Below are 71850 nucleotides of genomic sequence, written 5' to 3'. Positions count from 1 at the left end.
CTTAAAATAAAAACAGCTTCGGCTGGTTCCCCTTCCCAAGATGGTTGTGTTCCAGATTAACCCCCCTCAGCTGCTCAGGCAGACCTTCCCTCCAAGATGCCTGCTAAGAGTGGATTTCTCATTATCAGAATCTGCCTTATCATGCTGAAGTGATCCTGGCAGAATATAAACATAGAGTTGGAAGGGATCTCAAAGGCCATCTACTCCAACCCCTGCTAATTCAGGAAATCTGTACCATCCCTCATTTGTGGCCGTCTAATCCCTGCTTTAGAACCTGTCATGAAGGAGACTCCACAAGCTTCCAAAGAGCTCAGGAAATTTTCTAATCCCTTTTCATTTAAACCCATTTGCTCTATCATATATGTGACAGCCCTTCAAATATTTGGTTCATCTGTCTTAATTGTCTCTTTTCCAGACTAAACATACCCAGCTTCTTCAACCTTTCCCTATAAGATGTGATCTCCAGGTCTCTCGTCATCATCGCCACCCACCTCTGGCCACGGTTTTATTATTTATTCATTCTTATAATTTATATACTGCTTAATATAACAAAATCAAAAGCGGTATATCACTAAACGTTTCACACACGTATAAATCCCCTTTTGAGGTATTATAACTCTGGGTAGTCTAAGGAAGCTAATGAGTTAAGGAGGGCACATTACAAGGAGTTCAAAACCTCTGAACTTTCTAAAAACAGCGATTTTAATTAATTGTATAAGTCCCTGATGTTAACAAGCCACAGAAGCTAAAATGCGGATAGACATCTGAGAGTTTGGCCAAGGGGATATAGAAGGTTTTTGGCGCTTATGAGGAAATGACCGATTTCCCGACTCATTGAAACCTGTTCTAGAAGTGGGCTAGTCCCACCTAGCGAAGAAGGCTCGCTACTTAGATGCAGCTGTAGTTATGGCCAAGTCTGGGTGTCAGCGCATGCCGCCGGAAACGGCAGTCCTTCAGGTGCCAGAGGACTCTGGGTGTGTTTTGTTTTGTTACTCTAACAGCCCTCTTATTCTGTACACTGACTAGTATTCTGAACCATTAAATGGCCACAGGTACTAACTATTCATGTCAAGGGCACAGATGGGTCATTTTGCTTGACGAAGTATGCGCGTTGGATCCTTGTTTGATAACATTGGTATAGTTGTTATGATGGTGCTTCCCCCTCCCCCAAGCTCTCGAAAAAATAGTATTTTCTTTTTGCAGCTAAATCGTTGATCTTGACATGATTCTAGACCTGCCCTGTGGGAACAACCATAGCACTGAGTGGAATGCAGGATGGAGCAGAAGGAGGCATATATTAGAAAAATATCTTGGGGAAGAGGATCCCTTTCCTCATTGGGGGTGTTTTGAGATGAAGTGCGTGTTTAGTCTCTTGTGGATGACAAAATGTGGGAGGGAGCGATTGTTCTGGAGCTTGCCTTTCAAAGTGTTCATGAGGGGAATAGTATAAGGAAGAGCATATTGTGGGGTGGATGCGAGAACTGCCCACTAGAACTACCGGTGTTCCCCTCTGGTGGGCGAGCCTTCGACTTTGCAAGTTGGGCTCAGCCCCCCCCCCTTTGATAAGGAGACCCGACTAGCTACTCTTCTGCCCTGGCTGACGGCGATGCCCTCTGCTCTCTCTCTCTGTCTCCCTCCTGCAGGTTTGAGCCCCTCAGCAGCATGGCCTGCTGCCTCCAGATCCCGGACACCAAAGCCCTCAGCTTCCTGCAGGAGACGGCCCAGCTTCTCTCCCAGCCGGAGCCGATCAGCAGCAGTACCCCAGGGAGGCCTGAGAGGCAGGCGGGCTTGGCCATGTGTCCTAGGCGCAACGCCCGGGTGTCCTCAGGCGATGGCTCCCCTGCTGCACTGGCCTCTTTTGGTCCCTTGGACGCCCTGAGCCTCATCAGCCTGCACTGCTCCAACCTCGAGTCGGAGCCTGTAGATCGCATTGAACGCACAGAGGCCAAAGGGGTTGCACAAGAGAGCTCCTCCGGCATCCTCTCCAAAGATTGCCCTGTCAACCGGCTGTGGACAGCCTGTGTGGAAGAGCCCAAGGTGGCGCAGCAGCAGGGGGCTGGCGCCTCCCACAAGACTGAGTCACAGAGGGGCAGGAGGAGAGCCTCCCGCAAGCAGCCCAGACCCAGGCGGAGCTGTGAACCCCTGGACCCGTCTTTCCAAGGGGTGACGTTTCAGATGCAGCTGCATCAACACATCTCCAAGGGTTGTCGACTCGTCATTAGCCCCCGATACAGCAGGTATTGCCAGCTGGCAAAGCTCAGATTGGCTGTATCTTTAATTGGTTCCAAATGCAAATGTAAAACCTGCATTGGATGGAATTCTTTTTCTTTGCTTTTTCTGCCGTGTTCTTTAGTACTTTAAACACACTTACAACTGCAAGAGAGGCCCAAGTCTACTTCTTGTAGTCTGATCCTATGGATGTTTACATGGAAGTTCCCACGGAGTTCAAGGGGATTTACTCCCAGTCCCAAGCAAGTCTGTACAGAAATTTTGTGTTAAGGAGGCCTAAGACTGCACCAGATGGGAGGAATACATTGAAGATAGACAGATCCTAAATACAGGCAGCCTAATATGTTCAAAGTGAATGGGTGATATATCCATCTTTAGTCATGCTTAGAGTAGATCTACTGAAGTCAATGGACTCCAGTCTACTCTGAGTGTAAATAATGTTGGACATCATCTGACTGTATGAAATATTTTTAAAAATAAAATGTAATCTTATTAAATTAAAAAGTACCTAGTGCTTGGTCATTTATCACTGTACTTTTTTATTCATTGATGAGAATACAAGAAAGGCAGGAGCAGATTTCCATCTTACTTAGTGACCAACTACTGTGAATCCTGCTTGCACAGGATATTTTTACTTATCTCCACAAGTAAAAGGGCTTCAAACTTGAGACCAAGCTAAACATGACATTAATCTTGTCATTAGTGGTGCATGTTGTTTTTAAAACACCACAACACACAGGGAGATGGACAGTAACCTGGACTGAGACCATGCCATGAAGAGGAGTTTTACCCCTCAACAGTGATAATTATTCTCAACATCCTGGGGTGGGCAAGAAGCAGCAATAAAAGGTCTGTGAAGACAGTGTGGCTTAACTCAGCTTCCTGGCTGAAAATGGTTGGCTTAGGGTTCTCGTTAGAAATTACCTCCTTCATAGTCCCCTTTTCATTAGAGCACTGGATAAATATTTTCTGCATAGGACATGGTGGGAGGGAGAGATTAATGCAATTATATTCTCAGCAATATCTGATATTATTGTATCATGCAGATGAAGCAGAAGCTGGGTAACTCTGGAATGTGTTCACTTCTGTAGGGAATGTAAATATAAATGCAGTGCAACTCCATTTCTGGGAGGAATAACTTGCTGTTTAACGCCAGAAGCAGAAGATAAGCTGGCTATATGTTCAACAGGCTTTAAATATTTGGGTCTGATTTTTCTGCTCTACAGGCTTTCGCTTTTATTCACATTTTCATTTTAAACACATGTTGTATGATATTCTGTGTATACCTTGTGTACTTTGCTGAAGTGGATAGCGTAGTGGCTACGGATTCTAGCAGATGTCAAAGGTCTAAAATCCTTCACTCAGCCATAGACTCATCAGATGTTCTTGAATGTGTGACTTATCTGTCAACCTCTGTCCCACAACCTGTAAAATGGGAATAAAGCTGATCTATCTCGAAGTAACCATGAAGACATGTGAGATGAGGAAAGGTGTTGGTTCTCTTAGGTAGGGGTGTAGTCGTCCAGGGTCTCGGGTGTGTGTGTCTTAGATCCTTAACTTTTTTGGGAGCAGAGTCCCAGCAGAGTCCCTATGTCTCCAGCATCCTATGAGCCAATCAACACGAAAGAGGAATGCTTTGGCCATTGAGAAGAGTCTTCTAACATGCTTCCTTGTCCTTTCCTGCTGATTGGAGCAAATCGGAGTGAAAGGAGATGAGTTAGCCACTGAGAAGATTCTTTTCAATAGCTAACACTCTGCTTTCAAGCTAATTGGTTTCTAGGGACATCTGTTGTTGTTGGAGAGTGTGTTAACAAGGATCTCATTCTCAGCCTAGCAACAAAAAAAGTGTGTGTGTGTGGCTGTGATTATCATGAAGGGACCCTGCACTTCTGAATTTGCCACTACACTACTGCTCTTAGGAACTGAGCGGAGTATAAAGCTAAGTAAAATACTTTAGAAACCAGATTTCCAAAGCAGGTCTAAAATATAATACATCTGATCTATATTCAGTGGAAAACTTAGGAAAAGAAGCCGAACCCCTTTAGCAAGAGAAGAGTGCAAAGCTGGCAGTTCCGAGGAGGAAGAAGGATGTCCCTCTATCCACAGTATGTTGATTTTTTAGGCAATAAATATGTGTAATATCTACTGGCAATATTTGAGATACTAAAGACAAAGCATATTGTGATTACTTTTTCTCTAGGAGAATTATAGCATTAGAATCTTGATCCAATTGCTAAGCATATGGTTTTTCTGTAGCAAACTACTGTGCACAGTTCTAGTTACATCTTTTTGTAATGTTAGTGCTTTTTAGAAAACTGCATGCCTCCTGTTTCTTCCTTTTTGTAAAAAAACAGCAATCCAGAGCCACTTCATATGGCAGCCATGCTCCATCATGTTTGCTGCAGTAGACACACACGTGTGAAGAGGACATGTGCTTCTCTAAATACTCAGGAGCCCTCAGTAGCAGGATGTGATTGGCCAGATTTAGCAATATGCAGCTCTACTAAACACTTTATGGGTTTACTGTGGAAAATTCAAGTGGAACCTGGCTGCCACATAGTCTGAACCAGCTCTGACTATCAATCTGATCACAACTCAGTTGAACAAAAGAACTTAATTTTATTCATACTTTTGTATACTGCCCTGGAATCTTTTGATGAAGGGCAATTAAGAAATATTTTAAATAAGGTATACCAGGCTGTTTGAAAACACTGCTGAAATTGATACATGAGAGAGGCGCCTTGAACATTTAAGAAATTTTAAGTATTATAAACTATGCACTAACCTGTAAAATGTCATCCATTCTGAAATTTCTTTTCAAAGTCACAAGCTTTCAACATCTTATTGCATGTTGAACACAATTTTGAGATGTTCATAGCAACAAGATTTCTCCCAAATGTCCAAAGCCCCCCCTTTTTAATTTGGTAAACTAGAAAGCAAACATCCTAAGCATTAATCCAGTGATGAAAGTATTTGAGGCCGAGAGATGCTGTAGTCAGGGTTGTGGTTTCCATACTTTCAGTAACTGTAATTATTCTAAACTGCTCTGGCATAATATCTGATCCAGTTGCCCTTTACTTTTAAGGGAATAAGCGTTGTGCTTCTTGCAAGACCAGGAAAACACCACTATGGAGAGATGCTGAAGATGGGACCCCTCTCTGCAACGCTTGTGGTATTAGGTACCTTGCACCTTTTCACTGTTCAAATAGCATAGGATATTTTTTATTTATTCATTTTTTACAAAAGCTATACCCTGCTTTTCACCATAGCTGGGCCTCAAAGCTGCTTACAAAAATTAAAACCTACAATATGCCAAATTTAAAACATAGATTAAAAAATCAAAGAATTAGCAGCCTTTATGGCACAAAGAAGGCCTTCTGAAATAAAACCATTTTAACCTATTTGTTAGACTCTTATTTCTCATAAGGGGTCTAAAGGTTACCACATGGCAGAAACAAGCTGTAACAAATGATCTACTTAATTGTAGGATACCACATAACAGGACACAGCACTGAGACCACTCGACTCTGTGGCCCATTGAACAGTGAAGCCGCAATACCACCACTCAGATTGCCCATGCCATATGCCACCATAACTTCTTTTCCCTGTATTCTCGCACTTGGGATCCTCAGCCTGCTGTTCAGAGGAGGGGGGTGTCTCTTCTTTTTGTCTCATCTGACATCCCATCTCCCTGAAAGACAAGATACCTCAATTTCCATACCATTTGGAATTAAGTGGGAGATTAAGGCAGGGGAGGGAGGTTACTACAAACACACCGGAATAAATGAATGGAATGACCACAACCACATGACTCAACTAACTTAGCAAAGCCTATTTTTTCTCCCCAGATACAAAAAGTACAGAATTCGGTGCTTTCGGTGCTGGAATATTCCGAAGCATGGTGGGAAACCCTACCCCCATTGTTCCACTTGTGGAGGCAAGTTGCGTGTAGTAACTGCCCAGCAGAAATCTGGAAAAAGGTAAAACGGGGAGGCGAAGCACCTCCAAGAACACACCAGCTCCAAGTTAACCCTTCACCAGCAATAAGAAAAGGCAGTGCTGCTAACCTAAGGGCTTCTTTATTTCTCCTTTTCTAGATGTGGAAGCTTCCTAAGGCTTTGCAGTTAGCTGGATAGCAAAACTGCCCTTGGAAATGGACTTGACTGAGAGGGTCTGGATGAAAAGCTTGGTGGATGGTCCTTAGAACTGCCTGAGGTTCTGTGGAAGAAGGCTCTTCTGTTTTCTTTCTTTCTTTATGTTCCTTTCTTTGGATGCTTCTCTGTTGTTGAAGTCAGTGCTATGCCCTATGTTGGGCGCTTGCTTGCATTGTGTAGGAAAGGCAGGAAAGAAACCCATGTTGTTGCAATGGGAAAAGTGTTTCCATTAAGCTTCAGCCATCTAAGCAATTTACAGTACATGTTTGGGCAGAATGCAATGTTCCTTTGGAGGATGGAGATGCTTAAATCACTTTCAAGCAGTTACTTCTGCCAATCCCATGGAAAGGGTTTTTTGTTTGTTTCTTATGTGTATTGGATTTAACATCTGCACCACCCCATCCCACCTTTTAACACTTTAGGTTGCTGCCATATTGTTAATACTGCCTCTAGGAAGGGATTGGAAAGTACAAAGAAGCATTTCACCAAACTGTAGCTTTTGGGAAAAACAGTAATTGAACAGTTGTGGTGGAGGAGGGAGTTTGTCCAAAACAATAATGTCTCCCTGCTTCTTAAATTCAGGAAGGCTTTAAAGAGATGTAGTTTTTTTAAAAAAACATGGGTCACATGTAATGAAGCCCTTTCCTGAATTCCTGATTATATTTGTCTATTGCACTAAATAAGCCAAGTGTAAATATATACTATTTATGAAACAAAATATTTCTATACTTGGTGAAGGATTTGTTGGGGATGCTGATAAACATTTTTAGTTGTACAATATGCAGCTGTTTCAAAGTGTGTCTCAAAAAGTGTGTTTACATCCAGTTGGGATTGCATCATATGATACTGCACAGGCTTCCATTTGAAGTATATTTATTTTTGTAAATAGTATTTATGTTTGAAGTGTTTGGTTCCCTGACATAGCAAGCCAAAATAAAATGAAAAGCAAAAGCAAATCAGCTGTGTTGTGAAATTCAAAGCAATTACTTTGACTGACCTGTAATTTTTCAGTTAATATCCCAAGTCAGGATTTTGTTCAATACCAGTACTGAGCTTCTTCTTCTTATTATTTCATAATTAAACAACAGCTATTTCATAAATAACAATCAAGCTTCTGGTAGAAGTATTATATATTGTAGTTGATTGTAGAAAATTCTTTTATTCCTATTTTTTTGTTCAAATTTGAAATAAGGCTTTGAGGGGGAAGCAGGAAAAGCAGCCTGAGAATATATGCACTTGGATCTCGGGTGGGTGATCACTCTTTTTAGTCCTTTCTTTCTAGTGTAGAGGGCAGTAGTGTAGTGGCAAAGTCAGAAGTGCAGGGTCCCTTCATGTTAATAAAAACCATGCTCCCTCCCCGCTTTTTGCTGTGGGGTTGAGAATGAGATCCTTGTTAATGCCTAGGAACCAATAAGCATGAAAGAGAAAAGTATTAGCACTGAGAAGAGTCTTAGTATTTGACTCACCTCCTTTCACTCTGATATCCTCCAATCAGCAGGAAAGGACAAGGAAGCATGTCAGAAGACTCTCCTCAGTAGCTAATACACTCCTGTTTCTTGTTCAGTGGCTTATAGGATGCTGGAGACGTAGGGATCCTGCTCCCCCCAAAAGAAAGGGGTTAAGACTGCCCAAAACCTGGCACGACTGCACCCCTAGTAGAGGGAGCCTACAGAATATTGTTAGAATTCTGACAGTGGCTAGTTATTTATTTAGGTATTTCCAAGTAGACCAGGGCCTCTAGTAAAACTTCAGGAAATTCTCCAATAGATCTCAGGAAACCATTTGGATCCAACAGTCCTCCAAGAACAGACCACTGAAACTGATCTGCCTCTCTCACAGAGACTGGAAGTTGCCAAAAGGTCAAACTTGATCAGATAATAATCTATCAATGACAACAGAGCCATTGTTGGCTCTTCTCCACATATCATTCCCCCCTGCACCATCCTCTGCTCAGAAACCTAGATCCACGATGTGTTTTCCTGAAACATGCATTTTGGCCTGTTGTAATTTGATTGGCATAACAGCCATAGGTAGGATTCTATAGAATCCCAATATTATCTTAGGTTCCCAATGTCAGGTATAGACACTTGAAACTAGTAGGCTACTGGATTGAGTATCTGACCATAGGTTAGTGTAAGTCAGCAGGACTTGCTTCTAGATAGACATGCAAAAAATCCTGTACTCACCTGGAAGTAAGTTCCAATGAACTCAATGTGGCATACTTCTGAATAGACACAATACAGGATTGTGCTAAAATACTGTATTTTTGAAGTCTCTTATTTTGGTGCCTGATTTATGAAATTTTATCCTCTTATATTGGTATGCTCAGGAATATTGGTCACCTTAGGACAGATCAATTTGAAATGAAGTCAACAAATCACACTTCATATCTTCTTTATAAGTTTGTGCTTGGCCACTGGTTTCAGCTCTATTTTCCACTGCTGCTATATTTTCCATGGAAAAAAATCAATTTGTAAAAATCCATTGTTGCTTCAGATTTAGCAACAAAATAATGAGTGGATATATAAATCCAACTGAAAACTGCCTGAAGTTGTAATTAACTTTTTTCAAGTCACTATCCCTAGGAAGCATGTGCAAATGGACATAAACATACATATAATGCAATAACAAAGTTCAGTGCCTTTCATTCCCCCCCCCCTTAATATTTAACAAGGTATGGGAAGTATATGAGTTGCCAGAGCTTAGGATATTTACAAGAATTCCAATAAAAATATTTTCTAAGTAAAGCTTTTAATTTTCTTTATTTTATTTAAACATTACATGTGCTTTATTGATTTTTTTTGTGAATCAAATATTTTAGTTCAACTGCGTTTGGCTATTGTTAGAAAAAGAGATATTGTTATGTTTTTAATGTGATATTATTATTATTATTATTATTTATTACACTTATATACCGCCCGACTAGCAAAAGCTCTCTGGGCGGTGAACAACAGAGAATATAGCAAAATACACATATAATACAATAAAAACATATAACATATAACAGTAAATGATCAAAAATCAGTTACAACAAAAAGAAATCAATAACTTAAGTTAAAAATGCATTGGGAAAGAGGAAGGTTTTAACCTGGCGCCGAAAGGACAACAGTGTCGGCGCCAGGCTGTCAGGCCCAGGATGGGACTCAGGAACCAGGCTTGTGGTTGAAAGCAATTCAGTTTTTATTAAGGTAATATCCAAACATAGACTGCGCCTTCTCATGAAGCAACACAAAGTTACAGGTCCTGCGACGTGGAAGAAAGTTGACAGAGCAAGGGACCGCTTTCCTGCCTGTCTCAAGAGGGGGGCAAACGGGCGCGAAGCCTTTCGCTCCTCCTTAACGGACCTTCGGTCACCACCCTCCTGCCCCCCTTCCTTTCCTGTCTTTTCAACTGTCTTTGCGTACGTGGCACGTGGCGATGGGGGAAGCACGGGCCCCTCCTCTTCTGAAGTCTCCGACTCTGGTATGGGGGAGAGAGGGGGGTCAAGCTTCAAACTGTCTTGCAATCTCTCGCCGCTTTTCTCTGGCTCAGGAGGCAGCGTGGGAACTTCGAGGGAAGACTCCAGTTCTGTGAGACCGTCAAGGTCTCTGTTGCTATGCAACGCTATCTCTGGAATTTCCTCTCCTTCTCCAGTCTGCTCTAACGAACTGGGCCCCTCCTCCTCCGTTTCTGAATCCTCATACCCCCAACCTGGCACCTGGACGTCTGACGCCCTGACACAGGCGCACCTCCTCGGGGAGACTGTTCCACAGTTTGGGGGCCACCACTGAGAAGGCCCTAGATCTTGTCATCACCCTCCGGGCCTCCCTATGAATATAACAGGATACGGGACTAGATGGGCATTTGGTCTGATCCAGCAGGGCTTTTCTTATGTTCATATTCTCCCCAGCTCAGTACGTTGCTAAACTTGTACTCCGTGGCCTCCACCATTTTGTCAGGAGCACAGCAAGTTAAAAATTTCATAGACTGTACATTAACTCAAGGATACATTTTGTTTATCAAGACTGGCAAAAATGTGTTTTCCTGAGAGTTTTGAAACTGCACATGCCCAGAGTATTTTTTGTAGTCCATGACAAACTTTTTTTGTGGTATCTTATTTCACACATTCCTTTCTGGGGGGGGGGCTTTTTTGGGAACTGCACCAAAGCCCCCTAGCTACTTTAATCTGGTTTTGTAGCTTAAAATGAGTTTAGAAAAAGATTAAATAAACTCAAGGAGGATAGGTGCATCAAAGACTGTTTGCCTTGATAACAAAAAATGGACCTCCACAACTGGAGGCAGTAAATATCAGGTGACAGGAACAAACAATGGGAGCATGCCTTTGTTCCCTGCTTGTGGGCTTACAAGAAATGTCAGATTGCCTTTGTGAAAAACAGGTGCTGGACAAGTTGGATACTTGGTCTGTTACAGAAAAGTTTCTGTTACGTCCTTATTTTTATAAGGCCTATGGTAATGCCCTCCGAGGTGAAAGTGAGACAAACTATAACCTATTGGAACATCTGGTTAAAATATCACATGCACACAACAAAATGTTAATTACAAATTAAACCAAAACAAGCCATGTGCTGACATCATTTATTTCACAGTTAAAAGAATGAATGCTAAATTAAAGTGTCATAATTGAAGCAAAAGTCAAAATCACGTTCCTCTAGCCCCCCCCCCCTGCAAATATGCAGCTTTAAGAGAGACTGGGTTAACAATCAGTTTATCTTCCAGGGAAGTTTAGTACAAGGGATTGGGGTGGTGGTAAGCTGTGAGTTAATAATGTATACACAAGAGACCACAGAAAGAAATCAAAGTTTTTATTATATAAACATGATGGGAAAATGAAAGAGTATCAGCTGTAGGAAGTGGGAACTTGGGGGCTGGAGGGGTCATCTTCTGAGCATTGGCTCAAGCCCACCTTAATGAGAGCAACTCACAACAGTTACACTGCTGAAGTCAGGTCTGACAGCCATGAATTCCTACTGCATCGGAAAACTCGACAAGATCATAGCAGAGGTCTTGGTATTCCTCTTCCTGGCATTCAGTCTCATTTCGCCATTTCTCAATCCGGGTGTCGTTGTTAATAAAATAATTGAGCCTGGAAAGGTGAGAGGGGAAATTTGAGGGTTTAGATTGCTAACTCATGGTTAGCATGATGCTGGGGAAAAGGCGATAGCTATCATCTGGGGTGCACAGCAGCCTATTGATAGTTGCACCTCCAGTTAGATTATTAAATCAACTCAAAGGGAACAAAAGGCCCCTCTAACAGGAATGGCTGCTCCATAAGGGCAAAAGATGCAGTGACTCACCAACAGCAGACCTCAGGCCTCCCCTTAACCCCAGAGCTTGAGCCCATCCTCCCTTTACCCTTCGTCCACATTTAGAATTGCTCACTCTCTGCCTGTCTTCTTGCTTGGTCTGCATTGCTGTGACTTGCCCTTGCCCTAAAACTCTCCAGAAGGAAAGAGAGAAAATAAACAACTTTTCCCAAGCAAGTTCCCATAGAAAGATAATGTTCAGGAAGGGCAGCAAGACCCATTGAACCTCCAAATGGTCGTCTTTCCTTGAGGCTGGAAACACCTGGGCAATTAGGAGAGTTATTTGCTGCAATTTGCATAATTTGTTCCAGACTGACTTCCACAACTTATCCACAGCAAATATTTCAAAATATTCCCTCTAATTTTACTCCGCTTGGTGTCCCTGGACAAATCAAAATTCATTCAGGATGGTTTCAACCAATCATATTGCTGCTACAGTTCTGTTATGGGAGAGAGGAGCTTAGCCAACACACTGCTTTGGAGACTGGCAGAGACTGGGCAGGAAATAGCCATAGGAGCAGACAGGTTATGTCGTGCTTTAGTTTGAAGCAGGGCAAGGGAACCATAACAAAATCATTTGGTTTCTGGGCTGCTCTGAGAGAAAAGGATTTCCTGTCTTGTCAGTGCAGCACACAAAAGCTCTTCCCCTACCCTGTAGCCTCTTTGTTTCTGCCTCCTCCCAGCCCCAAGCCTTACTCACTCCCCCTGCCCCCTGACTCTTGCCTCACTATTTCTCCCTGCTACCAACCCCTAGCCATGCTCTTTCTTTCCCCTCCATCCTTTAACCTGTTTCTACTCCCTCTCAGCCCCAGCCCCACCACTTAAACTCTGGGTGTGTCAAGTATGTCTATGTGTCAAATGTGCTCTGTCTGAGCTGTTATTTGCTCCATCCTCTATCCTCTCCTTCACACCACCAGTCCCAGAACTCTTGTGTTATCTGTAGTTTCATGTTTGTGCACTTTTTTATTATTTTATTTATTTAATTTAATTTCTATACCGCCCAAAGCCAAAAGGCTCTCTGGGCGGTGTACGTAAGAGTAAAACAGCAACATAAAATACAAAAACATAGAAATAAATAGCAAACTCAACAGAACAAATAATTAAATAGCATTAAAATACAATAAAATGCAATTAAAGTGTAGTTAAAACAAGCAAAGACTCACATACATACACACACCAATCTCATTCACACCACACAGCATACATCCGGCGACAATGTCCCATGCTGAAGACTCTCCTTGCGCAGTGCAGCAGCAACGATGAAATAGGCTGGGACCTGGTCCTGCAGGGCGTGGCAGCTGTTAATAGCAGCAGTCCAGCAGGAAGGGTGGTGGTGGTGACAGCCAGGGGAAGCAGCACAGCAGCAGCAGATGACGAGGGGCTCTCCCTCCCTGGCAGCGCAATGTTCCTCTTCCTGCAGGCAGAAGGTCTCCCAGGCCTCTCAGCGAGCCAGCCTATATATCCCTCACTTTGTGAGTATGTCAATTGAGAAAGTGGCATAGGAAATGAAATACATACTCAGGTTTCATGGGTGTGTTACCCCAGATGAGATAGTTGTTGTTCTCCTCCAGGTGCAGAGATTCTTTGCATTTCACATGACTGATAAATTGGCGGGGCTTGGCTTGTGGATTTGGGTCACTTCCTACAGGAATCAGATAAAGCATGAAGAAATATTTGAATCAGGGCTGTGGTGAGCTTTAACTGGTTGAATTGGCAAGAAAAGCTTGGGGATTTTAACCAATGGTGGTAGGACTGAATGTCAGATTTGTTTGTTCTTTTGAACCGCATTTGCCCCAGGTGTCCTAATATAATTTGGATTATTAAACAAAACACTGAAAAGTAGCTTTGATTTATTCAGTGTTCCTTTGATATCCAAAAGAAAAAACAAAGCCCAACACCAATGTGGAGGCATTTTTATATATGAAATGGAAATGGACTGCCTTCATCGATTCCGACTTATGGCTACCCTATGAATAGGGTGTTCATGGTAAGCGGTATTCAGAGGGGGTTTCCCATTGCCTCCCTCTGAGGCTAGTCCTCCCCAGCTGGCTAAGGCCTGCTCAGCTTGCCACAGCTGCACAAGCCAGCCCCTTCCTTGTCCGCAACTGCCAGCTGGGGGGCAACTGGGCTCCTTGGGACTGTGCAGCTTGCCAATGGCTGTGTAGGTGGCAGGGCACATAACCCCTGAGCCACTCACTGTGGGGTGATCTTTAGCTGGCTCTTTACACCCAGGAGACACGAGTGGGGATTTGAACTCACAGACTCTGGACTCTCAGCCAGGCTCTCCTCCCCACTGTGCTATACCAGCTGTGACTTGTTTATATATAGATGCATTTTAATCTGTTGAGTCATGTAAATGAATGACAGCCCTAGTATTTTAATAATGTATCAATAAACTTAATGTTGCTGGCTAGAAGACAAGAGGCATTAATTTTATTTTACTGGTTGAGCACAGTGAAGCCTTTGGCTTAATTAGTCTATTTAGCATTTTGTTTATTTGTCAGCAATAACTCTGTTGAACTTATTCAGGTCAAATTCAGTTTCATATATCAGCTTGACTCTTGAACCTGTTTTCAAAGATGAGAGGAGTAAAATGCAAAATATATTGTAACATGATGCTTCTCTTGAAGACTGAGATACTGGAATAAAAGTTGGTGCACCCCTGCAAGACAACATTCTGCATTGCATGTTCAAACCTGTCTTTGACCCCTGCATCCATTTTCAAGATGATCGGGAAAGATGGAACACATGCCGTAATGCAACATACATTTACCACATGGTTATCTGTTTGAAACTTGAGCATCAGCTGAAACTCTGAACTCTGTTATTGGACAGGGATTCGAAATATATTGCAAAGCAAGGCTACTTGAACACTCTAATTACTGACAGAGTAATGAAAAACTGAAGACTGTCAACAGAAGAATAAGAGAAAGAGAACTGAAGGCCATCCCCAGGATACACATTAAGTTGAAGACCCTGGAAGTTTATGAATATCAACCACCCCTGGCATATCCATCAAGCAGTGAGGTCACTTGAGACAGATATAGTACTGGGTGAAAGGGATCATAGCTCAGTGGTAGGACATGCAGAAGGTGGTGCATGGAGATGGTCTCAGGTCCAGTCCTCGGCACTGCCATTTAAAAGGGTCAAATAGCAGATGATGGGAAAAGATGTCTACCTAGCACCCTGGAGAGCTGCTGTCAATTAGAGTGGAAAAGATGGACAAACAGTCTGATCTACTATAAGGCAGCTTCCTATCTTGGAAACTGAGTACTTTATTTGGGCTGTTCTCTCAAGTGATAAAGAAATTCTGTTTATATGTATCATTCCAGATATTGGATGTCCTGCAATGGTTACTTTTGTCAGTGTTCACTAGGAATCGATGAACTGACAAAGTCTGTATAGTTAGTTGGTGATCACTTAGCCCCTGTGGAAAGAAAAATGACTATAACCAGAGATTGATCAGGTGAGGATAGACATGAACTACCTGAAGGTGAAGATAGGATTTTGTTGAGGACACTAGGAGTTAATGAGAAGCTGAATAGAATGGCTTTGTACTGATATTGGAGACCATTATAAGCAAAACAGAGAAGATCTTTTGTGCAGAGGCTGGATCAGAATGTGGAGAGAGGTCTCTTCATTTGAAGGTATAAAGTGTCTCTGGTGAAAAGCTTCCATGATGGTTCACAGAGTCTCCATCAAAATTTATATTTCCTGCCAAACCTGTTCATATATTTGAGATCCAGGATTGCTCTTAAGTTGTCATGTTGTCTGTTTTGGTACAATGAAAAGGAAGGAATAAATATATGAACTGTAACACAGTGGAAGGGATTTGATCCGCTGCCTGGGACAAATGTAGATGCTTTTCCTGTGAAAGTAATTTTGGGAGAGTGAATAAATTTATTAGGGTATAGCTGGCTAAAGAAGCTATACTATTCTGTAACCCTCCTGTATGGTGTGTGTCACCCACTTGTCTGTGGATGAGAGGCTCTAGCTTGGTCAATGTTCTGGAGTCTTTTTTCTGGCTAGGTAGTCTTGAATATCCTTAAGGCTGAACACTTCAGGCATAGGTGCCATAGTTGTTAATAGGTCTAGGCTTGAATCTTGGAGTAGACTGTACATACTTCGTGGAAAGAAAGTCCCTGGATGCATTTTTGCAAAAATCTGGAAGAGTCTCACCATCTATAAGGAGGGTGGTGAATGTGAATCCCATATGCCTATGGGAGGCCTATAAGTGTAATATGTTTATAAATTTGATTGTTCAAAAGGCAAGATTCTATCATTAGCTCTGAGGTATGCTCTGAGATACCCAAAATGGCCACTTGGTATTCAGGTGCCGGTGAAGTGGTGGAATGAGACCAAGAGCTGGGGACACCCATGCTGCCATGGGCAGTGCTGAGTTGGCCCATGAAGCATGGCCTGGAGCCACCTCCACAGAACCACTTGAAGAGTGGGGAAGCCTCCCTGACTGGCAGTGATGGGCAAGATATGGTCCAGGGAAGCTTGTCTGCCCTTACTAACCTTTTCCCACAATAAACTTCCAAGAAATGCAAAGATCCTTTACAACACAGTTTGAACAATCACTGACTTAGACTTTACATGAGGCTTCAGATCAAGACTTACTAAAAGGAAATGCTCTTTTGTGTTTGTATTCAAGGGACATTTCCCCCCTTACAGGAGGGAGATTTTACCTGCTTTAATAACTTAAAGAATATCCATGGTGTAGTTGTTGTAACTCTCGGTTTCTTCTATTCTAATCAGTTTGGTTTTGTACACTGCAAAGACAGAGAAAAGGTATTAATTAGGATAATTGCTTGGTTTCCTCTGTAAAGGCCTCAGCTCCTTAGGAAGCAATGAGACTTACAGTGCAATCCTAACATATCTACTCAGGACCTATTTAACTCAATTAGGCTTATTCCCAGGTCAGTGGGGTTAGGATTGTGACCTTGGACTGCAATCCTATGCAAGTACATCTTGGAGTAACCCCCCCCCCCGAAAACAGTGGAACCTATTTCAGCTATTCTTAAGACCTGTGTCCCATTGTTGTTAATCATTGGTGTTGTTGAGGCTTCTGCCCATTGATCATATTGAAAATCTCACTCCATTTTGGCACCAATAAATCTAGATGTTGCTTATTTATACAGATCTATTTCTAGAACATATGATGTGTATTGGTGCATCTGAAACACAACATTCACCAACAATCCACAACAGAGTTGCCACTGAGAAGGGCACCATGGATGAGTTTGTGTAGCATTGACTTATTATGGGACCTAAGTAGCCTTACTATGAGGCACTGAGAAGTGGCCATCCCAAATACTAGGATTTTAGGTACTAGAATTAATGGCACAAATGCCATGACTGGACAAACAGCCCCTTCCTCATTTATAGGATTCATCAATCTAAACTGCGATTACCGTAATCCACTTGTGCCATGCATGCTTCCAGCATTCGTTGAGCCAAGCTGGTGGAGTTTGTCTTGTGCGAGTAGCAGGATTCTTTGGGGCAGAGAGAAAGAAAGGATGAGGACAGAAAAGATCTTCCTAGAATCCCCTTGTTGTCCCGGGCAGTATTACTTACTAGATGTACCAGATGGATAATTGGGACTGCCAGGTTGTAATTTCAAAAATATTGCCACGGCAGGCAGAGGCAGGGCAGAATCTGATGGATCGGTAATGGAGCCTGGCAAAATCTAACATTTGGCCTTTCAGCCCCCACAGCTCATCACTGCACGGTTTTATTGATCAGATCACCGTGTTTTCCATGAGTTGCATTAGCCTGGATGCTCCTTTCATGGCAGCTGGATCGCCTAACCCACACCATGTAGACCCAGTGCTTGGAATGAATTGAGGAGAAAAAAGGAAATGGACTGCCTTCAAGTCGATTCTGACTTATGGTGACCCTATGAATAAGGTTTTCATGGTAAGCGGTATTCAGAGGTGGTTTTACCATTGCCTTCCTCTGAGGCTGAGAGGCAGTGACTGGCCCAAGGTCACCCAGTGAGCTTCATGGCTGTGTGGGGATTCAAACCCTGGTCTCCCAGGTTGTAGTCCAGCACCTTAATCACTAGTTCAGTTTAATGAAGTTCACTCAGTTCATTCAAAAATCTCTGAACTACACCTGAAAATAGTTTCCATAATTGCTGGGTGAACTGAACATGAATTAAATTCATTTTGGAGTAGAACTTTGAATGATTTCTAGTTCATCAAGTTCCCTCTCTTACATGTGTTTTTACTCTTTGCACTTTTAATATGAAAGATCATCACTGCATGGAGAAAAAATCATTCACATTTCACTGTGAATGTGTTTTGTTGTTGTTCTTGGTCTTCTTAAGTATATTTTATACTTCAGCACAGCAGCATGTAACATTTGGAATGCTGAAAAAAAAATGCCCAAGCTTCATGGGGATGAACTTGAATTGAACTGTGAACTGAATTAGTTTATCTCGTAAAAAGGACACATGTGAACTGGAATTAATTCCTTTTTGGACATGTTGAACTTGAACTAGAACTTGTTCCTTTTAAAACTGAACTTTCCAAGCTCTGTGTAGACCACAGCAAGCACAGAGACCTTGCAGTACTAAAACTTACTCTCATCACATCCTGGTATGATGAGGCGATTTGATGGGACCTGAACGAACTAATTGCCATCTTACCCATGCTAGCCTTAATGACAGTGAATGGCTATATTGTTTATAATTTGCAAAGTTCAAAAAAAGTAGCAAGCAAACCCTAATTCATTCTAGAAACCATAGGTACACCCCAGATTAAGCATTACAAAATCAGAAATCACAATCTCCACATTACCCTGAGTTCCAACCCACCACCCTCCAAATCTGAGTTTGAGTGAACAGAGCACCACCCACTCACTTTACCTTCTGCGCACCGGCAAACAGCACCTTGACATATCTTATTGAGGAGGCCAGCTGCTTTGGATGGATGATAGAACTTGGTGCATTGGTCATCTGAAAGAAGGAATAGAGGGATGTCCCTACTTCATACTAACATGCCTGTGTAGTTTACTGATTTCAATTTCTTAAGAGGGAATCCCAAAAAGAGACCCTTGATTTTAACAGACGCAACAGCTGAGAGTAGCCATACGTGCACCCTGGACTTCAGAAAAGCTGATTTTAATAAACTCAGAACAATTGTAAGTTCAGTTCCATGACAAGCGACCCTAAGGAGAAAAGGAATCCAAGATGGGTGGGAGTTTCTAAAAAAGGAAATTCTAAAAGCACAATGGGAAGCAATTCCAAGAAGGAAAAAAAGGGGGGAAACGGCAGAAGCAGCCAACATGGCTTCACAAAAAGCTTAGTGATGACCTGAAAACAAAAAAGGACACATACAGGAAGTGGAAAGAAGGCCAGGGCACAAAGGAAGAGTACAGGCAGGTATCACGGAATTGCAGGGATGGTGTCAGGAAGGCTAAAGCTGAGAATGATTTGAGGTTAGTAAGGGATGCTAAAAGCAACAAAAAAAGCTTTCTTCAGGTATGTCCATAGTAAAAGACAGAGAAAATAAATGGTGGCACAGCTACTCAATGAGGATAGCAAAATGATAACAAATGACAAAGAAAAGGCAGAAGTGCTCAATTCCTACTTTGGCTCAGTCTTCTCTGAAAAAAGGGTCTGTGACCCTCTCGGGAAACATGAAGTAGAAGGGGCAGGATTGGAGCTGGAGATTGATAGAGAAATGGTCAAGGAATACCTAATCACTTTGAACGAGTTCAGATTGGCAAGACCCAATAAACTGTATCCTAGAGTATTGAAGGAACTGGCTGAAGAACTCTCAGAACAGCTGTCTATTATCTTTGTGAAATCATGGAGGACTGGTGAAGTGCCGGATGACTGGGGGAGAGCTAATGTTGTCCCTATCTTCAAAAAGGGCAAAAAGGAGGAACTGGGGAATTACAGACCAGTCAGCCTAACATCAATCCCTGAAAAAACTCTGGAGCAGATTATAAGGCAGTCAATCTTGGCACCTTGAAAACAATGCAGTGATTACTAGGAGCCAACATGGATTTATGAAGAACAAATCCTGCCAAACTAATCTTATTTCATTTTTTGATCGGGTAACCTCCCTTGTAGACTGTGGGAATGCTGTGGACATAATATATCTCAACTTCAGCAAAGCTTTTGACAATGTGCCCCATGATATTCTGATTAGCAAGCTAGCTAAATGTGGCCTGGATGCAACAACTATCAGGTGGATCCACAGTTGGCTCAAGAATCGTACTCAAAGAGTGCTTATCAATGGATCCTTCTCAAACTGGGTGGAAGTAATGAGTAGGGTACCACAGGGCTTGGTCCTGGGCCAAGTGCTCTTCAACATTTTTGTTAACGGATGAGGAGGTACAAAGAATGCTTATCAAATTTGCAGATGATACAAAATTGGGGGGTATAGCTAATACTGTGGAAGACAGAAACAAAATTCAAAGGGACCTTGATAGGCTGGAGCATTGGGCTGAAAACAGAATGAAATTCAACAGAGATAAATGCAAAGTTCTACACTTAGGAAAAAGAAACCAAACGCATGGTTATAAGATGGGGGATACTTGGCTCAGCAATACAACATGTGAGAAGGATCTTGGAATTGTCATTGGCCACAAGCTGAATATGAGCCAACAGTGTGATGTGGCTGCAAAAAAGGCAAATGCTATATTAGGCTGCATTAACAGAAGTATAGTTTCCAAATCGCATCAAGTATTAGTTCCCCTCTATTCAGCACTGGTTAGGCCTCATCTTGAATACTGCGTCCAGTTCTGGTCTCTGCACTTCAAGAAGGATGCAGACAAATTGGAACATGTTCAGAAGAGGGCAACAAGGATGATCAGGGAACTGGAAACAAAGTCCTATGAGGAGAGACTGAAAGAACTGGGCATGTTTAGCCTGGAGAAGAGAAGACTGAGGGGAGATATGATAGCGCTCTTCAAGTACATGAAAGGTTGCCACACACAGGAGGGCTGGGATCTCTTCTCAATCATCCCAGAGTGCAAGATATGGAATAATGGGCTCAAGTTGCAGGAAGCCAGATTTCGACTGGACATCAGGAAAAACTTCCTAACTGTTAGAGCCATACGACAATGCAACCAATTACCTAGAGAAGTAGTGGGCTCTCCGACACTGGAGGCATTCAAGAGGCAGCTGGACAGCCATCTGTTGGGAATGCTTTGATTTGGATTCCTGCATTGAGCAGGGGGTTGGACTTGATGGCCTTATAGGCCCCTTCAAACTCTACTATTCTATGTCCCCTAGGAAGCGCACAGAGTAGTGGCAGATGATCCATTTCTTCCAAGGAGAATATTCATATTAAATGAGACATCAGACTGAATTTATGCAATGGAAACCCCAAACGAGAGCCAATTTGACTGCACTGGAGGCCATGTTTTTAGGAGTTGTATTCCAGCATTCCTGGTGATAGGGGTGGCCAAATACTGCACTTGGGGGAGAAACACACCATTCTCCAAAAGGAAGTCTTGGGCCAGGAAGTGTATTTTGTGGCATAAACTGACTCCTTCACAAGTGGCAGACTTCACAATAAAGAAAGCACCACCTAGTAATTAAGGGCCTCATAATTATTGAACTATGTTAGGTCATGGTTTAGGCACTACATAGAAATCCAGAAGTAACATGGACATGTTGAATATTATTTAATATATTTGAAAACACTTTCACGTTCCTTATAAGTGAAACTGTGGACAAATATTGTTACCATCCCTTGAACTGAATCGCTAGGACTTCCAAGAGAAAAGTAAAATTGCTTTGTGGACTTCTTGTTATGTGCCTCCAAGTCGACTACGACTTATGGCCACCCTATGAATCAGTGACCTCCAAGAGCATCTGTCATGAACCTGTTCAGATCTTGTAAGTTCAGGTCTGTGGCTTCCTATGGCTATAGCCTATGGCTATATGCAATAAAGTTCGTGATGATGATGATGAACAGGGTGGTTCATGACAAATGCTATTGGAGGTCACTGATTCATAGGGTCACCATAAGTGGTAATCCACTTGAAGGCACATAACAACAACAACAATTGTTATTTGAACCAGCCTTCGAGATGGCATTTTGATCATGTGGATTCTTGGAAAAAATTGCATGGATGAACAGCACCCAAGCCACTGGTCTGGAAGCATCCTTCTTCACCCATTGCTTCCACTGTCATGTTCCCTCTTTGGTAGCCTCTTGTATCACAAACGTTTTCATGGCCCAGCTTGTAGGAACATAGGAAGCTGCTCTATACCACGTTAGGCCAACAGACCATCGAGCTCCATATTGTATACATTGACTGGCAGTGGTTCTCCAGTGTTTTAGGCAGGATTCTCTGCCGGGCCTACCTGGAGATGCTGGGGATTGCTCCTCAGCATAATATAGCAGCTCCTTCACATTTCTTTTCAACAGCTAAGTGCAGTTGAGTGGTTCAGTTCCTAATAGGCACTTTCTGACCTTTTGGTCACCTCAGCTTTATTGAAACACATTTATGAATGTTTATAAATTGATCCTCCATGGCGCAGAGTGGTAAGCGGCAGTAACGCAGTCGAAGTTCTGCTCACGGCCAGAGTTCGATTCCAACGGAAGGAGGAAGTCGAATCTCCGGTAAAAGGGGTCGAGGTCCACTCAGCCTTCCATCCATCCATGGTCGGTAAAATGAGTACCCGGCATACGCTGGGGGGTAAAGAAAGGCCGGGGAAGGAACTGGCAATCCCACCCCATATATATGGTCTGCCTAGTAAACGTCGCAAGACGTCACCCTAAGAGTCGGAAACGACTCGCACTATAAGTGCGGGGACACCTTTACCTTTTTATACTATACTTACATATTCAAACATCTACAAAGTTTTCTGTTCTATGAAAGCCCAAGAAATTGGAGCTCTTCCACAACCTGTTTAGTCAAGTACCCTCAGTGTGCTTCAGTTTCCCTTTTTCTTAGCCAAAACCAAGGACATTTTAAAAGACTGAGGTGAGCAGGGAAGATGTTGTGCGTCTCCTACAAACATTTAATCCAGTCCTGGGCAATTTTGGGAGGAAGAGTGGGATATAAATTGAAATGATAATAATAATCATCACCACCACCACCATGAGGTGGCTGGTATTCTGTTCAAATGCCCACATACATATAGAAGATTGGGATTGTTTTTGTTGCCTCTTCCTGGCAAATATTTATGCTCCTGCCTTCAAAAAGAGCTGTCTTATTCGAGTCCCCACAATACCATTTTATCACCAGCTGGATTTATAATTATTTATCATCTGCTGTTGCACTACTCAAAATGGACAGTCATTAAGGATATATTCTGGGAAAAACGATGGCACCTACCAAATGCTCATTAATAATAATCTTGCATTGGTGGAACAGGATCAAATGCCATGCAAGCTGTGTTGTTGCTGTTTATAAGATTTTTCTAGCAAAAGATTTTTATGAAAATGATATTGGTTATGGGAGCATCTGGATCCTGATTGTGATGGGGTTATTAATTTCAGAGCCAGACACAACCAGTAGTGATGGGTGAAACGTCTCTTCCAATTTTGGTTTTGGTTTTTAATGTGATCAATCAACTCCACTTTATATAGCACATGTGTATGAAAAACATGACCAACCCCATCACATCTAGTTTGGTCCCAGGGCCGGCCCAAGATATTTTGCTGCCTGAGTCAAAGGACAAAATGATGCTCACCCATTTCTATGTACAGAAGCCAACCCAAGACTAGATTAAGGTGGTTGGGGCCCTGATGCAGTTCCCAAAATAGGGCCCCTCCATCCCCCTAAAAGGGCACATATAATAGGGCATCACAAAATAAGTCTTCTGGTATATTAATGACAAATTTACTATGGCACAAGCTTCGCAGACTGCAAAAAAATACTCGAGCACTTGAAGTTTCACATTTTAAACTCACTTAACTCCTTATTGGCTTCGTTCACTTCCAGTCTTGGGCCGTTGACCCAACCTCACATGGCTGTTGGGAAGACATAGGAAGTGGATAAAAAACTTAGGGCGATATTCAACTAAATCATAGTGCTAGCACAATGGGACGTCACTTTCCCCCTCTCTTCCCCCTGCATGTCCCCCATGCCATCCCTAGATCTACTCCAGAGTGTTGGGGGAGCTTTACAACAGACTTAGGAGGCATGGGGAGGGGAGTCCCATTGCACTAGCACAATTATTTCGTTGAATGTTACCCTTAGACCTTGTTAGTAGGCAAGCTTTTGATTCCTTTAATCAGACTGATGCATCTTTGTACTATAAAGGGCCGCATTCCACTCCCCTCCCCGCACAAATTAGTACAGCTTCAAGGCTTCACAAGTTTTAATTTGACCTGAATAAAAATCCCATTTTTATTCTGATGAATCTATTGCCAGGGGATTGAGAAGTTATCTCACGCCTGTAGCTACTGGGGATGTGGGCCTGTGGAAAGCACAGTGATCTGCTTTCAGTTTAAAAAAGGAAACTTCCTTCTTTTCTTCCTGACCATTTTAATTTTACAATAAAAATAGTAAGGAAAAGCATACATAGTCAGTATTTTTCCTAATTGCTCAGTACAAAACAGAACAAACAACCTGCTCTGACTTCCCAGTATTTTATCCCAACAGCAAAACCACTGAGAAAACTAACAGGATTTTTAAATGGTATAGAATAATTTTTATTTTATTAATAATCAAGTGTTAAAATTATTTGAGTTTATGCCCCTCTTTTGTAAATAAATGTAAACATAATGGGCTACCTATATTTACGTTCTGAACGCTTTTGCCTACGAGAAAGCCATGGCAGCAATCTTGTACCTACTTACCCAAGGAACGCCAGGTCAGTGAATGGTAAATCTAGTGCTATCCAGGAATTGATTCTGGATGAGTGCGCTGACCTGGCGTGTATTACAAAGACCTGGTTGGATGAGGCTGGGGGAGTTAATCTCTCTCAGCTTTGTCCCCCTGGTTTCTCTGTACACCAGCAGGCTAGACCTGGGGGACGGGGAGGTGGAGTCGCAGTGATCTTTCAAAATACCATCTACCTGACCAGGTACCCTCTTCCACATTCCTCAGGGTTCGAATGCGTTTTTTTTAAAGCTGGGTGCTCGGGACAAAATAGGGATTCTGTTGGTGTACCGCCCACCCCGCTGCCCAACTGTCTCCCTTCCTGAGCTAACTGAGGTAATCTCGGGGTTGATACTGGAGTCTACCAGGCTTGTGGTACTGGGCGACTTCAATGTCCACACCGATGTTGCCCTTTCTGGAGTGGCTCAGGAGTTCATGGCCTCCATGACAACCATGGGTTTGTCCCAAATAATATCTGGCCCCACTCACGCTGCTGGTCATACTTTGGACCTTGTCTTCTGTGCTAGACGAGATGTTTGTGATCTTGGTGTGGAGGAACTTTCATTAGTTCCGTTGTCATGGACAGATCACTACCTGGTTAGTTTTCGACTCACTACAACTCAGAACCTCCGCAGGGGTGGGGGACCAATTAGAATGGTCCGCCCCAGGAGACTGATGGATCCGGATGGTTTTCTGATGGCCCTTGGGGATTTTCCGGTCACTTCGGTAGGTGATTCTGTCGAAGCCTTGGTCGACCTTTGGAATGAAGAAATGACCAGGGTGGTGGACACAATCACCCCTAAGCGCCTCCTTTCGCGGATTGGAACCAAATCGGCTCCTTGGTTTACTGGAGAACTGGTGATGATGAAACGCGAAAGACGGAGACTAGAGCGACGTTGGCGGAAAACTCTGAACGAATCTGATCGAACACGGGCTAGAACCTACTTAAAAACCTATTCCATAGCAGTGAGGACCCAGAAGAAACTCTTCTTCTCTGCCTCTATTGCATCCGCTGAATCTCGCCCGGTGGAATTGTTTCGAGTTGTCAAGGGTCTTTTAAATTCTGACCCTCATGAATATGTTGACCACTCTATAACCCGTTGTCATGAGTTTGCATGTTATTTTGCCAACAAAGTCGCTCAGATTCATTCTGACTTAGACTCCAAGATTAATACAGTCTCTATGGATGTAACTTCGGCTCCTGCTTGCTTAATTAGAATGGATTCTTTTCAGCTTGTTCAACCCGAGGATGTGGACAGAATCCTTGGAGAAGTACGTCCCACCATGTGCATGTTAGATCCTTGCCCTTCCTGGCTTATAAAAACTGCCAGAGAGGGACTGGTTAAGTGGGTCATGGAAGTGATTAATGCCTCTTTGGGACAGGGCAGCATACCGTCCTGTCTAAAGGAGGCAGTAATAAGACCTTTACTGAAAAAACCTTCCTTGGACCCCCTATTATTAGGTAATTACCGCCCAGTATCTAATATTCCTTTTCTTGGCAAGATAATAGAGCGGGTGGTGACTGCTCAGCTCCAGGGATTTTTGGATGAGACGGACTATCTAGATCCAGCTCAGTCTGGTTTCAGACCAGGTTGTGGAACTGAGACGGCCTTGGTCGCCTTGGTGGATGACCTTCGCAGAGAGCTGGACAGGGGGAGTGTGTCCCTGTTGGTTTTACTGGATCTCTCAGCTGCTTTCGATACCATCGACCATGGTATCCTTCTGGGCCGCCTCGCTGGGATGGGACTTGGAGGCACGGTAATACAGTGGCTCCGGTTCTTCCTGGAGGAACGAACCCAGAAGGTGGTTATGGGGGACTCCTGTTCGACCACCTGGCCATTGACCTATGGGGTCCCACAGGGTTCAGTTTTGTCCCCCATGTTATTTAATATCTACATGAAACCGCTGGGAGAGGTTATCTGGAGTTTTGGGGTTCGGTGCCACCAATATGCAGATGACACCCAACTCTATCTCTCCTTTCCACCTGATGAAACCAAGGAAGCCGTCCAGGTTCTCAACCGATGCCTGGTATCAGTGATGGACTAGATGGGAGCGAACAAGCTGAAATTAAATCCTGACAAGACAGAGGTGCTCCTCGTCAGTCGGAAGGCGGAGCAGGGAATAGGGATTCAACTTGTGCTGGATGGGGTTACACTCCCCCTGAAATCACAGGTTTGCAGTTTGGGAGTGCTCTTGGACTCGGCTCTGACTCTGGAGGCACAGGTCTCGGCTGTGGCTAGGAGTGCTTTCGCTCAATTAAGATTGGTGCGCCAACTGCGCCCGTTCCTTGACCAGTCAGACTTGACCACGGTGACACATGCCTTAGTTACATCCCGATTAGACTACTGTAACGCGCTCTACGTGGGGCTGCCCCTGAAGACTGCTCGGAAACTGAAATTGGTACAAAGAGCTGCAGCCAGGATGTTAACTGGGGCGGGATATAGAGAACATACAACCCCGCTGTTGTATCAGCTCCACTGGTTGCCCATTTGTTTCCGGGCACAATTCAAGGTGCTGGTTTTGACCTATAAAGCCTTATACGGCTTAGGTCCAGGCTATCTGTCAGAGCGCCTCTCCCTCTATGAACCTGCTCGGACTTTAAGATCCTCCAGCGAGACTCTACTTATTACCCCTTCCTTCCTGCAAGTTCATCTTGCAGAGACACAGAAGAGGGCTTTTTCGGTGGCCGCCCCTAGACTGTGGAACTCTCTCCCTATTGAGGTCCGGTTGGCTTCCTCATTATCGAATTTTCATGCACAGGTGAAGACTGTTCTATTTAGACGGGCTTTTAACCAATGTAGTTAGTTTTAACCTATGTTTATTTAATTCCATTTTAAATTGCTTAAACTGAATATCATGTTTATTAATTATTGCTGTTTTAATGTTTTAATGTAAACCGCCCTGAGTTCCTCGGAAAAAGGGCGGGGTATAAATATTTTAAATAAATAATAAATAAATAAGTCCCATTAAACACAAAGGGACTTACTTCTGAGCAGATATGCATAGCATTGTTCTGTAAGGGCCCCTCCAGACATCCTTTTGGGCATTGATGATTGTTTGAGCTTATGGTGCTACTGGGGTGGTCACATGCAATCCCACTTTCAATACTGCTTGCACCTGAAAAAGTTTTGGTGTGGTCACACTACCCTTCCAATCAGCGCATATTCCATAAGTTCCTGCTGAATTCCTGTAACTTTTTATATCACAAATGTTCCAGTTTATTCTTGCCTGGTTTTGTGGTACCATTGGGGAAGCATTAAAGACCAAACTAAAGCAGCATAAATCCACCACTAATGCACGATTATTGTTATTGTGTCAAGAACATCACACACCAGTCTGGAGGACCCCCGAGGTAACTATACACTGTATTCTGCCTAAGCCTCTTGAAACGTTTTCACTTTTACCATGGGGGAGGGGGAGAGTCTTTAACTTTCTGTAATATTTGGCTGCCTGAAGCAAGTCAAAGTGCAGAGTAGAGTATCCAAGGGTGGCCAAACTATTTTGGCACCTGAAGCAGAAAATCCCAAATTGTCTGTCCCCAGCCCTGAGTGTTTAATTAGTTATTGAAGAATAAATTAACTAATTTGCTGCCTTTTCATGATACCCAAAACCAGCTGCCTGAGACAGCTGCCTTACTCGGTCTAATGAGTCTAGCACAGTCTCACAATATATTAGAACCTTGTGTTTCGTTTTTCTGTTTTAAACATAGCTTTCCAGAGATATCTGGGACACTGCTGGCAATGTGTGAAAAATGTCTCACTGTTCAGCGCTCAGTACTTCTATCCTCTCCATAGCTTATTTATCTCCCCTGCAAGGCCACCATCAGGCACCCCCCAAACACCCCTATTTGCCCATTCATTCCTCTCATCCTGCAACTACAGTGCTCTGTGTTCTACAGAAATAGCTGTCTCTCCAGAAAAAAGCAGGAACGCTGTTGATTGCATTTATGCTGAATACCAGGCATGCCTTATTGAAGCTGAGTGCAGAACTAAACAGTTCTTCTTGGCAAATTACTTGATGGGCAGGGTGTGTGGCTACAACATACCAGCAGGGTCTTCCCTTTAGTCAGCATATAAGCATTACATCATCCTTCCATTCTTTCTAACCACCCTTTCTATGCCTAGTTTGAGCTTCTGGCAAGTTCATCCTCTCCCTCAATAGTTCCATGAAGTTTTAATACATATCCAAGATTTCCCTCTTTTTAAATATGTACACAGAATAAAAACGCCTCCCACAGTCATTATGGACATAATGGTGCAAAGTCTCTCTTGTCAAAGCCACCCTGTTGCTTTCCAAAAGAAGTTCCTTACTATATTGCTTTAGATATATCACATCTTTTCATGCCTTTTATGATGAGGGTCATCATTCCCCTTCAATTTTTCTGTGTTGTCGACCTAGTTCAATAAGGCAATCTTTACTTCTTCACAAGGTGCCCCAGAGTGAGAAAGATTCAAATCCTTTCTGGCTGTGTACAATAAAAACACTTTCATGACATGCAGTGAGGAAATGCTTGTACCACCACCCCATCCATAATGCATGTGGTTTCTTGGAGAACTTGGGAGAGGGAAATAATGATTAGGCAACAGCACAGAGTCCAGCCTGTCATTAAAATGGCTGCTATACCAGAAATATACATGTACAAAACTAGCTTTAAAAAACAACTTGACAATTCTCTTTTTAATGGAAGGCTGATGTCTGAAATGGTTGCTTGCTGCTTTTTTACATGCCAGAAATTCTTCTTACTATTAACTGTCTTATATAAAGCCATCAATATACATGAAGTATTACAGAATTTCAAAGAAAAGAATCCACAGATCCTTGCTTCCCTGGAGCAAACAACTACCATATTCAGAACATTTGCAATTAATTCAGCTTTTGTTAGAAAAGAACTTTGTTAAGAAAAGACTCCACAATTCACTCTTCCATTAATTATTCACCATAAACATCTGTCTTTATCAAAATGAAGAGACTTTTCAATTCTGTATAAGCCACATGAACCCAAACGTGGTCTGACATAGTTCAATTAACATGAAATTTAGGGCTGTGATTCAGTGATGATGAAAACTGTAGTCCAACAACATCAAGACTCTAGATGTCAGAGGATCACAGTTTCCCTATCTACATCTAACAGGATTTTCAGCACCTACATTGATAGAATATCCTCTACCCTTTCCATCTCATAGGAATGTCCCCAAGAAGTATCCCTCCATCCTCAATCCCCAGAACAGTTTTGCATTCTTAAAAGAGGTTTCTTTATTACTGTTATTTAATTCACAAGGAAATTAATGAATGGATAAATGCATGTGCATTCACACACTCACACAGTACCATTAAAAATAAAAATAAAAGGCAGACAAGTCACCTCAAAAATGGTGGGAGGGGCAAGACTGTTAGCTGAGCCAGTGGCAATGCTGGGGCCTGGGGGGTAGGAAAGCAGGCTCACCTCGAAGCTGAGGGACCCAACCACTCTAAGCTAGTGGCCGCCATCCCACCCTATGGCAGTGAATTCCACAGATGAATTGTCCCCAGCGACAAACTCCATGCTGGGTTTGAAGAGGGATAAGACCCAGTGCGACATGGGAATAAAACTCCACACCAGTCTCTTCTCTATACCCACAATCCACACTGCAGGCAGGGCAGGCATTGCCATTACACAGAGCAGGGGAATTGCCATTGAGAAAGGCCCTGCCCTGACTGAGCAAGCAGGCAGAGATGCAGTCAATGTGGCACACATGTGAATAAAAACCATGGTTTTTGCATGCCTAATTTGATCCTTAAATGGAAGCACCCTGAAGAAGGTCTCATTTTCAAACTTCCCCTAGGGCACTCCTAGGCAGAAGTCTCAAGGGATACTAAGCTGTTTGCTTTGGGCACAGACCACCTTGAAGCATTTCTTCATTTATTTATTACATTCCTAAGTCTCACCTTTCCTCTGGGGAGCTCAAGGTGGTGTATGCGGAGTTCCCTGGCAGTCTGCTATCCCTGTACTCCTGACCAGACTAGAACTGCTTAGGATCCAGCATGGTTGCTGTTGATCAGGGTGCCTTTAATTGCCCTGCATATGCCAGCACTGAAATGAATGGGAGCTTCTTAAGAGCATAGATTTTTTGCATTTTGGCAAAGTGGGTTTGAATCCATTGCAGTATGAATATTGTTATGCATGACAACAAGCCACCTTCCCTCTTCAAAAGCACAGACAACAGTACAGACCTGAACCATGGTTGCATAACTGTGGCGACTGTGTATCACATTTCCCATTCAAAAGCTGAGGCAGCAGCAGCAAACACAGATCAGAATTGCCATTGTGTTTCACATGCACAATGTACTTCACTTGCAACAGTTTTTACAATTAAGCCATCATTCTCTCCCCCCCACCCTCCACTTATGACTGTTACAATAATGTTTGCGAACTTGATGACTGCTTGGGACACTTGTCCACAACAGAGAATATGTGGTTGTCATTTAAAGAATGGTAAATGTCAGATCTCCATCTTTGATCCCAGTGGTTGTCACCTGCAATCTGCAAAAAACCATTACTTCACACCGTGGCACAACAGATGACTTGAACAGGGCATAAAGCAAACATACCCAACACCTGCTTCTACTGTATTCCAGAGTGTTTCCCTAACCAGTTCCAAAAGCCCTCAAACTTCCTTCCTTGTGGTCATTTAAAAATCTGCAATTCTACATTCATGTTAAATTTCAACAAGAAATTTGGCACATTCACAAAATGTATGGTCATTTTCTTGATCCTGCATAAGGGATGAGTTGGGAGATAACATTAACTTCAGGGCACAATTCAAATTATGAATCAGTCAAACTAACTTAATGAAAGGTTAATTGATTTGGTTTGATTTCCTCATGGTATCTTATTTCAGAAAATGATGGGTTTTCTTTAGTGTATTTAAATTACCATAATAATTAAATTAAAATGGAATATATATATAATTTACACTCTTCATCTTGTCCTAGAAAGGATGAAGTCCTGCTCCATATGCAAGGACATGTGGTCCAAAGCTGATATTTCCCATTTTGGCAAGGCACCAATCAACTGTAACTTTCCATAGTGAAAAAAGAGTGAAACTGAAATAATTGTAATGGTTGCTAACAGCTATAAACTGACCCCAAATCAGAATGGCAGTGACATGCTCTAGCACAACATTTCCATGGGGCAAAGACATAGTTCCACATTTCCAGCTGCAGAAGCCACAGACAACCTAGAGATGAAGAAGGCTGGGTGAAGGTGAAGTCTTAAACCCATCTGGGCAAGTGCCATGCAAATGTTTGGCTGGCACCCAAGCCATGGACACTAAAACTGGCTCTCCATCCTGAAAACACTCAACTATGTTTCTCTCAATTGGCTGTTACTAAATTCCACAGTGAAGCAGAGGACTGTATGGTCCAGGCACCCTTCCTTCAGAGGCAGAGATAGTGATAGTATTGGGGTGGTTGCACAGCAAAGGTGTCTTCTATCCATCCCTCTCTGATTCTGTCTGGGGAGGCAAGGCCTGTGGGTACCTGCCCAAAGACTTGTTCAGGTCCTGGTGAGCTGTATTCCGTAGATGTCACCATCGCAGGTCCTTTCACGGTTTAGACAAGTGGCTTCGGTGGAGTTCTCTGCATCACGGACATTGTATTCTCCTTTCTTACAGGCTGTGGATTTCAGGTAGTAAATGACCCCAGCCATTCCTCCCAGGACCAACATGGTGGCAGCAGCAATTGCTATGACAATAATAATATACAGCCAATGATCTGCAAAGAAGGAAGAAGAACACAAGTGTATTCTTTACAGTGTATTGCTTACAGATGCTCTTCAGCCATTCATTCAGCTTTCCCTATTCTGCTCTTCCACTCGCAGAGGATGTAGGGAATAAGGGTTAGGATGCCTGTATCAAGCAACTGGGTATGTGTGTGATTTTGAACAGAAAAATAGCCAGAGGGGGAATGGTGACACAAATCCCGCTTTTTGCCTCCCTACCATTCCTCTCACACAAATTTGCAGCTTCTGGTGACTGCATGTCAGTTAAAAAGAAAATAAAAGATGGGAGACTGCATCTGCCAGAAATTCTGTGGGCTCCTGCAGGTGACCTGTGCATTGAGCATTCATCCTGATTTGCTTTCAAGAAGCTTAAGCAGAGGTTAGTCTAAGTCAGGTCTTTGTTGAGCATCCATCCTGATTTGTTTGTGGGGAGGTTATACAACAGTGAACACTCATCCTGATTTGCTTGTGGGATGTTTATATGTCTTCCCTTTATTACTTTGTTCATTCCACACTTTTCAGTGCATTTCCCATTACTTTCCTAACCACAAAAAGTTTGCTAAAAAAAGTGGATTTGTGTTATGCACTTCTACCGGCTACTAACCATGGCTCTGACTGACCTGTTCCTTTGTCACCACTCAGCTGTGGTGGACGGCCTAGCCTTTGCCATCTTGCACCCAAGATGCAATCACAGGGGTGTATTTCAAATCCTTTCCACTTTGTGCCCTTACCTTCCACCTGGATCTCCACCTGGCTGTGCTGCTGCCCATGTTTGTTGCTGGCTGTGCACTCGTACACACCACTGTTCTGACCATCTGCACTGAAGATTGTCACTGTGCTGTTGTTGTTGCCACCATAGTTGAGGTTGGAGGCCTGAGGTACCTTCCAGGAGTAGGTGGCGGCTGGGGAGCCATCTGCCTGACAGATGATGGTAAAGTTTTCTCCCCTGCTGATGGGTAAAGAACCACTGACAGCCAGAATGGAGATAACAGGCCTGTCTGGAAACAAAAGCAGAAGGGGATGTGACTTCAGCTCAGCCAGCAAGCCCAAAATGAGGGTCTCTTTCTTTGCTGTTCATAATTGTGATATTTGAATGCTGCTAGCAAGCTCAATTCAAGAGTTGCCAGGTTGTCAAAATATATCTTGATTAATCACTTTTCCATCTCAACCACTTTCCCAACCTGATCTAGACAGGGATCACTGGAATCATAGAATCCTAGAGTTGGAAGGGGCCTTGTAGACCATCGAGTCCAACCCCCTGCTCACAGCAGGAAATCCACAGCTAGAGCATCTCCCGCAGATAGCCGTCCAGCCTCTGCTTGAAGACATCCAGCGAAGGGGATCCCACCACCTCCCTAGGCAGTCAGTTCCATTGCCGAACCGCCCTTACTGTCAAGAAGTTCCTTCTAATATCCAGTCTGAATCTACGCTCCTGCAACTTAAAACCATTAGACCTAGTCCTACCCTCTGGGGCAGCAGTGAACAAATCTGTACCCTCCTCTATGTGACAGCCCTTCAGGTACTTAAAGAGGGCAATCATGTCACCCCTCAGTCTTCTCTTCACCAGACTGAACATGCCAAGTTCCTTCAACCTTTCCTCATAAGACTTGTTCTCCATACCGGCTATCATCCTCGTCGCCCTCTTCTGAACCCGCTCTAACTTGTCTATATCTTTCTTAAAATGAGGCGCCCAGAACTGAACGCAGTATTCCAGATGAGGCCTGACTAATGCAGAATATAGTGGGACTATTACTTCCCTCGACCTGGAAACTATAGCTCTGTTTATGCATCCCAAAACCGCGTTTGCCTTTTTTGCCGCAGCATCACACTGCTGGGTCATGTTCAACTTGCGATCCACTACAATTCCAAGGTCCTTCTCACACGCACTACTGCTAAGGCAGGTATTTCCCACCCTGTACCCGTGCATTTTGTTTTTGTGGCCTAAATGCAGAATCCTGCATTTGTCTTTATTGAATGTCATTTTATTAATTTCAGCCCAATTTTCTAGTCTATCCAGGTCCCTTTGGATTTTATTCCTGTCTTCCATTGTGTTAGCTATCCCTCCCAGTTTCGTATCATCCGCAAACTTCATAAGGCTTCCCTCCACTCCATCATCTAAGTCATTGATAAAAATGTTGAAGAGTATCGGCCCCAGGACAGAACCCTGTGGCACTCCACTCGAAACCTCCTTCCAGTCCGAAGCAGAGCCACCGACGACCACTCTTTGAGTACCGTTTTCCAACCAGTTGTGAATCCACCTGACAGTATTTCCATGTAGTCCGCATTTGACTAGTTTGCTAACCAAAAGGTTGTGGGGGACTTTGTCAAACGCTTTGCTGAAATCTAGATAGATGACATCTACAGCATTTCTGCCATCTACTAAGCTAGTGACCCGATCAAAAAAAGAGATGAGATTAGTTTGACAGGATTTTTTCTTGACAAACCCATGCTGGCTCCTTCTAATCACAGCATTGTCATCTAGATAGTTGCCAATGGACTCTTTTATTATCCATTCTAATATCTTTCCCGGTATTGAAGTTAGACTGACCGGCCTGTAATTCCCCGGATCTTCTTTTTTACCCTTTTTAAAGAGCGGGATGACGTTTGCCCGTCTCCAATCCTCCGGCACCTCTCCCATTCTCCAGGATTTCTCAAAGATGATGGCAAGAGGTTCTGAGAGTACATCCGCAAGTTCCTTCAATACTCTGGGATGCAGTTCATCAGACCCTGGAGACTTGAACTCATTTAGGTTAACTAGGTATTTCCTGACTATCTCCTTATCAATCTCGAACTGCAGTCCCGACCCCTTACTGAGATTGTTACCGATGCAAGGTTGCACACTGTTCCCTTTTTGGGAGAAAACAGAGGCAAAATAGGCGTTGAGCAGTTCTGCCTTTTCCTTGTTATCTGTCAACATTTTGCCATCCTCATTGAGCAGCAGTCCCACCGTTTCCTTGGTCTTTCTCTTGCTTCAAACATATCTGAACAACCCCTTTTTGTTGTTCCTCGCTTCCCTCGCCAGCCTCAGCTCATTCGGGGTTTTAGCTTTCCTTACGCTATTCCTGCAAGCCCGAGCCGCTCGTCGGTACTCTTCCTTGGTGATGCGTCCTTCCTTCCATTCTTTATACATGCTCTTTTTTACTTTTACCTCCTCCACTAGTCTTCCGTGTAGCCACATTGGCTTTTTCCGATGTCTTCCGTTTTTCTTCATCTTTGGGATTATTTGCGATTGCGCCTTTTGTAATACGTTCTTCATGAACTCCCACACTTCTTGGGCTTTTTTCTTTAGTCTGTCTAGCCACGGGATCCTACCCATCATTTCCATGAGCTTGCTAAAATCGGCTTTCCTGAAATCCAAGGTCCATGTTTGACTATATTCTTCTTTGGCTTTCCCCAGAATCCCGAATTCCAGCATTACGTGGTCACTTTCCCCCAAGGTACCGACCGCTTTAATTCCCGTGACCAATTCGTCCCTGTTAGTTAAGATCAGGTCCAGGATTGCCGATCCCCTTGTTCCTTCTTCTACTTTTTGTTTTTTTTTTACAATAATTTTTATTCAAATTTTCATAAAACATACAAAACAAAATCATAAAACATTCAAAGACAAAAAACAAAACAAAACAAAAATGATTAAACAAAAAAATAAAATGTTGACTTCCCATTTGTCGCAGATCAAATCAGTTATAGGTCTACAATATATAACAATCCTGTCTCTTAAATTATATTATAAAATCACTTTCCTCCAGTAGTTATCTTAATTAATCATCAAATCTCATAAACATTACTTTATTCTTTCCACAAAAAGTCAAAGAGAGGTTTCAATTCTTTAAGAAATATATCTATCAATTTTTCTCCTAATAAACATGTCGATTAATCCATCTCAATAATAATAATAATCTTATTGTCATAACCATAGTCCAAATAAACATATCGATTAATCCATCTCATCAAAATCTGTTAGGTCCAATAATTTCAATAGCCATTATTCCATTATCCATATTAATTCCATCTTCCATCTTCAATAGTCCTGTTAAGTCCAGTAATTTCAGTGTCCAATCTTCCATTATCAGTATTCCATAATAATCTTGCTGTCATAACCATAGTCATATAATACCTTCTTCTACTTTTTGAAAGAGGAAATTATCAGCAAGGCCCATCAGGAATTTGTTGAAGGCTTTGTGCTTCGCAGAGTTTGTCTCCCAGCAGATATCCGGGTAGTTGAAGTCCCCCATCACTACTACTTCTTGCCTCCTTGAGATTTCAGAGATTTGTTTGAGAAAGGCCTCGTCTACCACCTCTTCTTGGCCAGGGGGTCTGTAGTAGACACCTACTACCATGTCGGTTTTATTTGTTTCTCCATTTATTTTTACCCAAATGGTCTCTATCGGACCCCTTTGTTCGCTCTCTTGGATTTCCATAGAGATGTATTTGTCTTTGACGTATAACGCTACTCCCCCTCCTTTTCTGTTGCTTCTATTCTTTCTGTAGAGTTTATATCCTTGAATGGCTATATTCCAATCATGGGAGTCATCCCACCAAGTCTCTGTTATCCCTATGAAGTCATATTTGCCTTGATGCACTAAGACTTCAAGCTCCCCTTGTTTGTTTCTCAAGCTCCGTGCGTTGGTATATAGACACCAGAAGTCTCTTTTGTCCTGATTGGATTCCTCCGTTAATATACCATGAGCTTTGCCGTGCATCCCTTTCTCTCTCCCAGTGTCTCCTGTACCCTTCAAATCCTTTCGTTTACAACCCGCTGTCTTTGGATCGGTATTTAAGCTATCATCTCCATCCCCCAGAGGCTTTAGTTTAAAGCCCTCTTGAAGAGTTTTGCCATACTTCTGCCCAAGAGATTCTTCCCAGTCCTCGTGAGGTGCAGCCCATCTCTTGCCAACAGACCCCCTCCAAGAAGCTTAGACCATGGTCCCAGAATCCAAACCTCTCCCATCGACCCCATCTGCGTAACCAGTCGTTGACCTGCAGTATCTTCCTTTCCCTTTGTAGTCCTCTATCCTTCATGGGAAGAATTGACGAGAAGACCACCTGCGCCCCCAAATGCTTGACCTTCCTACCCAGAGCCTCATAGTCCGAGGTGATCTGTTCCAAGGTGTTTCTGGCCGTGTCGTTTGTGCCCACATGGATGAGGAGAAAGGGGTACCAATTTTGGTTCCCAATGAGCCTCGGCAGGTTGTCAGTGACGTCCCGGATGCACACCCCAGGGAGACAACAGACTTCCCAATTCATTTTGTCTGGCTGGCATACCAGTGCCTCTACCCCCTGAGCAGCGAGTCTCCAACCACCAGCACCCTCCTCTTTTTGCCGTGAGCGGTGGTTGCATCAGCTTCCTTCTTCTGGGGTGTGGAGTCTTCCTTTGCAGCCAGTGGCTCTTGAAAGCTTGGAGGGGAGGGGAAATTAATAACATGGGGTTTACTCCACTTGGTAAGCAATGTCACATTGCAATGTGTTGTTCTCAAAGCATTCTGGGAAGTGTGGCCTGCAGGGAGCAGCATGAGTCTCTCTCTGCAGCTTTCCACCCGCAAGACCCAGTAAAGTACGTGGCAACCTCTTTTGAAACTTTTGGAGAAATTCCATCCACTCCCCCATCCATCCACCTACCCAATAAAGCAACTGACTTAAGTTACCCACATTTCTGCATCAATTTTTTAAAAAATCCTCATGAGAATTCATCAGTATTTTAGCGCAAATTTCTTCAAAATTGTATGCAATTTTGCAAGCGATTCCCCCTAATATAATGCATTTTCTATTTTCATAAATATATGCATTTTTATGCAGTTTCCCCTTAAATACACATTTTTGTATATATGATTTGGTTGGAGGACAGCATCACAACATTCTGGAAGTGTGAATTGCAAAAGATCGATGTGTTTTGGAAAGTATGCCTTCTCCCCCATCCCCACTCACATTCCACGTGCACCTTCACTGTCCACCTCTGAGTCCCGTGGCCATTCGTGGCCTTGCATTGGTAGATGCCAGAGTCATTTCTGCTGATGTTCCGCTCTCTGTAGAACTCCTCAGTGGCTCCCTCCTTGGCACACAAGACACGTGGGGTGGGAGTCCCGTTGGCTTCACAGGCCAGCGACTGCAAAGTCCCCTCGAGCCAGGTCTGGTTGCTTGGGCAACTGGACTCATCCATCTTGGGTTTGGCTGAAACATATTCATAGAACAAGACCCCCCTCTTGACAAAAGTAGGGAGAGCCTCTGCACAGTCATGTATGGGGGATGCATGGATGGTTGCCACCAACCTATGTCACAGAAGGCTGGTTTATACACCAGACCGAATCTATTAATGCTTTATGACTAGCACACTTGATTTCATAACATATATTTTACACATTTTGCACTGTTGTCTTAAATAAATTTCACTTGGCCAACATTTTGTAATTTTTCAACTTAGATCTCTAAAACTCTTTGGGATAAGTATTAGGCCTAATATTAGCTTGCCCTTGACACTGAATGAAAATTGATTAAACCAGGGGTAGCCAATGTGGTGCCCTCCAGATTGTGGAACACAACTCCCATCAGCCCCAGCTAGCATGGCCAATAGCCAGGGATGATGGGAGTTGTAGTCCAAAACAATTGGAGAGTACCATGTTGGCTACCCCTGAGTTTAATAGTGTGGCTGCAAGGGCAAGTTTATTCCCTTACGGATATTTGCATCAGCCATCTTGGATGCCACCCTTGGTTTAGGGTCAAAGCTAAAGTGTATTAGGTATAGCAGCCTTTCCCAACCAGTGTGCCTCCAGATGTTGTTGGACCACAATTCCCATCTTTCCTGACCATTGGCAATGCTGGCTGAGGCTGATGGGAGTTGTAGTCCAACAACATCTGGAGTCACACTGGTTGGGAAAGGCTGAGGTATAGGCAGATTTAGATCCAGCAGGCTAAAAAAATATTGCAAACAAGCAAACAAATTCCCCTCAAGTAGTCTCAAAACCTAGGAAATTTCTCAGGTTAAAATATTCTCCACACCTGGCAAAAAGGGCAACCCATCCCACCCAAACTAAGAGGCATGAAGGAAGCATAGGCTCCCAGAGGAACAGAATGTTAGCCAGGTTTAACCAAGGACCGAGTATCAGTCCTTCTTCCTGGTGAAGGTGAGGGTGCAACTGGCTTGATGTGTTGCTGCTCCAGACCATAACCAACACTCACTTTCAACTGCAACCACGACCGCCTTGGCCACTGTCCCATGCTGGTTGGTAGCATTACACCAGAAGGTTCCACTGTGAATTGGGATCGCTTGTCCTTGACTCAGGTGGTAAGTTATGCCATCTTTGGTGCATACAACCTCTGGAGGTGGAATCCCCTGAGCTTTACAGGCAAAGGAGGGCAGTGCCCCCTCCACCAAGGTCCACTTGCTTGGACAGCTAGATTCGTCTATTTCTGGCTTATCTGAAACATCAAGAGAGAGAGTGACATTTTGCAAAAAGCTAATCAATGAGAAGATCAAACATGTTGGACAGCTTGATCTTCCCTTGCAATCTGCAGCCCTAGGAAAGTTGTAGGGTACACGCTTGGTTCAAGCAGAGCATCAGTGAGGCAGCTCAACTGGCCTGAGCAGCATCTTTTGTTAACTGAGAATGCACCCTAGAACACTTCCCAAATCCTCTCAGATCTGTAGGGATCCCAAGGCAGACATTTTGTGGCAGATGTGGAAAGTGTTCGCTGCAGCTGCTAAAGAACTTGAAAACCACTTGGCTAGGTGACACCTATGTACATTTGGCATACAACTCACCCCAGCCATTAAGGTCAGGAGGTCTGTATTCCATTCAGGGCAACCTCCTGAGGACCATTGGTGTGCGGGGGAAAGAGGGGGCAGCTGGGGAAGGGTTGTGGCCTGGGGACAGTCCAAAGAACCAGATAGAGAGGGCTGGAGGGCCACATTTGGACCAGATAGAGAGGCCTGGAGGCCTGAGGTTCTCCACTCCAGATTCGAAGTAGCTCATCGGGTCACTTTGAAATGGAGCTCAGATCAAAACAAGGTCTCTGCTTCACAAGTCTGCCCCAGACGGTCATAAACTTCCTTGCTGATTGCCATTCCACCAACTTAGAATTGATCTTTCTCATCAATATCTTTTTTTCCCTTTTAAAGAGAAACAATGGTAACAACAAATCATAAGCAAGTAGCTGTTTGACCAGAAAAAGATCATTAGGGCTATGCTGATGAACAGTCTTTAATTTAATATTCACTCCGAAAGAATTATATTCAGAGCAACAAAACAGATGACCTAAAAAAACCCCTCCTATTGCAAAGTATTTGCTATGTTTTTCCTGCTATTAGTCACCCTTTTGCTGTTTCTTGACACCATTTTCCTCGCCTTTGTTTGCCCACACTGTCATTCAATCTGATTGCTAATTGTTTGGAGAGCCCATGATGTCATCATGTCAGATGTACCACTAACAACAACCATAACAAAAGGGTTAGGCTGCAGTGTGGGCAAATGAGGATGAGTGAAAACAGTGAGGGCAAAAGGAAACAGAAGCAAAATGGAGGAAAGAAGAACAGCATTCAAACCACATTAGGAATGTGCTTGCACCAAAAGTCAAGAACCAGTCAGAGCAACAACGTGTGAGCCACTTGTGAAAACACACACACACACACAAAGTGATGTTAGTTTGCTTGGCTTGGCCCTGAAAACAGCCACTAAACAATCCACCAGTGTGGCCCCCTTCTTTCAGACACAGTCAGTGCTACTTACATTCCACTTTGATGCTCACAGTCCTGGTGCTGGAGCCATGCACATTTGTGGCTATGCAAAGATAGATGCCAGCATATTCTCTGGTGACACTCTGGAAACTCCCAGGTTGATAAGCTACATGATCTTTAGTGCACTCGACAGTTGGCTGTGGGTTTCCCCAAGCAGAGCAGGTGAACATTTGCTCTGTCCCTGCTGTCCAGGTCCAATTATGAGGGCAGCTGGAGTCATCCATTTCTGGCCCATCTAGAAGATGAAAAAAAAATCTGATTTTACAGTGGAAATATGGTATGAAAACATAGCCCTCTAGTGACTCACAGTGGGGCAAGGAACTGCTTGACGATTCCCATTGAGGGCAGGTAGGACTCCACAGAGGGAAAAGGATAATTTCCTGTGCCTGTTACGTTTCTGGTGGGAACTTGGTTAGCCTGTAACATTGGCTGCATTTGTTTGGTCAATTGCTGGCTCTTAAATCCCATAAAAATCTATGGGATTGAAGTATGGATCATCTGCACATGCCCAGTTGCATGCTTCTGCCTGGATTCTTCAACATCAGCCCACACACCCTGCATGTAATGTGCAAGTTGCACTCACACTCCACACTGATTGCAACCATCTTGCCGCTTGACCCATGTGCATTGGCAGCACTGCAATGATAAACACCAGCATGACGTTGTGTGATGTTCTGCACTTTTCTGGCATCATATACTTTGCCATCTTTCATGCAGGAGACCACTGGGACTGGAAGCCCATCAGCTTGGCAAATGAGCTCCTGAAGGCTGCCTTCCACCCACGTTTGATTACTTGGGCAGTCAGATTCACTTAGGTGAGGCTCATCTGCAACAGAGAGATGGATAGTACACTTACTGAAAGTTGGGTAAAGGTAATGTATCCCACGAAACAACACAAGCTACTCCATGGCCTTTATTTTTTGATCATCATCATCAATTTATTTCATTTATGAATCATTTCCCATAAGGCATCCCAAAGCAATTTACAATATAATAAAAACAAATATAAAATAGTTCTGTATAAAAGTTACATTTATAAAAATAGTTAAACAACTGCATATATAAAATAACATTAAGGATGAATCATCATGGTCCCGGACGTAAGCAGCAGCCTAGGTTCCTAGACAGAGCTGATCAATCCTCTGGCTGCCATCCCAACCCCTAAAGAACCTGAGGCTGACTGCTATGAACATCCAGAACTCAAAGCAGGACTCTAAGAGACCAGGGATGGGGATCCTCAGGCTTGGGGGCCAAATGCAGCCCTCTAAACCTCTCTGTCTGGCCCTCAGGACTCTCCCCAGACCACGCCCTCTTCCACAGCCATGCCTCTCCTTCCCAGGCCACTCTGGTGGTGTGTTTTTGCCTGGCTAAAGCGCGTCCTTGAATTCTGATAATGCTTCTTGCTTGCCTGGATGGAGGATATTTGTAGAAAGCAGCCTACTGTACAGAGGTCACATTCACATTCATTGCACTTTTGCTTTCAGCCCTGCCCGCCACTGACTTGTGGCCCCTGGAAGATTGCCTAGAAGGGCTGAAAAAGGACCCCTGTCCCTATAATGAATAGCCCCCTCAGCCTGATTCCTCCGAGGAGCCAGACACCTCCCACTCCACACCTGCCCAATGGCAAAGGGAACAAGCTAGACAAGAAGTCACTGACAGGCACAGAAGCACTCGCATCGAAGTGAGGGGGCTGTCCCTTTAGACACTGCACTTCTCAGGCAGGTGGGGGAGGAAGGGAGCCAAGGAAGGGTAGTTTGGACTAAGGAGTCATAAGGCCTCTTTCACCCTCTAGCTTCTATTTGAGCAAGCTGCTGAGTTGGAGAGCTCCAAGGTGCTGCCCCACCGTGAGCTTCTGCTTGAGGTCTGTTCCATCTGACATATGCCACGTTAAGTTCAGGGCTGATGTCTCAGGGTAACTGATCAGGTTGACTAGCTGGGGCCACATCCTTTGTTGCCTCAGATAAAATAACACAGAAAGATTACTTACATTCCACATGGATGGAGACTGTTCTAGTGATGGAGCCAAACTCATTAGTGGCAGTGCAGTTATAGATGCCGGCATGGCTCCGGTTAACCTGCTCCTCCTTTTCCATGTCACGAGCGATGCCATCTTTGGAGCAAGCCACCAGTGGCTTGGGGTTCCCTTTAGCCATGCAGTGGAGGGTTTGCTGTGTGCCCTCTACCCACGTACGGTTGCTGGGACAAGCAGACTCATCCATTTCCGGCACATCTGCAATGTGCAGAGGGAACACACACATTGGTTGAGGCTCTTCTCTCTTTGGGTAAGAAATAAAGGAGGGGGAGGTTTAATTTTGGAGAATGTTGGTCTGGAATGTATGGGTGGCATTGGGCAGATCATTGCTTAAGCTTCATTAGGTATACAAGATTCTGTTAGGAAAATCTGGTCCTACCATGAGGTAGATGAGGAGATTGCTTCATGTGGCAAGCTCTGGTTGTCATTATTCAAAGGGTGACACACTGTTTTTTATTATCCTTGAGAGAATAGGCTGCTCAATGTAGTTGCCACACTCTGCCTTGTGGCTGAGCTGGCCACGCCTGCTGTGTTTTTCTGCTTCAGATATAATCATGTCTTGGGCTGACTCTGGTTGCAGAACTGTATTGTTTGGATTGGGTTCTTCTCTTATAAGCCACTTGGAGCACTTTTTAGTGAAAAAGTGGGGGAGGGAAGAAGAATGTTTCCAGTAAATAAATTGAAAAGTAAATGCATAGATGATCTGTGGATCTTTTCTGCCCTGGGATTGTGCAACCAGAGTTACTGCCTGGTGGTAAACTCAGGGCAGCCCCAGATATTTTGGTTTAGTTTCTTGCTCATTCTTTCAGGATACTCTTGAGTTGTGAGGTTACAAGCAGCCTTCACCAACCCAGCGCCTTCCATCAGTCCCATCAGCATGGGCCATGCTGACTGGGGCTGATTGGAGTTGTAGACCAAAACTCTGGAGGGCACCAGGTTGGTAAAGGCAGGGTTACAGTGGGAATTCATGCTTAAGAGCACATGGGGTGGCTTTTTACCTCTTTTTTAAAAAACAGCTACCGCCACTGTAAAGGGCTTTTCTTTAAAATAAAATAAAAAGAAAAGAAACAAGCAGCTGCCAAAATAATGCACACCCTGCAACTGATTCACAATGTTTTGCCCCTCCATCCATAATTGCACCCCTCTACTTCAGAGGATGAAATCATCGACCCCCAAATCAAAAGAATCCTGACATGGGATGAGGCCTTGCAGCACACTCCTGCCTCCCACAGTTATATGACCGAAGATGAGCCAGTAGGAAACAGGCCACAGCCCCTAATTAGCCGGTCTCCAGCGTCAGGGTCAGTTTTTTGATCCTGTAAAGAGACCAGAGACCAAATCAAGTGAATAAGGAGCTGCTGCCTCCAAGCCATTCACCACATGCACAAGCCTGAATTGTTTTTAGCATATGTGTCATCAGAGATCCAACAGGTATCCAACATTCCATCTCCTATTTTAGCTGCCCAGATGCCTCTGAAAACTCACAAACAGGTTGTGAAGGAGATGGCTGCCCTTTGCCATGTGCCCCCTAGCATCTGGTACTTGTTCAGTTATACTACCACTGAACATGTAGGTTCCATTTAGTTATTATTGCTAATACCTGACTACTGACCTATCCTGTATCATGGGGTGGAAAGTCTGTGCCCCCCCAGATGTTGTTGGGACTACAACTCCCATCATCCCTGACCATTGGCCACACTGGCTGAGTCTGATGGGAGTTTATTTATTTATTATTTATTTATTTCATTTTTAAACCGCCCATAGTGAATAGCTCTCTGGGCGGTGAACAAAACAAGATTAAAATACAATATTACAATAAAATTACAATAAAATCAGCAACAAGTTAAACGAAAAAAAAAATTAAATGAAACACATTGAACACTAAAATGCCTGGGAGTATAGCCAGGTCTTAACCTGGCGCCTAAAAGAAAGTACCGTAGGCGCCAGGCGTGTCTCCACAGGTAGGCTGTTCCACAGTTCGGGGGCCACCACAGAAAAGGCCCTAGATCTAATAACAATCCTCCGGGCATCCTGATGAGTTGGTACCCGGAGGAGGGCCTTGGATACTGAACGAAGTGAACGGGTAGGTTCATAGCGGGAGAGGCGTTCCACAAGGTATTGTGGTCCCACACCGTGTAAGGCTTTATAGGTCAAAACCAGCACCTTGAATCTGGCTCAGAAACAAATAGGCAGTCAGTGCAGGCGGGCCAGGACAGGTGTTATATGCACATAGTTGGAGTCCCATCAACAAGCATGTTAAGTCCAGACCATATCCCAGTCTGCATCTGTATTGGAATTATTGTTAAGAAGTTTTAAAAATATTTTTTTTAAATTAGGGTGTTTTAAAAATGTTTTGTTTTAAATTTCCCCCCCAAAGATGCTTTGTTTTCAAGGTGTTTTACAAGAATTTGTTTAGTGTTATATTGCTTGTTGTTTGGCCCCCTGGGCTCCTTCTGGGATGAAGGGTGGGATATAAATGTAATAGTGTACATCATAAATAACAGTTTCTGGATGGTCAAAGGTTCCCCACCCTGATCTATCATTTGGTCTGATTGCAGGATCAGTGTGTGTGGCAGTCCCAAACAGTGACCATAGTGCCCAACCCTTGTGTTCGCTGATACTTCTCTGTAAGTCACAGAAAACATAAATGTATTTATGTGTGGTTGACTTGCTTCACTGAGTTTGATCCTTGGTTATAACAGCTTCCTTTTTAATAATAATAATAATAATAATAACAACAACAACAACAACAACGTCACAAGCCTTAACTCCATGGTCACCCCCATCAGATTCCAAGATGGACAACCAATTCCTCCAGGATTATTCCCTTTCTCTGAGCCTGTGACAGAAGCTGATGCTGGCTCCTCTCGGTCCTCTCGAATCACCAGCACTAATCCCAGGAATCCTGCACATCATCACATTTTCTTGGCTCTTCCTGACAGACACTAAACTGCAAATGAGCTAAATCTGTCTCCTTTTCTCCCTCTGGCTGTTATCTGTGAAGTGGCAGTAGCGGTGAGAGCATGACTGGCCTTGTTAGATTTCTGTTTCCACATCAATCTGCAGGTGTCGAATTGTCCTGGCACCCGCTGGCAGAGCAGCCAGGCAGGCATCCTGGTGCCAAAGGGGCTCGCAGGTGGGGCAAGGGGACAAGAGGAAGCATACCACTGCTGGAAGCAGAGATGACAACACAATCTGTCCTTGGCACCTGGCTGCACAAGCCACTCAAGGGGCACCAGCGAAGCAGAAAGCAATCGGAAAGAGCCATCACAAGATCAGATTACTGTAAGATCATGGAAGATGCTGGGAGATGCACCTCTCACAGGTGACATAGTGCAGGTGTTGGTTGTGGCAAAATGCCTCAGGCTGGACCTGGTTTGGGGGGGAGGACCTGGTTTGGAGGGAGGGCCTGGTTCTCCATGGAGTCATAAAGGTAGAGAGCCATGTGAGCCCTTACCTCCACCATATTCAACAGCTTTCACCCCTGAGATATCAGGCACAGCCATGTTATTCTCCTGGTCCACTAGGTGGATTCCCACCCATAACTCTCCAATCTCACAGACCCTTTCCCCCCTGGCATTCTAGTTGTCCATAGATGTGGGGGAAGCATTCACATACGTGACCTTTGATCCTTACATTTGCTAGGTTTTCGGGTTTGACCTGAAGTTTCAGGAGTTAGCCTTACTGGGTTGTATTCTCTGTTAGTCACACTCAGAGTAGACCCACTGAAATTTATGAACATGGCTAACTTAGGTACATTAATTTTAATGGGTCTGCTCTGAGTAGTCAGGATCTCCTGGGAAAAGAGTTCAACATAAGGGGGAGGGGACTGAACTAAAGGGGACAGGATATTTTCTACCTGAGATCTTCTTCTGTTCAGTCTGCTTCCCCACCCCGTAATGCACCAGGGCCCAGGCAGAGCCAGAAGTCATTCTCTGTATTTACCAAGTGCCAGTAGGCTCCCCCTCTATACCATCAGACTCCACCCTCTGATTTTCCAGGAATCATCCTTTAGCACCCAAGCTCTGCCGGAGCCTCAGGAGATCAGGCAACCCTACCGCCGCCACTGCCATCACATTTTGAAGTGGCAAATTCCTAGGAGGGATAAATCTGAATGGGTAGATTGTCTCTAACAGAAGTAGAATAAATTATAATAAACTATACAAAGTTGTCCAGTTTGCATGATAAATAGAGGTTGCACTGTTCAACCACTCTTGAAGAGAGAATTTAGGGTGCTATAGTATACCATTCTGATATGTCACACTGTATTCACAGCCTTTTAATGTTGTTTAATTTTTAAAAATAAAATGCATCCTGGGAATGCATCCCAGAATGGTACTTTGCTCATTGTGTTTAAAAATAATATCTTGCCATTTGAAGGATGTAGGTGTATTGATGTGCTGCTGCACCTTATATAATACACATTTTTACTATAAAAATAGCAAACCAAATGGTGTTATTGGAAATGGAGTTCTATACTCACAGAAGACAGTCAGACGGGCAGATGATTGCTTAATGATGGCATCTCCACCAACTGCTAGTTCTGCTTCACATACAAATTCTCTCCCGTTGTCTTCCTCCTCAGCGATCAGGGTAGATTGCAGAGTGAGCTGGTCACCAGACGCCAAGGTCCTTCCAGAAGCATTTTTTATTTGAAGAGAAACGCTGGGTGGATGAGCAGCCATAGAATTGCATATAATGGTCACGGAATTATTTACAAGAGTCTGAGATGGATGGATCTCCAAGGAAGGCTCAGGGAAACCTGCAATTAGTTTGAAGAAGAATGTTATTTGCAGAACCACTCAGAAATGGTATCTAGTGCCAGCTGGAAACTACATCCAATGCCAGTCCTGATCTCAGAAGACTGTGGTCAAAGAGCCATTCTCAAATGAAGATGTTGGGGGAAACTAGATGCGGTAGTTAAATGTGTAACTTCCACAAAAAACAGCTGCCACATGCCTAACGTTCACCTTCTCCTGTGTCACATTTAGCAGAACCTACCTCATTTTAGAATGTCATGACATTCCACATTTCCCAGCTCTGTTTCACATCATTGGCTGACAAACGGAATGTTGAGACATCATAGCACAAAGTCTATTCTGCTAAATGAGGAGCAGGGATGCTTTTTCAGCCTGTGGGCCACATTCCCTCATGCGCAACTTTCCATGGCCCACATGCCAGTGGTGGGCGGGGCCAGAGGCAAGGTGTGCTGATCAGCGGATGGGACTCTTACCTTTGTACAGTCGGTTTAATTCCAGCCATACAGAAGTGAAAGGTTTCTACCCACATCTCCCCATTCCCCAGGCAGGCAAGCAAGAGACATCATCACAGTTCAAGGACACATTCCAGCACGGAAAAAGAACTTGAGGAGGATCCCATGCAGAGCCAGTGAAGAATGTGCCCTGGGGAAGGGGCATGGCCTGGGGAGAGCTCTGACGGCCATATAGAGAGGCCAAGAGTACTATGTTCATTCCCTGGGACTGAGTTCCCAACCTCTGTACTAAATGCTATGATGGTGGCAGAGGAAACTTGACATTTTTATTTTATTTTATTTATTTATTAAATTGATATCCTGCCCTTCCTCCCAGAAGGCGCCCAGGGCTACAAACAAAACACTAAATGGACTCTAAAACATCTTAAAAACAAAATATGTTAAATGATTCAGGTGGTGCTCCTTTAGAGGAAGGGGCAGCCCCACATTTATCATAATGCCTGGTTTATTGAGACCTCAAGGGTCTAGAACCAGAAAGTATTTTTTGTTGCCTATTCTAGATGAGATACCAGTCGTTAAAGAACATATGGAAATAGGGGTCATGAGAAAGGATGAAGAGTAGGCCTGTCTGGCATCCATACTGCTACCTAGGAGATTTTGAGCGGTTTTGCCATCCTTGAGCAGCAGATTTTCATTGTGCCATATCACAAACTACATTTGTGATTCCTTTTGGTTTTAAAGTGGCTTGTTACCACAAACTGCTGCTTGAGAATCACAAACACAACCACCCACCACCTTGGATGTGTGGGAGTAGTTCCACACAGGTTTTTTGATGCCAGCCAAATGGCTTCTACTGAGATGGATCATTGGCCCATCTAGAGCCAGGCAGGCTGTCTTTCCCAGACCCGTTGCCGAAGATCATCACACTGAAGGAAAGGAGAAAGCAAATGGCCAATCCCCTCTTTCCCCAAATCTCACATATTATGTAGTTGCCATTGCAGGTGCACTCAACAGGAAATAAATCCCACTGTCATGTTGGCTTCTTAATGATAATATTTGCATGTCAGCAGCACTCAAATCCAGGCTGGGTCTTAAACTAGTGATCTGAGGGATAAGTGGGGATGTGAGAGGTTCATTCAGACTGTGTGCTGCCATCCAGCTGTGGAGGAAGGAATGGCAGGAACCAGCATCACCAGGTAAGGAAGTCTCTTGGCACCAGGAAGGGAGAGGGAATGTGTCAGGTGATACTCCCTGAGTCCTATAAAAGCTTCTGTGTGTGTCAGGTGTGCTGGCTATTCTGAGCAACTAGGACATGTGTAGATGTGCTACAGACAACCGTTGCTTTCCTTCCCCTCTGCCTTTTGCCTCTCCCTGTCTTCCCCTGCATGGTGTATGAGGCACATGGCTGTAAACACAAGGTTATAGGATTTATACCAAGTCAGACCATGGGCCCAGATAATTCAGTATTGTCTTTATTTGCTGGCAGCGGCTCTACAGGGTTTCAGTTGAGGGTCTTTCTCAGCCTTACTTGGAGATGCTGGGGACTGAACCAGGACCCTGCTGCGTACAGAGCAGAGGCTCTGCCACTGAGCTATGGCCCTGCCCCGCTGTCTGCTCTTGTTGTTCACACTGTATGCTTACAGACATCAAGCGTGAACTGGCCTTCCTCTCCCCATCTTTTCTTACCCAGTGGAACCCATCAGTAATTACAATTTTAGTTGTTGTCCCCTCTCATAGATATTTCAAACAGTCATTTTTGATATAAATCATCATTCTCTGGCACTCTGTGCCACCACTCACTGTAAACATGCACTGTCTCCTCTGAAGATCTGATCACTGGCCCCATGGATACTGTGCAGCTCATCTTATGGCTTCCTGCTGATAAGGAGGACACCTGAGCCTGGGCTCTTGCTGTGTCACCCAAAACATTAACGCTGAAGTTCAGTCTCTCCTCTGCAAAGGTCAAGTCAAACTGGGCCTCCTCAGCTGGAAAGGCCCCGACTATATCACACTGCACAGTTGTGTTGGCATTGGCTTCTATGTAGTGCAAGGTATGAAGCTGGGGATCCACTGGAAAATCTGAAAGGGAGAAAGCATAATGACAAGCAGGAGCTGCACCCAAGCACAGAGGTTCTCAAATTGTTTCTGCCCAGCAAGACCCCAAAGGTTCAGGCTCATTGTGAGCACCCTCCCTTCAATCCAGAGGATGGAAATCTACCCCATACCCCCCTCTTCAGTGCCCTCTACCCATTCAGCAAATCCCTGGCTTTCCGTTCTCTATTGCCACCACTAGCAATTCTCCTATATTTCTATCCAGGATTGGTGCACAGAATCAAGCTGAGTTCTCTCTAGACCAGTGAGGGGAACCTCAGGCCTGCAGACCAATTTTAGCTGCTAGGAAGGTCCAAGCTGGCCCATGAGGGCATTTTCCATACATCACCACTCCCCCTTGCTCATCAGCTGACACCCCTCATGACATCATCTCATGGGTGGGAAGGAGGCGTTAAATCCTGTGGTGGCTGTTCCAAGCAGGAAACGGGTGTGCAGCCAAAGCAGCAGAATTTAACTCCTTGCTTGTCAGCTGATGTGCAAGGAGTAAAATCCTCAGTTTGGTTCCCACCAAGGAATAAGTGCATGAAGCTGAACTGAGGAGGATTTAACCCCTGCTCATCAGCTGATGAGTGGGGGTTAAATCCTCCTCAGTTCAACAGGATTCCATTTGCATCAGAATCCCCTGCAAATATAAGGGGGGGAGGACTTCATTTTACGAGTATCTTGCAAAGTACTTTGAAGTCCCAACGTTGGGGCTTCAGAGCACCTTGTACCTAACAGCATTGTGCCTTTAGGTGATTGACAGGTGGCCTCCAAGAGGTCTTCTGTATCTTTAAAAGTTGTGCAGGGGGAAGGGAGAATTCCACCTTGTGGTGTTTCCCATTACAGTGTTGCAAGAACACCTGCACTTGGCTGACTGTCTCTTCTCCTAAAGATACAGGATCAGTCCTGAATCTGGCAACCCTAGTCTGGATATCAGCATCCTGCAGGAGAGTAATTCATTCTTGTCCTGATCCAGAGAAGGAGATCTGTGTGCCAAACCATCTTCCCTTTGTAGATCTCCATCCTTGGATTGAGAACTGAGGGCGTAAATTGAACACACACCCAGTGTCTCCCATTCACTATACTGCTTTCAGTGGAATGCATATTTATGAATGTGCCCTCTCCCGTGGCATTCTGGTGCAATCCATCACGCATAAGTGCCTATGTCTAAGAACTGGAGCAGGGTATGAATGCTTTGAGATTTAGAGCATGATGCAGTCATTCATGGTTTACTCTTATTGCTGTTTTGACAGTGCTTCTCAACTGATATTTTTGTAGGGATCTGATGTGTTTTAATTACGTGGCATATTTATTTCTACAAGCTGCCTTGATTTTTTTTTTAGAAAAGGTGGCAAACAAACATAGCTGCCCCGGGGTCCTACTGGGAGGAAGGGCAGGATATAAATTCAATAAATAATAATAATATAGCAAATAAATAATATTTGGAAATGTTGTGTGTGTGTGTGTGTGTGTGCTGCTCACCCCTCAAAGAAAGCTGCCTGCATTTTCCCTTTTCATTGAACTCTCCAAATGCATTTGCAGTATGTTCCAAGCGCTCAGGTGAGGTTGGGGGCACCTCATCTCTGGGCAGTAGAACAAAGGCTGTGAGTCAACCATCCATCACAGCTTCATTAAAGCAGAGAGACAAAAAAGATTGAGGGAAACAGGCAGCGTCTTTGTCATACGGTTATTAATAGACTCCCACTAGTGGGATTATAATAATTACATATTTCCTACATACCCACCAGCAATAGAAAGCCTTTCCTGAGAACAGAACTGGGAATTGGTAGTGATGGAGAAAAAACAAGGGCCAGAGTCATATTTTTTATTCTAAGAATGAGGTCCTTGCTAAGCTGGCTCACTAATGGCCCGTCAAATCCAGCATCCTGAAACTAATTATCATTGCTCAGAGGAAGTGTCTAAAAAGCTATAAGATCCAAGGAGCAGAACAGGCATTCTAAAATGGTCCAGCTTCTTGTATCCACTTCCCCCATCAGAAAATTACTTATTTACATAATCAGTTCTGCTGCATTAACAGTCCTGAAGTGTCTTTAAGCACTGATTTGCTAACATGACCAAAGATGTTCATGAAAGGATGAAAAAGTAGATAAAAGTGGGGGATAGGGGCTCTGGATAATTAAGGGCTCATGATTCCCTTCTGTTTCATCTCAGGATGCTAACAACTGACAACAAAAAGAATCCATAGCTCAGTGTTAGAGCATCGGCTTTGTATGCAGAAGGTCCCAGGTTCAATCCCTGGCATCTCCAGGTACGGCAGGGAGAGACTCCCTGCCTGAAATCCTGGAGAGCTGCTGCCAGTCAGTGTATGCTGAGCTAGAAGGACCAAGGGTCTGATTCAGTCATAAGGCTGCTTCCAGCTGCATAACCAACAAGGGTGGATCTGTGTCAGGAACCAGCTGATTGCCACCACTGAGCCAGCTGAAGGCAGAGAACAAGGCGTGCAGGGCAGCCCATTTATGTAGCAACATGCCAGTTGCCCTGGCAATAGAACTGGCTGCAGAAGGCAGAGTGGGAGCAGACATGGAGGAAAACTTCTGCAGCTCATTTCCTCCTTCCTCTGTCTGCTTCTCTCCATGCACCTGCCGTGTCTCTTTCAGTTCTGCTGCCCTATGACTGACTTCACCTTGCCTCTCTGATCTATGATTTGATCTCCAGTGGTTTATTCTTGGCTTCTTCACATGGCTTTGTGGGAGAGAAAGAAACCCCAAGCGCTGGTTCGCATGTATAATTAATTTGAGCACCATGCACCAGCACAGGCTTGTTCCTGGGAAGCCACAGTTTGTCTAGCTCTGGTTTACTATTATGGTGCACACCAGGCCTATGTGAAGACAACAGTACTGAGAAGGATAGACTCACAATCTCAGGTAGCTTCGTATATCTCTGTGTTCTCCTGGGCACATCAATTTAAAATAAACATTACGCTCCGGTTTTCATTCCGCTAAAATAGAAGTATGTGTGTGCTTAATATGTGACACATTCTCTTGTAAAAATCACACACACACACACATACAAATGGTTTCTGTCAGTTCATTCTTCAAATTTTGAGCTATTTTCTTTCTTTTTATTGAATTTTTAAAAATTGTGTTCAGTGAAATTTTTAAATTTTTCATTCTTAAGAAGGAACGAATATACAAAATGATAATAAGCTTGTAACTCACCAAAGACTTTTAGGACCTTGATGAGGGATGCTTTTTCAAAGAGGGGCCTTTCAGGCCTCAGATCCAGGGCTGCGTGACAGGTGACTTCTTCCCTGTGGTCGTCCTGGTCAGCAGTTATGCTGTGAGTCATCACAATGTCACTGGCTTCAGGATCATTGTAGTCCTCAAAGGTCTTCACATGCAGCTCCTCCTTTCCTTTATACAAGGTCAGGGTGAGGTTCCGGATGGGGGCAACACTGGAAACACGGCATGTCAGGTTATACTCCTTACCCACCTCCATCATTGGCAATGGATCCCAAACTACATGCTCTGGAATCTCTGCAATGGTAAATGGAAGCACATTGGCATGGGATTCCGCATGAAAGGTGGCAGCTGCTGTTGAAATCACACAGGAAGGGAAGAATCAAATCATTTAGACAACTAAAAAGCCAGCCTCCTGTCCGGGTTCACTTTGATGCACGTCTCATAGAGTGAAAGAGACTACAAACAGTAGTGGTGGCCTGTATATATTGTATGGAAGGTCTGCCAGCAATCAAATCTGCTATATGATACAGAGCCACACTAGTGCAGTAGTACACATGCAACCACTTGGCTCTCTTTGTGGTTTTGCCTGTAGCTGACTGAGCTGGGAAACTTGCAGGCAGCATGGCGCAAGAGAGGCAGGCTGAAGCAGAGGCTTCTCTGTGTGGCATAGCCGGGCTACCAGTCCTTCAGATCAGCGTGCACCACATCCCCAACTCCTTGTGTCACAGAGGTTAGCCACCCATTGGTTTAACATCTTTTGGTTAGGATTGCTGGGCTTGAACTGAAGGTTCAGAGAGCAATTCCAGGCTATTTTCATTATTTTGGGGTGGAATTCAATCACATATCAGCAAATTCAGGTTGCACAATTAAAGATGGTTTGGCATTGATAACGCAACAAACCAGTTCCACCCCCAGAATAGGAATTTTTGCAATAAGAAAAGTGACATGGAAATGTACTGGGAAGTGGGGGATAACAATTGTGAGAAGGGCGGGATCTCTTCTTGATCATCCCAGAGTGCAGGAAATGGAATAATGGGCTCCAGTTTCAGGAAGCCAGATTTCAGTTGAGCAGCAGGAAAAACTTCCTGTTAGAGCGGTACAACAATGGAACCAATTATCTAGGGAGGTGGTGGGCTCTCCAACACTGGAGGCATTCAAGAGGCAGCTGGACAGCCACCTGTCGGGTATACTTTAATTTAGGTTCCTGCATTGAGCAGGGGGTTGGACTTGATGGCCTTATAGGACCCTTCCAACTCTACTATTCTATGATTCTATGAACTTCCCCATAAAGGCATCAAAATGAATGCTCAGTAAATAGCCAGAATTGTCTAACTTGCCTGCAAACTTTGTGGAAACAAATCAGGATGAATGCTGAATGAATAAGTTGTCTGGAAGTGACCAAAGTCTCCAGGAGTAAAATCTCAGGCTGAGGGAACAGAACCAAAGGGGGCTGGGCTATTTTCTGCTTAAGTTGATTATAACGTTTGTTGTTAGCCCCATTCCTGTATTCCTCAGGCTCCATCCTTGAGCCACCAAATAAAGCCAGGTCTGCTCCCTGATCTCTGGGTCTCCGTCTATCCTTATATGCTACTAGATTCCACCCCTGTTGACCCTGCAGGTGAGGCCCATTCAGACAACTGGGACATTGGGTGGAGGGTCTATGGTGGCCATGTGTCCCATTTTATAGAAGGCAGTCCTCTATTTGAAGGCTGTCAGATGATAGCCCTCAAATATTATATGGAGTACTTTATTTAATGGGCTGTCTAGTCCAAGTCTCATTTAAAGGTAAGGAACCCTAAGAAGGGAGAGGAAAGCAGGAAACTTGAAGCTGCCTATCAACAGCCAGCAGCTGGACAGCAGACTGAGTGGGCACATTGGTGGAGACAGTGTTCTCAGTGTCCTGGATGGGGTTACACTCCCCCTAAAGTTATCCATGCTCTGGTAACCTCTAGATTGGACTACTGTAATGCACTTTACCTTTGAAGATGGTTTGGAAACTTCAGCTGGTGCAGAATGCTGCGGCCAGAGTTCTTACTGGGACTAAAAAATATGATCATATAACTCCTGTCCTGGCCCGGCTGCACTGGCTACCAATATGTTTCTGGGCCAGATTCAAAGTGTTGGTTCTTACCTATAAAGCCCTTAATGGCATTGGACCGCAATACCTGGCAGAACGCCTCTCCCACTATATACCTACCCGTTCACTCCGCCTGATGTCAAAGGCCCTTCTCTGGGTTCCAACGTATAGGGAAACCCGGAGAGTAAATACTAGAGCTAGGGCCTTCTCAGTGGTGGCCCCCGAGTTATGGAACGCCCTCCCTGATGAAATACGCCTGGCGCCTTCTTTGTTATCTTTTCGGCGCCAGGTAAAGACCTACCTCTTTGCCCAGGCATTTTAAATTCTACATTTTAAATTTTAAATTTAAATTCTAAATTTTAATTTTAATTTATTTTGATTTAATCTTGTTTTATATATCTTTTGTAGTGTATTGTATTTATGCTCACTTGTATTTTAATCTGTTTTTTGTTGTACACCGCCCTGAGAGCTTGTTGCTATATGGCGGTTTAAAAATGTAATAAAATAAATAAATAAATAAATAAATAAATAAAGGAGCAGGTTCATAGTCTGGGAGTCTTCTTAGACTCTTCCCTCTCACTTGAGGCTCAAGTAGCCTCGGTGGCTCGGAATGCGTTCTACCAACTTCGGTTGGTAGCCCAGCTACGTCCCTATCTGAGTAAGGAGGACCTTACATCAGTGGTTCATGCTCTGGTAACTTCACATTTGGACTACTGCAACGCGCTCTACATAGGGCTACCTCTGAAGACAGCTCGGAAGCTACAGCTAGTGCAAAATGCGGTGGCCAGATTGTTAACAAGGACCAAGCGGTCCGAGCACATAACACCTGTTCTGGCTCGCCTGCACTGGTTGCCAATATGCTTCCGGGCCAGATTCAAAGTGTTGGTATTAACCTATAAAGCCTTATACGGCGCGGGACCACGATACCTGTTGGATCGCCTCTCCCGATATGAACCCGCCCGTACTCTACGTTCTACTACGAAGGCCCTCCTCCGGGTTCCGACTCATAGGGAAGCCTGGAGGGTGGTGACAAGATCTAGGGCCTTCTCAGTGGTGGCCCCTGAATTGTGGAAGAGTCTCCCCGAGGAGGTGCGCTTGGTGCCGACATTGTTATCCTTTCGGTGCCAAGTTAAAACCTTCCTCTTCTTTGAGGCATTTTAATTTAAGTCACTTAGTTTTAAATCCGCTGTAACTGTTTTTAGATTGTTTTATATTATATGCTTTGTTGTATTATATTGTGTGATTTTATTGTATTTCTGTTGTTCACCGCCCAGAGAGCTATTGCTAGTCGGGTGGTATAAAAATCTAATAAATAAATAAATATAAATAAATAATAGTACTGAAAGTCAATTGAAACTATAGTAATTATTTTTAAATGTGCAACTTTACAAATATATCAGCAAGTGCACGTGTAATGCAAATCTCTGTCCCCTTTTGTCCTTTTTTTAAATGATGCATCCCATAAATGCCCCTCCCCCACGGGTGGTGGTCAAGAGATCATCCGCTAGTCTACAACACCTGTTGTTAAGAGTTAAAGGCAAACATTTTCACCCATATTAATAAAAGGACATTTGAGCCTCTCTCTTTCTTTGTAATAGGGGATACACCTCAATAGGGGATACACTTTCAAATGATACTCATGCTAGGGTTTGGGAAAGGAGGGGATCCTTAGCTGTGAGGCACCCACTGCAGTGCCTGTCCCCTTAGAGCAGCCAACCATCTTGACCTGAACCTTACGCATCATGTAATTCATAGCAGTGGAGGCTGGTTCATTAGGGCAAGTGGGGCACTGCCCCACCAACCTCAGTCTGCCTTCACTTAGCCCCCTTCACCTGCCTGCCTTCTTTCTTACAACCAGGTCAGTGGGTGGTGGCACTACCTGTCAGCTTCTTCTTCCTTAGTCTCGATGGTGCCCCTTGTAGGACTCAACAGCGGGGAGGTTGGGGACAAAACTAGAATGAATGGGCTGTGCTTGTTATTGGCTCTGGCTCCACCTTTGGTTTGGGCTCCCTGCATACACCCCACCAGTCTCGCTGGGCACTAGCTACCACTGGTTCATAGGAAGATAGGGAGCTGCCTTATACTGAAGCAGGCCACTTAGTATTGTCTACAGAGACTGGCCACTGTGGCCCTCCAGTGTTTCAGACAGGATTCTCTCCCAGCCCTACCTGGAGATGTCAGGGACTGACCCTGGGACTGTCTGCGCACAAAGCTTGTATTCTACCACTGAGCGACTGCATTTCTGAGCTACATTTCTGAATTTGAACTTGATAGTTACCTAGATGAGGGGTTGCAAGGCCACTGTGAGCTCCTTGAGAAAAGGAGATATATACAAACACTTAAAATATATATATATTTAAAAAACCTTTGCTTCACAGCCACTTACGATACACCATGATGTTTGCATGCACAGACTTAAGCTTTCTGTAACAGCTGAAGGAGCACTCCACAACAGGCGCCCACTCCGTGATGTTCACAAGCTGGAAGGCCGCCCAGCCAGTCCCATTGTCTCTCCTCTCCTTGATCAGCGACGTCGCCAAGTCTCCCCTGGCATCTGCCTCCTGGCAGCTGGTACTGCAGTTCAGCCAGAGAGACCCTCCATGCTCTACTCCAGGGTTTTCTGGCCAAATGGTCACATCAAACATGTGCTGTTCAGCTCCTGGGAGTTGGCAAAAAAAGAAAAAGAAAAGAAGGCTCACACAGAGATTCATAGGGTACTGGGTCCAGAAACAGAGAGAATCTCACATCCCATGTCGTGGCAGACTTTAAAATTCCCATCCAGCACCTCCCCCCTGCCTTCATAGAGCTTGGGGAGTATCAAAAACATGATTGTGACCATGGTAGTCCTGAAGTAACTAAAAATACAAATGGGTCTGATTCTTACCGATGCTGCAACCCTAAACTTCTCACTAGGATGGGCTTGCTTCTGAGCAAACATGCCTAGGATTGTGTTCAGGAATAGTGAACTTATCTGTGCCTGAAGGAATGTACTACTTCAGACTGCAAATGGGAGGTCACATAGTGGAATGTTCACCCATAGAAAAACTTGTCTTCACACAGCTTGTGTAAAGAAGACTGTACAAAGTCAGGGTGCGGGGTTCTCATCTAGCCTTTTCCCTGACATGTTAGCTTTCTATATACATGGAATGTTAGGCATGAATTTTTAATTTTTTTAAAAATTGTGTTTTTAATTTTTTTTGTGTTTTAAAATTTGTATATTTGTTTTTAATGTTTTTAATTGCTGTACACCACCCAGAGAGCTTCGGCTATGGGGCGGTATATAAATGTAATAAATATGAATGGAGGTGCATAATACATTCCATTGTGGGAGCACATGGCAGTGCTTGTCACCATCACAGGGAAAATAGGCCTCAGATCCACATCATCAGCACTATGGCTATGGGTTATAATACTGACCTACCTTACAGACTATAGTGTCTGTTGTGTGCTCAGGAAAGTTCTGAATCAAGGTAACTCAAATTCTTCAACAAGGAAAGCTGAATTCTGTACTCTACAGAAATGATTCTAACCTGCATAATTTGGTGCGCTTCTGCTAGTCTTTTTGGAGAAGGAGCAATAGTTTCTCCAGCGTCCAGAACCCTAACATGTAGAAGTCTTCTTCAGACAGCTCTCTGGCTTATGGCATTTTAGCATTGCTTGCTCACTTTAAAGATGATCTTCTCAGCAATTCACAGGGGTGAACAACCTACGCTCTTGCCTAAGCAATTTCAAACAGGTGGCAAGGGGGGGAGGGGGGAAGGGGTGGCAGAATTAAAGAGAAAGAGAAAAAAGGTGGTGCCCTGGAGAAATGTGGTCTTAAAAAAAACGGTATGGGTCTTTGGCAGACTGAACTGAGGGACATATGATGCTAGTAAAACTCCATCCCTTTTACTCCAAAACCTTGGAAGTTGCAGCTCCAGCGCATTTTTCCTTGAAGTCAGCTTCGCACAGACTTCAAAACTGATTGGCCATCAATCCCGTTGCTACTCCAGATGTGTCCAATGCTGTAGGCTCAGGCAGACACAGTGGGTAGAAACACACTCACTGTTGTGCCAGTTCTAGTGCATCTCCATCTCTCTCCTCTGAAAATGGGGGCACATGACGGTAGTCAAACCCTGGCCCCTTTTACTATAAAACCTGGTGGGAGCAGCTTGAGTGTTTTTGGGTTTTTTTAATAGCTTCAAAGAGATTTTGCAACTAATCAGCAGATCAGCCTGTTCCCCCTCCAAGTGTGGCTAGTGGAAATGCTTTGTTCTGGTGACTAGTGTGTTTACAGCCAGTGATTGGCCCAACACTTTGCTGTGGGTGGTCCTAATCAGCAGTGGGGAAGGGAGATGTGTCCAGCTGTGGGCAGAATCATTTCAAAACATAGCCAGAGAAAACTGTCTGGTTACTTGTGAAGCAATAGTGTGTCTGCAGACTTAGATCATGCTGTCTCTCCAGAACAGGGAAATGAGTCCAGTACTTATTGACTAGACATTATGGAAAATTGTTTGACTGTCAGTTCTCTATTGATTTGAAGACCTCTTAAGTTATTAAAACCAAACTCTGCTTGATGGTTCCTGAGATCAAGGAGCAGGTTTTCATCTATGTTTGGATACAACTGGATGCCATTTTGAATCAAGATGGCAGACCTTTCACAACTGCATGGATTATAACCACACATTTCAAAATTTCACTGATTTTTTGGTTTTTTAGAATTACTGGGCAATGCTGGGAACAAAGCTGCTAGTCTACTATATATTTTGGAAAGTTGTTTGTTCTCTATGCATTTGGACAGCTTTTAAGATATCACAACCAAATTTTACATGATTGTTCCTGAGAACAAGGAATTGGTTTTATCTATGTTTTGATATGGTCAGATGCCATTTTGAATCAAGATGGTCACGGGTGTAGTTTAGGGTCTTGGGGGGGGTCTTAGACCCCTTTCTTTTTTGGGAACAGGGTCCCAGCAGGTTCCCTATGTCTCTAGCATCCTATGAGTCTATCAGCATGAAAGGAGGGTGTGTTAGCCACCAAGAAGTGTCTTCTAACATGCTTCCTTGTCCTTTCCTGCTGATTGGAGCCAATCAGAGTGAAAGGAGGTAAGATAGCCATTGAGAAGACTCTTCTTAGTAGCTAATACTCTCCCCTTTCATGCTTATTGGCTCCTGGGGACGTCTGTTGTTGTGGGAGAAGGCATTAACAAGGTCCCATTCTCAACCCAGCAGTAAAAAAAGGGAGAAGGTTGTGGCTGTGACTATCATGAAGGGACCCTGCACTTCTAAATTTGCACTACACTACTTAAGACAGTGGACTGAACCTTTCGGAATTGCACTGATTTAACTGCTGGTTTCAAAACAGCACTGATTTTTTTTGTTTTGTTTCTTAGAATTCCTGAGCAATGCCAAGTATCAGGCTGCTAGTAATCTCATATATTTAAAAAATCCAATTCTTCCATGCTGATCTTGCTTTGAACATCCATAAGCCTCAGCCTCTCAATTACCCATCTGAGCCTAATCTTCTTTTACCCATCTTCTTTTCCCTAGGCCTGTGCCTTTGACAGCAACTGGACATGCCAAAATTACACATGAAGCTTTTTCTGCTTTACTTGCAAAAAGTCCTGGGTTCAATCGTCTAATTTCAAAGTAAAGCTGGAAAAGACTCCTTCTTGAAGCCCCCAAGAATCACTGCTAGTCAGTGTAGACAATACTGAGCTAGCTGGACTAGCGGTCTGACTCTGATTCAGTATATGGGGCGGCCAACTATGTTCCTGCACTGAAGAATAAGGGAATGGATGAGATGCTTCTAGCACTCATAAAGGCATTGGAGCAGGAGTAGCATGGGGTGGGGGGGGAGGTACCTGAGCACCTGCTTCTTCCTGTGAATGTCCCTCGCCCCATCACCTTCTTCTCCTCTGTTCCTGTGCCCATCATTCCATTTAGTGAACACTGCTGTAGACATATAATCCTCTACCAGAGCCCAAAAGGAGCTGGTGGTAGAGATGGGCAAATCTGTCAGTTCTGGTTTCTCTCATCTTCTCATTTTACCAATCTTAAGTTCAGTTGTCCACATTTCCACATCAGTTTGCAGTAACATTCTTTTAAGTAGTCATGAAAATTCATAAGCAAATGTCGTCTAAATTAATATATGTTTGTATGCAATCTTGCCTGACATACAGTTTTGCAAAGCAATTTTCCCAAGTAGAATGCATTTTTGCATGTTATTTCCACCAATATATGCATTCTTATGCACACCTTACCCTAGTATCTGCATTGTTATACACCTTCCTTGGCTGGAGAACAGCACCCATTGCAAAATTCTGAGACGTGTGAATCTCAAAGGATGGCTGCATTTCAGTTTGCATATTGTTTCAGAAAGTGCAATTTAGGCAGTTTCACCTTTAAATGCATACTGAATCAAATCCCCCCCTCTCCCTAGCTGGCAGTAAGTCCTAACTGCCCCTCTCTCTATGCTAACAAGACCTGTTTAACACTAAAGCTTCCAAAGAGCATCATTCCTTTGCTTCTGGGGTGTGTGCGTGAAATCAGCAGGGTTAGAGCCAGCAAGGCAAGAGGAGCCAGTGTGGTGAGGAAATGTCATGTGTGGAGCCACCCTGCTAACAGCAGTGTTTCTGCCTCTAACCTGGATGAGGCAAGGCAGAGGGACAGTGAGGTTGGGGCTATGCAAGCACACTGGCAAAGCCAATCTGGCACTTCCACCAGTGTGCCTACTACACAGCCCTGATCTTGCTATGTCCTGCCCCACCCGCTGGCCTGTCCAGAAAAGTGGCCATTACACTGCTGTTGGGAGGGCAGCTCCGCAGCATCGCTCCATCACGCCAGCCACTCCTGTGGAGTGGGCAACCTCCTGCCCTAGTAGGGCCACACACTGGCCTGGATCTGATTTCAAAAGTCCTGTGTAAGTGATCAGCTCTGACCTCTGGCAACAGCAACCTGTCTCTCCCCTACCCTGGCAATCCGCTGGATGGGGAGGAAGAGGGGGAGGGAGGAAGGAAGAGAAGGGTGTGTCAGAGAGAGAAAAGGTGGCTCCACCCACTGCTATGTGGTCCTTCACAGATTGCCCCTGAGGGAATACAGCCCTCAACAGAAAAAGAAGTTTCTCCATCTCTGGATGAGAGAGTGCATGACTTTAGGAAGGTGAGCAGATGCAAAGGAGACCAGCAGAGTTCATAGTTTTGTAGAAGAGGGATTATCTATCTATCTATTTATTTAGGAGCACTGGCTTTAAATTAACCAGCTTGGCAGCCCTCTGACATGGCAAGCTGCTGAAAATCCATGAAAGATGCAGGTGCCTCATACAGCTTAAGAGTCACCCTACCTGGAGAGCTTGAGGGGCAGTGGACTGGAGGGAGCTGATGAAAGACAGAGTGCTTGATGCTGGGGGCGGTGAGGACTCCTACGGGAGGAGCAAAAGGAGCAGGAATAGTTAAGGAGACATTTTGGCTGGTTAGGAAGAAACGGGTCTGGGGGTATACAAGAGATACAGAGTGATTAAAAAATGACAGGTCTCTGCTTTGAGGTTCTTACAGTCTAAACTCTGACACAAGCATGGCAGAAGAGCGCAGGGAGGAAGATGGAGGTGAGGAGAGATAGGGTGGGGGAGAATAGGCATTCAATTCAGTTCCATATGCTTATGCTTAGAATCAGTAGAGGATGAGAACTGCAGGATTGTGCCAAAGTTGCTCAGATGCACACAAACATAAGAAGAGCCTTGCTGGATCAGGCCAGTGGCCCATCAAGTCCAGCATGTTGTTCTCACAGTGGCCCAGCAGATGCCTGGGGGAAGCCTGTCAGCAGGATCTGGGTGCAAAAGGAGGCCACGGCTCATGCACCCGTTAACGGTTGTGCAGAAGACACTTTCCACAAGTGCAGTTTTCTCATTCCTGCATGAAAATCCGCCACCTGTCGAGATCCCATATTCTATGGTGAAAAATAGAGGGCTCTGCTGTTCTCCTTTGCACCTCAGTGATCACCCTAGCTGTGGGAATGCAGCAAGAGGGACTTTAAAAGTGTTGCAAGGTGCCTGAGCCTACAGGATTTGGTAAGGGACCCAGAACCCCACCACCCTGACATTGATCCCTGTCCTTCTCAACCCACAGCAGGCAGGGCTTCCTAATTGCCAGTGCTGGAATATAGGAGGAATGAAAAGATGTTGCCACTGACTATGTGCAGTCTCTCCCTTGCACTGGTGGGTAACCACAACCATCCCCCATAGATGTGGGGTGAGAAGGAACGACTGCTCGGTCAAACAGAACCCCTTTAATTCTGGCACCTCTTGCTTTTAGAAATTAAACTTCAGAGCTCCATTCTAAGAGCCAGAGAGAAAAATTGGAGGGATGCTAAGTTCCCAGTTGACACTCTACCCAGACATAGCCTGGAAGAGAACCCAGAGGACCCCACCAGCCAAACAAACAAACAAACAAACAAACAAACAAACAAACAAACAAACAAACAAACAAACAAACAAACACAGAGAGAGAGAGAGAGAGAGAGAGAGAGAGATGCTGGAACCATCATCAGCTCTCTTTGTAAGAGCTGGAAACAAAAGCCAAGCCCTCTTTGACTTTCCTCACTGCTCCACTAAAACTAGACGAATTTGACAACAAGGCTTCTCATTCCCTTTCTCAATAAATGAACCGGGTTAGAGGTGCAGCTGGGAGAATTAGGGGCTGATTTGGTTGGGGGGAGGGACCCCACAAGCTGTCTGATCTCAGACACGTGCTGAGTCCCTGCCAGAAATCCAGGCAGAGATGCCTGTACAGTCCAGAGGAATTACACGCGCGCACACACACTCACGGATGGAGAATGCCCCCCTTGTTCCCGTCTCATCACTCGGGCCAGGCAGATTTATCCAGCTGCATCCATCGAAGCAGGTCCCGTTTGTGACAAGGAAATGCAAGCCGCCCCTCCAAACCTCCCCTGCTTTTGTCACCAGGTACCGGAGAAGCCCATCGCCATAGACTGGGGGAAAAGAGAGCATCGGTTGGAAGGGGGGGAGAGGGGAAGAAGTGGACCCCACTGACTGGAGGGGCGCCCTTACCTGAGACCCCCAGGAAGAGCAGCAGGAGGAGGGAGCGACAGCAGGGGAAGGGATGCCACAGCTTCTGGATCGTCATGGCTGAGAAAGCCGCGCTGAGCTGGAGAGAGAGAGAAGCAGAGAAGGAGGACGGGGGGAGGGAGAGAGATTAGCGGGAGAGGGGAGGGGAGGCGAAATGGGGCTTGGATTGGTTTAGCGTTGGCAACTTGGTATCTAAGGGAGAGGAAGAAGCAGAGGCGGCTCGGAAAGCTCAGCTGCGGCAGCAGCAAGAGGAGACCGACTGTCCTCGGGGGCAGAAACTGTGTGTTTCTTTTCCCACCCCCGACAACTCATCGGGGAAAGAGACCAGGCCCCGTCGCAGCAGTGGAATGGTCCATCCATTCCTGCATCCCATTTCCCATTGTGGCCAGCGTGCTGGATGCCACCGGGAGGGGGGCAAAGCGCAGCACCCCTCGGATCGCTCCAGCTACGAATGGACCGTCTGAAAAATGGGACACAGAGCCGCTTGCTGTTGGGTAGCCTTCCAGATGTGGGCCGCGTGAACGGCACAGGGCAAAGAAGAAGAAGAAGAAGAAGAAAACCGGTGGGGCTTGAGATCATGATGGAGGAGTCGGGCAACCTGTCTGCCAAAGCCTGGTGCTATCCCTGCAGAGGAGAAAGTGCAGGTCTCACACGGACTGGCTTTCTGAGCCTTCCTAGGTCAACCTCCTCCACTACACAGCTCACACCCTCCAGGCCTTTCCTTTTGCATTGGTGGCAGCTGTCATTAAAAAGGTAAACTCCTTCCGGTAGAAACGTCTTTTCTGCTTAAGGTTATTTGTCAAGTGCGATTTGCATCAATGGGGTAGTGATAATAATGAAGATTAAGATGGTTCTCCTCCCTCTCCATTTTATCCTCACAACAACCCTGTGACGTAGGTTAGGCTGAGGGATTGTGACTGGCCCAAGGTCACCCAGCAAGCTTTATGGCGGAGTGGGGATTTGAAACCTGGTCTCCCAGGTCCTAGTCTGACCCTCTAACCCAGCCTTTCCCAACCAGTGTGCATCCAGATGTTGTTGGACCACAACTCCCATCAGCCTCAGCCAGCATTGCCAATGGTCAGGAAAGATGGGAATTGTGCTCCAACATCTGGAGGCACACTGGTTGGGAAAGGCTGCTCTAACCACTACACCACACTGGGTCTCTAGATGATAACAATTTCATCCAAATGATGCACACAACACTTGACAGAATAACATAAGTGGAAAAGTCAAATTTTACCATCAAAACATGAACATTAGGAGACAACACAGGGAAAGGGAGAGACAAAGGCAAGAGGAGATGAACAACTACAGCTACAATGCCTTAGGCATAATTACAATTGGGATGAGGACCCAGGAGTTACACCCCATACTTCACAGAAAAGGTGGGTCTCTCAGGAGATTTATTAAAGGGAAAGAGAGAGGTGATCACATATGGGTGTTTAACAAGGGTATTCCAGGGATTAGGGACAGCCAAATGACAAACACCATACCCATTACACAGTCCACTGGGAAATTCTCCTATACAAACCTAATAGAACAGGATATGCGCAAGAACAGTGCTGTTTATTTTTACAGAGGTAGAGGTAGAACAGCTAGGAAACAAGTATGCAGACAAGCAGGCAGTGCTGGTCTTAGGGAAACATCACCACACCACACAACACACCAGATAGCTCCATGTCAGCAAGGTCTTAAAACGTGCAGTCTCACTCTTTCTGTGGCCAAGTTTTAAATGTCTCTTTTCCTCCCCCCATCCCCATCCTGCACCAGTGGTTCCCAAAATGGACCATTTGAAAATTGCTGAGGGTTTCTTGGCAGACCACTTGATGATTTTTCTGCCTGGTGTAGAGATTGTAATGCGCTATGCTAGATGCTGCATGATTTTAATTGCATTTTTATTGCTCCTTTTATTTCTTATATATTCCACAGAATTCAAATCATATATAATCCCGTAAAATACAATATAAGAATTAAAAGAAGCAATCAAATAGTTAAAAAATCAATGTGAACATTTAATATGATGGGCGTGCCATTCCTGTCTTTAACTACAGATGCACAGACACACCACAGACCTGAATGAAGACCGTGGACAACTGGTGGTCCATGGACCACAGTTTGGGAATCCCTGTCCTAGACCAAATGCCAAACTTGGTTTTTAGCTCCCTCCTAGACAGGGAAAAGATGCAAACCGGGTGCCATATTTAGGCATAGGAAAAATCCCTAGCTGGCCCATGTACTTTAATGGCCATCACAGACTGTTGTACCCTTAGATCTATTTGGTTATTATTAATCTATTATTATATTTATATCCTGCCCTTCCTCCCAAAGGGAGCCCAGGGCAGCAATCAACAAGTGAGAAAACACTAAAAACATTGTTTTAAAAACAAAACATCTTAAAAAACAATTACAGCACAGATGCAGACTGGGACAAGGTCTCTGCTTAAAAGGCTTGTTGAAAGTGGAAGATCTTCAGTAGGTGCAGAAGAGATAACAGAGATGATAATCTGAAGAGATCTAGGACAGCTTTCCCCAACCTGGTGCCCTCCAGATATTCTTGGCTAACTCCCCTCATTCCTAATCTTTGGACCTGCTGACTGGAACTGATGGCAGTTGTAGTCCAAGACATCTGGAGGGTCCCAGGTTGGGGAAGGCTGATCTATGGAAAGAGCCTCTTTGCATAATCAGATACCATGTTTACAGCATGCCCCTGCTGCCCTAACAACTTTGCTCTTCCAACAAATCTTAGCCCCTGCTCCATCCCAAATGGCTTTGCATCAAAATGTCTCAAGTCAGTCCTGGCAGTTGTATTGGTTTTGTTGCTGGCCCAGGCTCTAGCAGAGCACCATGAGAATTTGGAAAATCCCAGATGTTTGACACAAAACTCCCAGAACAGTAGCCATCTTAGGACCACTCCAGGCTAGTGTTTTATTGCGGGTGTATCCTGCAACATGTGCTTGACACGGTAATAGTGCATTGGTGGTGGATTTATTCTACTTCAGTTTGTTCTGAGACACTTCTCCAATGCTACCCCATTATTGCTGTCAGCACAACAAAAATGGGGCAAAAATAAACTGGAACTTCTGTGGTATGAAAAGTTACAGGATTTCAGCAGGAAATTACAGGATTTGCACTGACAAGAAATGATGCAGTCTGACCGCCCCAAAACTTTTACCAGCACAAACACAATAAAAAGAACATCTTTAGGGGCCCTTGGTCTTTTTCAGCAAAAACAACAACGGGTCTTGCGGCACCTTAAAGACAAAGACAGTTATTATGGCATCAGGTACGATCCATCAGTTATATTTATGTAACATGTACATATGGTTTGTGGGAATGGGGATTGTAAAAAGGTCAAAAGAGTCATGAAATGCAGGAAAAAAAGAGGCATCAATAATTAAGTACTTAATGGATGTAATTCACATTTTGGCTGGTTAGGAAGAAATAGGACTGGGTATATACAGTATAAGGGATACAGTACAGAGCAGTGAAGAAATGAAAGGCCTCTGCTTTGAGGTGCTTACATCAGAGAACAGGGAGGAAGATTGTGGCAAAGAGAGACAGGGAAAGAACATACTTTCAATTCAGTTATACTTATGCTTAGAATCAGTAGAGGATGAGAACTACAGGATTGTGCCAAAGAGATACAGAGGTATGCGTGCAGGATGCGCAGATGTATAAGATGGGCTTCTGCTGGGAGGAATGGAGGGATATAAACCAAATAATAAACAAAGAAAGAGATAAATCATGAAAGCCCCTGCTGCATCAGGCCAGAGGCCCATCTAGTCCAGCATTCTAGAGCACAAGAGCACTCTCCCCTCCTGGGGTTTCCAGCAATTGGTATTTGGAAGTATATTGTCTCTGACTGTGGAGGCAGAGCATAGCCATCATGGCTAGTAGCCATTGACAGCCTGATTCTCCATGAATTTGTTTAATCCTTTTTTAAAGCTGTCCAAAACAATTATTGATGGCACAGACATCATGGCATTGGAAAGCACATATAATATTCTAAAAAACTATTTTGTCTCCTGATGTATTGTGATAATCCAATTTCATGTTGCAGTCTTTTGAAGTTCCTTTGCTTCAAGTGGCTATCCTTGAACACAGACTTCAAAGGGAGACTACAATATGAAACTGCTGAATTAAAGTACATCAAAAGGTTCAATGCTGTCACTGGTGGACTGAACCAAGACCAAGATTTTTAACACATTATATATGTTAATTTGTTTACCAATGCTAGGATGTCTGTGTCATCAAGAACTGTTCTATAATTTACCACTGTTAAGTATGTAATATTATTGTCTGAATTTTTCTGCATTTCATTTCCTTCTGAACTCACCTTTTACAATTTCTGCAAATCATCATGCATCTGATGAAGGAGACCATGAAAGGTTATGCCATAATAAATGTATTTGTCTTTACAGTAACAGAAGATTCTTGGTTGTTTTTGTCACAAAACTGCTTTGGAAAGAATGCTCATATGGATAAAATGGCAGAAAGCTAAAGAACCATGGCATTTCCATCATTAAAAAATTGCTGATGTCTCTCTAGATGCCCTTTAGCGGGAAAGGAGAAAGACATATTTAGGGGTGTAATGGGCCGAGATGAGTGTTACAAATGCAAGGTCAGGGAGCTCTGGATATGTATGCAGAAAGCACTGGGGACCCAGCCACCACAAAGGCCAAAAGAAGTGTGGGGTGGTGGTGACATAATTAGAGTGACAGATGGCTCGACCCCCCTCCCCCCCATTTAGGAAGGAAAGCAAGGGGCCATATTGGACCCTGGACGCCTTTGAGAATCTGGTCCTGTGGGTGTGCTGATGCATCTTGCCAGCTCCTGGAGAGGATTCTTTGGCGAGGCTTCTTGTTCAGATGATGCTCCAGCCAGAAAAGCAGAGCTGCCCGGGTGTGCTTTGCTTGCTTTCCTCTCTTGCCTGTCAGCAGCAGCCACCATTAGGGAAACTTTAGAGGGCCTCTGTATTCCAAGCACAGCACAACTTCCCTGGCTCTGGAGTACAAACTAGGCTGGTACTGCTGCTGCTGGAAGGCACATCGAAGTGGTCTCCCTCTCCCCAAACTGGCCTGGCCCTGGTTTAGGTTTGGCACATTCCCTGGGCAACGCTCCCATCTTGGCCCAGACCTGCTTTTGGAATTGCGTGCATATGCATAAATTAGCTTCACTGCTTTAACATATCAAATTGCAACCAGAACCGTCCTGCCCTCCAGCCTTTCAAATCACTAGAAACATTCAGGAAGAGGCAAGTTAGGGAGGGTTGGCTAGCATTAAGCACCAACACAGTTGTGGAAATCACCAGACACAGTGGCATGTACATGTCTAGTGTGGCCCTGTGTGCACTCCACATTTTGTCATTGAGAGTGAGTGTCCTTGGACCAGATGTCCTCAGTGTGTGTGTGTGTTGGGGGGCTCTTTGCTACTTTCACCACTTCCAGTTCACTCACTCTCTCCCTTTGGGGCAATTCTTCAGCCTTATCCAGAATAAATGGACAAGGGAAATGAAATGGGCATGGCTGTTCCTTCTTCTTGCTCTTCTCACTACTCAAGAGGGGAAAGATGGGCAATCAACAATAGTAAGGAGGAGGAACAGAGCCAAGTGGCTCTGAGGGCTAGTGTACTGAGCCCCTTACTGGGGTGGGGGCCTCAGCAGCTGCCCAATGACAACAACCTCTGATGCCAGTCTTGGTGTGGCCCTAAATTATTGAGAGACTACCAGCTCACCAGTGCATCATCAGCTTGTCTGGCTGCATCATCCAGCACCTAGTGACCTTCCTTCTGCCTGCCTAATTGGCTACAGCTCTGCCTCCTTGAAACCATCAGCCGTAACACGTTCTTCACAAGCTTTACCTCCCAATGAACCACTTGGGTTGCTTGTTCACATGGACTACCCCCCCACCCTCGATGTAGTATCACCATGAATAACATTGGGTCAATGCCAAAATGGGCCTCCTTAGCCAATGCCACTGCATCAGCAAATCCTTGTTATGACTCTACTACATTTGGGAAGTAACCCCTGAGAAGCAAGGGGAAGTTTGCTAGACCAAAGAAAGATTCTGCAGCACTTACATGCTTACAGGAGCTTAGTTCTATACCAGTTGTAGCATCAAGACAAACCCACAAAAACAGACTTTAAAATGTGGCACCAACATGATGTTCTCTAGACCTTGTTGGACTACAACTCCCATAGTCCTTCTCCATTGGCCATGCTGGCTGGGGTTGTTGGGAGCTGGACTCAGCACCATCTGGAGAGCACCGTGTTGGTTACCCCAATCTTGAGGTTAAGGATTCATGAATGACAATTTTTAGGGCAATGCCCACTTGCCCCTTGGAAACCTATTGTTCCAAACTATACATTCCAATCAGTTGTTGTTGTGCTTTAACTGACCAGAAAATGCTCCGGATCCAGAATGGGGCTCTGTACCAGTTTCCTGCTTGCCCTTTTCAACTGGTATTTGCCCACAAAATATGCAAACAACTGCAGTACCTTCAGGGCAAATTGCAGCCAGAAGAGGGATTTTTCAGCAGGAAATTGGAATGGAACCCTGATCCAGATCGTCTTCTGGTTGTGGGCCCTGTGGCCACCTTTTCTTCAAAGTAAAAGTGGCCAGCTTAAGCACACTTTAAAATATAGGTTGATCATAATGTGTTGTTTGGCCCTCATTGGGTTATGCAGATGGTACACAGTTATGCAATAGCTGGGGATAGGGCCTCTGTAGTGGTGGCACAATGGTGCCTCAACTATAGGACTTCCTCCACTTATCTCCTTGCCTGGCAACAAGTATGATGACTTTCAACAGCTTAGTAAAAATGATTTTGTTATCTTGGGTTTTTAATGGCTTTTAAATAAACTTTTAGCAATTAACCTTTAAACAACTCCTGCTGATTCTGCCCTTTATCTTAATTGTCTATTGTAAGTTGGTTTAATAATATGTTTTATGTCACCTTGGGAATTTTATATTGAAAGGTATGATAAAAATATTTAAAACAACTAGATAAATAAATGTGTGCTGGAGATCCCTTCCACTGCAGAAGTGCATCCATCCAGTCTCCCTCTTCAAGCTGTGTACAACTAGCTGATATGCTTCCAGAGCTTTTTACAAAAGAAAAAGGGGAGCATCTCAAATAGCATAGGCTGCAATCCTTAACACACATACTTGGGAGAAAGTTCCATTCTATACAATGGGAGTTA

The 71850-nt window shown here is 44.3% G+C and overlaps 2 protein-coding genes and 1 pseudogene across 6 annotated transcripts in view; 1 reads left to right on the top strand and 2 right to left on the bottom strand.

Annotated features, from left to right (window-relative positions):
- The window catches only part of ZGLP1 (zinc finger GATA like protein 1), an 8995-nt gene extending 1566 nt beyond the window's left edge, over positions 1 to 7429 (top strand). For 3 of the 5 annotated variants that reach the window (XM_061613754.1, XM_061613758.1, XM_061613757.1), the window contains exons 2-6: positions 1644 to 2237; positions 4240 to 4334; positions 5315 to 5408; positions 6078 to 6209; positions 6327 to 7427. In XM_061613754.1, the coding sequence (XP_061469738.1) occupies positions 1644 to 2237; positions 4240 to 4334; positions 5315 to 5408; positions 6078 to 6209; positions 6327 to 6357 (946 nt within the window). In that variant the 3' untranslated portion in view covers positions 6358 to 7427. Of the gene's footprint in view, positions 1 to 1203; positions 1357 to 1643; positions 2238 to 4239; positions 4335 to 5314; positions 5409 to 6077; positions 6210 to 6326 lie in introns of all 5 variants that reach the window. The other 2 variants (XM_061613755.1, XM_061613756.1) reach the window with 2 other exon arrangements.
- Positions 7430 to 11324: 3895 nt separating this feature from the next.
- Positions 11325 to 18345, bottom strand: LOC133381993 (A.superbus venom factor 2-like; annotated as a pseudogene).
- A 10818-nt stretch (positions 18346 to 29163) lies between these two features.
- ICAM5 (intercellular adhesion molecule 5) lies at positions 29164 to 61501 on the bottom strand. Its single transcript, XM_061621635.1, has 12 exons — positions 61432 to 61501; positions 57976 to 58248; positions 53489 to 53806; positions 50016 to 50294; positions 47487 to 47765; positions 42959 to 43201; positions 41555 to 41797; positions 40964 to 41206; positions 39417 to 39656; positions 38169 to 38411; positions 32978 to 33244; positions 29164 to 32239 (listed from the first exon to the last, which is right to left on the bottom strand). The coding sequence occupies exons 1-12, from the start codon at positions 61499 to 61501 to the stop codon at positions 32022 to 32024; spliced, it is 2916 nt and encodes a 971-aa protein (XP_061477619.1). The 3' UTR covers positions 29164 to 32021.
- Between the last annotated feature and the right edge of the window lie 10349 nt (positions 61502 to 71850).

The sequence above is a fragment of the Rhineura floridana genome, chromosome 3, assembly GCF_030035675.1.
Source record: "Rhineura floridana isolate rRhiFlo1 chromosome 3, rRhiFlo1.hap2, whole genome shotgun sequence".
Classification (NCBI taxonomy): Eukaryota; Metazoa; Chordata; class Lepidosauria; order Squamata; family Rhineuridae; genus Rhineura; species Rhineura floridana.
This window is presented reverse-complemented; position numbering and strand designations above follow the sequence as displayed.

Coding starts and splice junctions, on each gene's coding strand:
- ICAM5 (XM_061621635.1), bottom strand. CDS start 61,501: ATGGGCACAGGAACAGAGGAGAAGAAGGTGATGGGGCGAGGGACATTC. Junction 39,657..40,963: donor TGTGAGCATCAAAGTGGAAT/GTAAGTAGCACT, acceptor TTGATGTTTCAG/ATAAGCCAGAAATAGACGAA. Junction 33,245..38,168: donor AGTGAAGGTGCACGTGGAAT/GTGAGTGGGGAT, acceptor TTTTGTTTCCAG/ACAGGCCTGTTATCTCCATT.